General features: G+C 45.9%; 1 protein-coding gene across 1 annotated transcript; it reads left to right on the top strand.

The window, feature by feature from the left end:
• Nucleotides 1–26,418: 26,418 nt before the first annotated feature.
• TRUB1 (TruB pseudouridine synthase family member 1) lies at nucleotides 26,419–62,938 on the top strand (the record flags this gene model as incomplete). Its single annotated transcript, XM_080912594.1, has 8 exons — nucleotides 26,419–26,668; nucleotides 31,462–31,560; nucleotides 38,519–38,574; nucleotides 47,133–47,214; nucleotides 57,255–57,327; nucleotides 58,435–58,574; nucleotides 60,550–60,606; nucleotides 61,251–62,938. The coding sequence occupies 8 exons, from the start codon at nucleotides 26,419–26,421 to the stop codon at nucleotides 61,502–61,504; spliced, it is 1,011 nt and encodes a 336-aa protein (XP_080768720.1). The 3' UTR covers nucleotides 61,505–62,938.
• Between the last annotated feature and the right edge of the window lie 9,151 nt (nucleotides 62,939–72,089).

The raw sequence follows: 72,089 nt of genomic DNA, 5'->3' as shown, positions 1-72,089 counted from the left end.
AAGTGCCCAAATGGCTCTCTGGGCAGCAAGAATGGATGTGTCAGACGGAAGATACAAACACATATCCAGGGCTAGAGAGATGGCTCAGCAGTTAAGCCCACTGACTCCTCTTCCAGAGGTCCTGAGTTCAATTCCCAGCAACCACATGGTGGCTCACAACCATCTGTAATGGGCTCTAACACCCTCTTCTGGTGTGTACTTATAATAAATACGTACACACATACATAACTAAATAAATAAATAACATATCTACAGAATGGGGCTGGAGAATTTCCTGTCAGACATAAACCAGCAGAGCCATATATTGCTGAGCAAGGGCAGCAGCCTTCTCAGGAACCTTCTTAGGAGCTACCACTGACTGGCCAACTTATCAGATGCCACCATTCCCGTAGCTCCAGCTTCCTCCCTTCTTTCTATTGACTGTCCAATAGATGCCCATGTTGCTTGTCTGTGTGGGAAATATGCACAGCTCATGTGAACACATGCCTCCTGGAGGTCTTGTGATTGTTTTAATATGAAAATGTGTGAGCAAGCACTGTGGTTATCCAATGGTATACGGCAAACTGCACAAACCCATCACCTCTGGGAACCCAAGAGTCGTTTGAGGTTGGTTTAGAACAGATATCCCAACGGGACAGGTCCATGGTGATTCATCGTGGATAATAGGTAAAGATACTCTGATGATAGCTGTCCCATGGTCAGTAATCACAGGAAGCAAAAACTTCTCACTACTACAGGTTGAACTGTATCCTTCCTAAAAGATATATTGAAGCCTTATATACCCCTTTAACAGAACCCCAAGTTGTATTCTCTCTCCTTTATGAAAATACAGTCATCAAGGAAGGAGTTAGTCAAGCTAAAATTAAGTCACATTTGTGTAATGTGGACTCACAATCCAATGTGTGTGTGTCCCTATAACAAGTGAGAAATTTGATCATAGAGACACTGAGAGGAGATGCCATGGGAACACAGAGACAAGATTGGATTGATGTTGTCACAATGCAGGAAACAGCTAGGGCCACCAGAAACTAGAACAGGCAATGAAGAATCCTCCCCTAAAGACTCCAGAGGGACACAGCTTCCGGCATCTTAATTTGAACTTCTGTTATCCAGAATAAATCCCTGGTTTGTGGCAGTTTGTTATAGCCACTCTAGAAAGCTCACACATATCCTTAAGAAGACATGGTTTTACACCACCATGCATTATGCCTGGAGTTAGATCCTAAAGGGATGGAAGAGGAGAAGGATGCTGTCAGTGGACGTCAAGCCCTATCCCCAGTATATCTGGAATGATGTAACAGAATACCTTAGCCTAGGCAATGTATAAGAAAAAATAATAAAATTGGGCTTGCAGTTCTTGGGCCTGTAGAGTGTAAGACCAAGGCATCAGCCCACTCAGAACTTACTGAAGGCTTACTCCTCATAGACCAGTTTCTGTGCCCTCACATGGGCAAAGGACCAGCAGGCTCCCTCAGACCTCCTTTATGAAAACACTGATCCCAAGCATGAGGGTTCTGCTCCCATAGGATTCACCTCTGGCTACCAACTAGAGGATGAGGCTTCACTAATGCAACAGTAGAGAACACTTTCAGAATACCTAATTAAAATCTCAGAGCATAGAACCCATCCTTATTTCTAGTTACCATGGTTGAATGAGAAAAGGAAACAAGAAATCAATATTCTCAGTTCCATACATTTGTATTTTCCCTTTGTGACTAATAGTAAAATCTTTGATAGTAGCATAGGTGACAAGAGAGCCAAGCTGAGAGGGAGAGTGGCCATGAGGGTTGAGCTGGGGAAACTATTGCACCCTATAGATTGTCTTGGAGAACATTGTCCAGAGCAGAGAGAGAGTGAAGGAGAGGGAGAAGAAAAGGAGAGAGGGGGAGAGAGAGAGAGGGAAGGGAGAGGGAGAGTGGGAGAGAGAGGGGGAAGGAGGAAAGGGAAGGGGAGAAGGAGAAGAGACAGAGACAGAGAGAGACAGAGATCGTATTGACAGGAAAAGGAGACTGGCTATCAGTCCTACTGCCTACTTCCTAGTGAGCCTCCTGTTGTGTAACTCTGTCCTCCAGGCCCGTCATGAAGACAAATAGTTGTGGGTACCGCACGTAAACCTCACAAGATTTGCTCACACATCCCCCTGGGGAAGTAGGGAGGGCTTATGAGACAGGAGCATGCAGCCCCTTCCTTGCTTGTGTGGACTAGCTGAGATTTGTTGGAGGTGGGGCTGCACTAAGCTACATGTGATCCAATACGTTAAGCCGTCCCTTGGACCTACCATTGGTGCTCTGTCTGAGGTGAGCAGATGCTTGTTAAGGTTGCCCCAGGAAAAGCAATGCTGCACTTGGCAGTCAGACAGGAGCACAGCAAAACCACAGATGAATTTGGCAGACGTTGCATCCCCTCAGCCATGGATGATGAGCCAAGTGGTGTGGAGGGGCACACCTCCCCCATGATATCTACATGTGACACAGGGATGTCCCCAGCCTAGCTGACAGGACGCAGAACGTAACGAAACCTTGGAACGCAGCAAGAATTAGACAGGAGAGTGCGCAGGCTGTGACCGTAGTTGGGTGTCTGTGCTGCCCGCTTTATGACTCACAGCCCAGCCCAGCTATCTGCCCCCAGAGAACCTGCCTCCTTAAGGCAGGACTTGGAAGAGCAGGACACGTGGATGCTGTTCACTGTGCGGGCTTCTGGGTTGGCAGAAAGTCTGGGAGGAAGAGAGGGTGACGTGTATGAAATACTTTTGTCCAGGACCCCAAACCTTAGAACCCATGGGAAGAATAAGCGAGACAACAGGAGAGAGTGAGGCAGATGTGATTTATGACACCCCTCAGGGCTGACCTTTAATACAGAGGAAAGAAAATCCTCCGCACAGCTAATCCACAGGAAACTAATCAAATGAAAGGCTCTTTTTGTTTTGTGTTTTTATTTTTTGAGATGGTCTTACTATGTAGTCCCGTCTCTTTTGAAACTCAGAGATCTGCCTGCCTCTGCCTCCAAGTGTTAGGACTAAAGGCAAGTACCACCACCTTACCCAGTAGGCACTATGTGTGGAGATCAAAGGACAGCTTGTGAAAGTTGGTCCTCTCCTTACACATCATGGTCCCAGGGATTGAACTCAGGTCATTAACCTTGGCAGCAGGCACCATTACCTGCTGAGCCATCTCACGGGTCCAGGAAAGTGCTTTAAACAAGACAAAAATAGAAAGCCTCTAATGGCCTTGTCAGTGAGTGAGTCTGTGGGTTATAGAGTCGGGGGTGGGGGAGTCACTCTGAGCACTGTCAAAGTGGAGAAAGTGAGCGTTGTATCTCTCTCTCCCGGAGAAAGAGCTGCTTCATTTGAGGCACTCGAGAGAAGTCTGTTTTGTGACACTCTGACTTGGAAGCTGTTGGGGAAGCTTGGTCATCACGGACTCAAGTCCTCACTGGTATCAGGGATGGGAGGGTGATGGAGGAAACTATACACATGGAGGGTGATGTTTGATGGCAGACCCCGCTGAGTCTGAGGACCAGAGAATTATGAAGTTGGTTTGGAAGACCCCTTGGGGGTGGTATAAGAACACAGCTTTGTTGAGCTCCATGGACCTGAACTTTGTGAAGCAGAAAAGGTTCTGGCAGATCTGAATGGCAGACTAGGATGTAAACTGAGGTTTAAAATGCTAATACAATAAGAGAGGATGTGCGCACTGTGTGCATGTTCTTATGTGTGTGTGCAGGCACATGCATGACATGGCTTGCAGGAAGAGGGAGGTTAGGGGACGATTTTGGGTGAGAGTCCTTGCTCTCTACCTTATTTGAATCAGGACCTCTTGGTTGTTTGCCTTTGTGTGGACCAAGTTATCTGCCTACCAGACTTCCAGGGACTCTCTTGTGTCTACTTCCGATCTTCCCACACAATACAGGCATGTTAATGTGCTCAGGTTAATGTAGGTTTGGAAGATCCAAATGAAGATCACACTTGAACAAAACTACCCACTGAGCCATGTTCCCAGTCCATAAACTATTTTTCATTTACCAAATCTCACCCACATACATAAACTATGCAACTGTTCTATTACTCAAACCACCTATCATCATCCTTGGTTTTTTTCTTTCCTTCAGTCCTTCCTCTCACATACTAGACAACTCCATAGAAAGACTAAAGAGAAAGCTCCATCAGTAAAGTGGTGCAAGTCCTGGTTAGCACTTTTGGTCAACTTGAGTCTTCTGGAAAGGAGAACCTCAGTCAAAAAAAATGTCCTGATCAGATGCCTCTCGATAAATCTATAAGTCATTATTTTAATGGGTGGTTGATGTGGGAGGGCCCAGCCCATTGTTGTTGGGGCCTGCTTTGGGCTGGTGGTGCTAAGATTACCTAAGAAAACAGACTTGCAAGCTATGGAGAGTGAGCCAGTAAGAAGTATTCCTTCTGGCTTCAGTTCCTGCCTCCAGGTTCCTGCCCTGACTTCCCTTCATCGTGAACTCTGATTAAAACATGTAAGCCAACTAAACCATCTCCCCACTCCCCAGTTTACTTTTGATCGGGTGTTTTATCACATCAACAGAAATAAAACTCGGATAGCATGTAATCGTGAAGACCTGAATTTAAGCCCCAGAACCCACACGAAGAACTGGGCACAGAGGTGTGCACCTGTGATTGTAGCTCTGGAGAGGGGGGCGTGGATCCCAGGGTCCACCCACGCCACTCAACAGACACTCAGGAATGCCGGGCTGGAGAGATGCCTCAGCAGTCAAGAGCACTGGCTGTTCTTCCAAAGGACCTGGGTTTGATTCCCAGCACCCACGTGGCAGTTCATAGCTGTCTATAACTCCAGTTTCAGGGGATCTGACACCCTCACACACAAGCAGACAGCACACTAGTATGCATTAAATAAAAGATTAAAAAATTTTAAAAAGAGAGAGAGAATGCCCTACAGTCTGATATCATGGAGGCATTTTTTCTCAGTTGAGGCTTTCTCCTCTCATTTGACACTAGCTTGTGTAAAATTGACACTACTGAATAGAGATGATGACAGTCAGGGACTTCCAAGACCACAGGATCATTAATTAGACAGTCTACTGTCTGTTGGCTCTATCGTGAGGTGGAAATTCTAGAAGACCACTGACTATTGGTCTCTATTTTCTTGCTAGCCTGTTCTTAGCATGCACATGTTCTTTATGCATTGCTGCAATGAAACACCATAGCCAAAATGCAAGTTGGGGAGGAAGGGTTTATTTGGCTCAGACTTCTACATTGTAGTCCATCCCTGAAGAAATCTACAACAGAAACGCAAATAGGGCAGAAGCCTGGAGGCAGGAGCTCATGCAGCGGCAATGGGAGGGTGCTGCTTACTGACTTGCTCTTCATAGCTTGCTCAGCCTGATTTCTTATAGAACCCAGGACCACCAGATTAGGGGTAGCACCAAGCACAGTGGGCTGGGCCCTCCCTCATCAACTGCTAATTAAGAAAATAGCAGATGTTAGAGAGGTATTTTCTCAGTTGAGGCTTCCTCCTCTCTGATGGCTAGCTTTGTCAAGTTACACATAACTAGCCAGTGGGTGGAAGCCCTACCCGGGAGGTTACTTTAGGTGTGCTCTTGCCTAGGACAACTCTGGAAGAGGAGTGGGGGCCCTGGCTTAGTATTGGGCACAATCTGCTCTACTCTGACTTCACTCACAGCAGATCTATTGTTTCTACTTGAGTTCTGGGCCTCTTCCTCCAGAGATTTAGGGAAAGTTTGTAACCAGTGTGCTTCCTTAAACCTTCACTGCCAGACAAGCCTATTTGTTATGTGTTTACAAAAAGCCAAGTTAAAAAGTAGCACCATAAGGAACTCACTGCAACTTTCTCCTGATCATTTTCAAACTGCTTACTTTGGGCTAAGAGCAGTCGTGGCTGGCTGAGTAGGGCCTGACAGGTGTCAGTCAGCAGCTTCAACTCCAGATGAGCTCATCAATTCAGTAGACGGCCTCCTTTGCCTCATGTTAGAAAGATGAGGGGCTAAACTCATAAATACAAGCTGAATTCGTTGAGAGCCCCAAGAAATTGACACACTTGCTAAATGGTTCTCTACATGATAAGGGCTGGTTTGTTTTGATAGAGTTAAGACAGATGTAGGAGCCCTGATAATAATACCTCTGCTGCTGATTTCTCTGTTGTCTTTCACTGGTGGATGGAGTTGCTGGGAGAAAAAGGTTCAGATGCTGAAGTTCTTTGCTGAATATAATGAGAGATTTAACCTTCCTTTGTGCCGAGGTATGTCCAACTGTGTAAGGAACATTCTAGATGAGTAATTCTATAATCACTGCTGCCACAGGGCTTAGATTACTCAATAGCTGTAAAACTAGTGAAATATTTATGAAAATCTGTGCTCAAAATTCATCAGATGAGAGTTTAAAAATAATATATTTATATGACTTAGATGTGCACACATACTGAGTGAAAGATATTACCTTGATTCTAGTAGTTATAAATTAATATTTCATGCATCAATTCGCCTTTACATTTCAGAAACGGATGTGAATATAATGTGTCTTGTCAGGAGCCTCAAGCTGGAATTTTACAGTGAGGTTCAATTGCTGAAGCCTTAAATTGTAAGGGCCAGTACTCTGAAGGAAAGTGGATGTTTCAGCCACAAAAATTGATTAAAGAGAAATTTCTGAGAAGGGAATCTATTGATAGAGATGATGTAGTCAAAGATTTAAATATGTGGGCAAGAGGCTCTTTAATGTTCTCAGCCTACATGATTAATACTTGAGAGCCATATTTTGGGTCATTCCACCCAGAAAGAATTATGTTATTCAATTTCTGCTCGCCTAAGGAGCAAGCTCATTAAAAATGAATGAAGTAATCAGGCAATCTCTACGCGTGAGCCTGAGCATCTCGTTAAATGTTTCACTAGAAGGCAGTAGGAAAAACTGATGCTACGGTGCCTAGGAAACACCAAAGCTGCTGTAATTCCACAAGAAGTGAACAGACTTCAAAAACAAAGCCACTTGCTAATCTTTCAGTAAACACGGGCTGGAAACAGAAAGGGTACAGGTGTCTTAGGACATTAGCCCAAAAGTTCAGAATACCCAAAATACAATCCACAGATCACATGAAGCTCAAGAAGATGGGAGATCAAAGTGTAGATGCTTCAGTCCTTCTTAGAAGGGGGAGCAAAATATTTATAGGAGGAAATACAGAGACAAAGTGTTGAGCAGAGACAGATGCCCCACCTGGGATCCCTCCCATATACAGTCACCAAACCCAGACACTACTGTAGATGCCAAGAAGTGCATGCTGACAGGAACATTCTGCCAGAGCCAATGCCTGGTCTTGGCAACCAACAACGTCTCTCTATACATTAGCCAGTGCCTCCTGGCCTCTCTACCTGGAGGGTACAAATGGCCCATTTCCAGTCAGACCCAGGACCTTCCCACAACATAAAACACAAGGATTAACTTGCAATTATTTGGTCAATTTAGACTTCACAGACAATTAAACTAGTTAATTCGGATCAGAATTTCTTCTTTGGGATTTGACTTATCGGGACTGGGATCTAAATTAACTCAATTAGTGAACCAGCCTCGACTTCTTAATTCTAATGTGAAGTTTCTAGTTTAGGAGGAACTCAAGTGTAGTAGTAAGGTCTGACAAAGCAGAAGGGGCAGCATCTCTCTCTCTCTCTCTCTCTCTCTCTCTCTCTCTCTCACACACACACCTCTCTCTCTCTCTCTCTCTTTCTCTCTCTCTCTCTCTCTCTCTCTCTCTCTCTCTCACACACACACACACACACACACACACTTGAAGGCTCCTTCCTACCGACTCTGATTTGCACATGCCTTCTTTCCCTTAATGTGAGTGTCCTCATGAAGGTTCACTTGATGTTGAAAAGCACCACGTTTTAGCATCACACAAAAGTGTTCAGACTCACACTTACCATCTCCTCCTGGGGAGAGGGCGTGGCAGAAGACTTGCCTTGAAGTTATGGATGAGGAGGGATGCTCTGTTTTTCAGTGCAGGACGAGCCTCCACAAGTCATTTAAAATCCAAGCCAGGACAGTGCCATAGCTCAGCAGAGAGCGTTCCCACGCACGAGTTCTTTCATTCAGTGCCTAGCATCATACAAACCAGGCAAAGTGCTACATGCACACCTTAACCCCAAGCACTCGGGAGGGGAAGGATTTGGGACCAGGAGTTCAAGACCATCCTCACCCGTGTAAAGAGTTCAGAATCAGTCTAGGCTATATGAGAGCCTGTCTCAAGCAAACAAACTGATACGAACTATAAAATACCCAATTCTCAATAGCATCCTTGAGTCTCTGTGTGGGAGCCATTTACTATTGTGTATTCTGTTAGTTGCTGCCAAATTAATCTTAATTTTTTAAAAAGAATTATTTATTTTATGTGAGTACACAGTAGCTGTCTTCAGACACACCAGAAGAGGGCATCAGATCCCATTACAGATGATTTTGAGCCACCATGTGGTTGCTAGGGATTGAATTCATGACCTCTGGGAGAGAAGTCAGTGTGCTCAACCCCAGAGTCAACTCTCCAGCCCCTCAACTTTATTTTTTTATATTTTTTTATTGAATGTATTTATTTATTCAGATTACAACCCAATAGCAGCCCTTCCTATCCCCCCAGGCCCCCCCCAACACACACACATTCTATTTTCCTCTTCTTTCCTGAGAAGGGGAAGCCCCCTCTGGGTGTCACCTCTACTAGCCCCACCCTTTCCAGTCCTCATATCAAGTCGCTGAGGACTTGGTGCATCCTCTCCCACTGAGGACAGACTAGGCTACTTCTTTCGTCTACTATGTGCCCACATCCCTCTCCACGTGTTTCGTGTGGCTTTCCTTACCCCACCTAGGTTCCAGGAACCAGTTTTCACCCAGCTTCCCTTGAACCACACAGTTGCCCAATTTCAACTTGCCTTGTGCCCACAATTGCTGGGCGATACTTATTTCCTGCTTGGAAAAATGAGCCCTTATCAATACTCTTATCTCCACACTTCTCCACCTGCCCTAAACTTTAGTTGCTTAGTTATATCTAGTCCCCGCTAAACACCCCTGACCACCCCCCCTGTAGGAGCGGCCTGTGTGGCTACTCCATTTTGAGATCTAACATGGCTGGTCACCTCTTCTCCATCAGAAACAAAGCAAACTCTCCTTGCCTCTCCATCTCTTCACCCCGGGACCTGGAAGTCCTGCCTATTCCTTCCACTCTGTAAGTGACCCATGGCTTCTTTACTGTCAGACCAAGAACCAACTGGGGGACAGGACCTTAGCACTAGATCCACCTCTACATCCACCCGGCAACCTTAGCTCCCCTCAGTGCCCACATCTACATTGGGCTACAGGTACCATCCCTCAATGTAGTATGAATAGCCCCTCCCTAAAACAATCAAATTTAGTTTCTATCTCAGTGGATTAAAGCAGGAAGACCAGGAAGTCAGAACTCTGTGTGTGCAGAAGGAGGTCAAAGTGTGTCCTCTCACCGCTGGGTACCTAATCAATCATCTTATGCAAAACTGGGTGTGCGTGTGCTTAAAATCGGAAGGGATATGTACCGCTGGAAAATGATTATGTAGCCTAAACTACTTTTACTAAAGTAAAGACCACCCAAAGCAAGCTTCTTCGTAACCAGTTCTCCCATGTCTTGGACCCTACGAAAGGCAACCCCGGACAGTATTCGGTGCTTTCAATCGCCCTCACACGTTACTTGCTGTCTGTCTCCACAGCACCCCTCTTTAATCAGCAAATCACCTTGCTTCTTTTGAGAACCGGTGTGAACCGTTATTCGAAATTCTTTGGATGAGAGGTCAAGGACCTGAGACATTCAGCCAGCATGGGACACAGGGTGCTGAGGCTGTTCACTAGGGCATCGAGCCAGCCACGAGGGGGAGGAAAAGGATGAGCAGCTTGGTTAGGTGACAGACTGTTGGGTTATGTGACAGACTATTTGAAATCATGCTTCTGTTTTGAAATCTTTTATCAGAACCAGAGGTCAGGAGAGGGTCGGTCACTAGAGACCCACTCAGAGTGACTTGGGTATCCCCGGCTATTACAAAATGAACAGTGACCTCGGGACACAGCTCCAGCAATTTAAGGAGCACATCTGGGACTCGTCACAGTTTGAATGCAGAGCCAAATTCCGTCCAAGGCTTTTATAATGGGCTCAGGATGAGTTGTGTGAGTGTGTGTCCGTGTCGGCCCCAGTCTCTGTCACTGACAAAGGAGGATGACTGTTGGGGACATTTTCTCTCTCTCAAGTCTTGCCAGAACTCGGGAAGATTCATTGCCCGCCCAGAATAACCAGTTGTTTACACTGATAATTCTCTGAAAGCTCTTCAAGTGCCACATTTCATTGTGTTTCAGGACTTTCTTCCTCCCTTCTTAATTAGGGAGATCACTACTTGAAAAACGAGCATATTTTTATTGCCAGGGGAATTATAATAAATCTTATAAATTTAAAGTAGGAATCAAAGCCCCACGGAGTTGGGAGGAAATAAAAGGACTATAAAATCTCTCTCATTCATTCTCCCCTGGGCAGTGCGACCTTCCGATGTCAGCCCCAGTCTGAACTCTCGTCATAATGGGCTGAACTCTGCAGACATGTGAAACGGAACATCACATGTGCACTGCTAATGGCACATACAATGCCAACGCTTTCGGATAGTTAATGTGTCAGAGAGAAGATTGTTACTGAACACCTTGCAGTTTATCAGCTTCCAGGACTGAACATCTTAGAAGGTTGTATCCAATTGAGGAATTAATTTTTCAAAACTCCCAATTAAAGGGCAATAAGAAACTTCCAGAATTCCATATGATGGAAATTAGAATTTCATAGAAAAACGAGGACTGATTCCTCCGCGAAAACCTAAGTCTTTTTACTCATCCCTAGAAATAGAAGATTATTTCAGAGAGCGGTGGTCATTATCTATCCAGACAAGTAATTGCCGCACTGAACATTCTCGTAGCAAGGAGCGCAGTACCGTGATGGGGTGAATGTTTTACTTCAACCTCAGCAAAAAGATGAAACTGTTCTCTTACTGGAAGTACTGAATCAAGTAGTTCCTTAAAAGCCACAGAGAAGCTTTCTGTGTAAATGCAAGAAAAGGGTGGGGCGGTTTGTGAATTTTAGGGAATATTGAGAATGGCCAAGCCTGTGTCTTTCTTTAGACTCTAAAACGTAGCTTGTCTGGTGGCCGGTCCTTCCTTCTAAAGGAGAGCAGAGAGAAGGCCATTGTCTTCACAGGAGTCACTGGGCACAGCTGCCAATCACGTCTGTGAGCAGTTAACAGCGTCCGAGAAAAGACCAAGTGTTCCAAGGATGCACGTGCTCTGCACATGCTCAGTGCCATCTGAGGAAGGAACTGCTCCGCTCTCTCCACCAGCGGCCCGTAGCCATAATAAACAGCCCTGCTCGGCCAGCAGCGCCGCTCTGCCTTCAGTGTGAGCTTGGCTCTGGGGTCTGGTCTGGTGTGAGGTCACCGACACTCCTTTTCTAAAAGGATGTATTTGTGTGAGTTATGGATATACATGTGCGTCAGCGTCAGGGTGTATGCACCTGAGTGCAGTTGCCTGTGGAGGCCAGAAGAGGCTTGGATCCGCCACAGCCAGAATTACAGTTATAACCGCCCAAGGTAGACGCTGGGAACTCAATCCGGGTCCTCTTAAGAGATCTGTATGCCTCTTAGCTGAGCCATGTCTTCAGTCCCAAGATACGTATTTGTTCATTAAAACCTGCTAAGGTCTCTCTTGGAAGCCATGGATAGCTTCGACCTTTTACGATTATATCGAGCTGTGGACTTGTTTTCTGGGGGGGGTCCCTGATTATGCTGCCTCATGCTTTCACTCCCTGCTGTCCTGCTGTCTACGTCACTAAGTCCCTGACCCCTGACAGACGGCTAGTCCGACGGCTGCTGCTGTCTACGTCACTAAGTACCTGACCCCTGACAGACGGCTAGTCCGACGGCTGCAGTGTGCTGCCCGAGGTCAGATGGGAGAGAGTGACCCCACTCTAATCTCTCACTGGACACTGGCCAAGGAAAGAGCGTCTCATCTTCTCCAACTTGTGTGAATGACGTAATGAAGCACTTCCGAAGGCTCTTCACAGAGAGAATTCTGTTCACGCTGCAGCACACGCAAAGACAAACACACACGTGGGCTTTTCTCACTACCGATTCAGCAAGTTGTCATTTGCATATTTATATATTTTCAAAATTTAAGTAATTTGTTTATGCATAGTTTTAATGTTTTGTGTATGTATTGGGTGAGTGTGTGTGTGAGTGTGTGTGTGTGGGGATGTATGTGTGTTTGGTGTATGTACACATGACTGTATAATGTGTGTAGAGGCTGGAGGAAGGCATCCTGTGTACTCTTACATTATTCTCTACCTTATTTCTTTGAGGCAGACTCTCTCCCTGAACCTGGAGTTCAAGTTTCATCAGCTAGGCTAGAAGCCTGCGAGTTCCAGATCAAAACCTGCCAGGGATACAGGCAGATGTGAGACCATGCCTAGCTCCTTACTTAGGAGCTGGGAGCTGAATTCTAGTCCTTGGGCTTGCACAACAAGTGCTTTAAACCACGGACCATACCTCCATCCCCTTTATCTGAGGCCTAGACTGGCCTCAGTCTTGCTATACAGCTGTGACTGACCTTGAACTCCTGATCCTCCTGACTGTCCCAATCGCTGAAATTACAGATGTGTGCCACCATACCCGGATAAGCTGCCATGTATAACAATGACACATCCACTCGGTCATATTTACTCTATCCCATCTGTATCCTATACACAGTTACACTTGATTGTCATGGTAACCTTAAGAGGGAGTCACCCTGACCATTCTGCTTTCTAGGGTAGCTAACCACCTTGCCAAAGGTGGTGCAGCTAGTAAACAACAGGGTGGGATTCAACTCAGGTCTGAACCAAAAATCTAAGTCTCTTAACCAATGAAAACGTTCCAAGTCTATAAAGAAAAAGGTGAGTTTGGGTGGGGTGGGGCTCACTACCTCGCTGACAGGTGTGGCCATTCTTCCGCTGAGGAGAGATTTCTGTGGGAAGGCTCTGTTAGATTACAGTATGCTAAAGTTGGTACTTGAAATGCATGTACATAAAGCAAGAAAACAATGGTTGGGATTGGCCAGTGCTGCTCAGCGCTGACCTATAGGATGGTATCAATCTCAGGTATTTGTGCTATCAGTCTATGGTGCAAGGAAGGCAGAACCTGTTGGAGAACTGTTGAAGCGATACTTTAGAGAATGACGATAGTAAATGCAGCATTGCATTCGGACTTTAAGTTTTACATTTCTGGTTGTTCGCATATAGTATATTTATGAAGATGTCATTCTGGGGAGGGTGTCCAGAGGGCACAACAGTTAAGAGCAGGCACTTGCAGAGGACTGAAGTTCAGTTCGAGCACCCACAGCAGGGCTCACAAATGCCCGTGACTCCAGCTCCAAGAGATCTTACACTCCCTGATAGCCTCTGAAGGCACCTGTGCCAATGTGCACATAACCACATACAGATACACACACACACATAATTGGAAGGATCAGTCGGTATCTTATCCTGTTAGGCATTCTGGAAAGTACTCATGGGTACATACTTTGTCCAGGGTGCCTCTTCCAAGTACCAGATTTTACCTCTTAATCCTGCCCCGGGAAGAGCCCTAAAAGAAATGCTACCTCACTCTGTTTCCTGGCATATTCAGCCTTGCCCTTCACCAGATAGTTTAAGAAGTATTGCTTTTGCTTATTTGGGGGTATATACACACATACACCACCACCACACACCACACACACACCACCACCACCACACACACACCACCACCACCACACACCACACACACACCACCACCACACACCACACACCACACACACACCACCACCACACACCACACACCACACACACACCATCACCACACACACACAAACACACGCAAACACACACACACACCACCACCACCACACACCACACACACACCACCACCACACACCACACACCACACACACACCATCACCACACACCACACACACACACACAAACGCACACACATACACAACACCACCACCACACACCACACACATACCACCACCACCACACACACACTACACACACACACACACACACCCCACCACCACACACCACACACATACCACCACACACACACACCACCACCACTACACACCACACACACACTACCACCACCACACCACACACACACACACATACAATATGCCACACGCGTGTGCACACGCATTCATTTTAACAGGTTGTCACAGTGATTCTGCAGTCATAATATTCTGCATCCCAGAATACATCTTTCTCCAGTCCTCTGACCACACCCATGAGCATGGGGACACACCAGGAGAACACTTCCCTAGAACTATAACATGCTCAATGAAGTCTGCCCTCAGAAATGTTTGGCAAATGTTGGGCGGACTAATTAGTCAGCAGTGACCCATGAAGTTAGAAAAAAAAATGTTTCCTGAGTTTTAATTTCAGTTTTTCCTTCATGGAACAAAAGAAATAAAGTGTGGACATCCTGGCCAACCCGGCAGCAGCTCTGACCTCGAGACTCACGTTGGAGGTGCTTGTAAGTGCTGTGATTTTTTCATAGCCCATTGGGTGAGTGTCGTTTCCTTTAGCTTACATGGTAGAGTATTTCAGAGAATCAAGCAGGATGATGTTTTCTCCAGGGCTCCTCTTAGGGTAGAATACGGACATATAATGGGGTACTTGGAAGAGACATCCCGGACAATTTATGCACCCGGGAATCAGGATTGGGTTATTCGTGATTTCTCAGGGAAGCCATGCATTTAAAGAGTCAATTACTGCTGCTGGTGATAAAATACCACTGTCGACAGAGAATGCTTTTACGAAAGCTTTTAAAAGAAGTCTTTCCCCGAGCTCACATGCAGTTTCCTTATTTTCTGAGGTGTGTCCTGGCTGCAGAAACATCCGGGGACAGCAACACCTCCTCTGGAGTTGATAGAGTTGATTTTCTATGGGTTGGTGACAAGCATGAATGCTTGGTGACAAGAGTGAAGAGCTTAGCAGTGGGCTCTGTTGTCAGAGAGCGGGTCGAGAACACAGGATGGGTTGTTTATGTGCACTGCAGAGTTAACAGTATGACTCGGAGGCCTAGGGAGAGCGCTCTCGGGATGTCTTCCTTCAGAGTCCGAATGGGAGGAAGACGAATGGCTAGCGAAGCCACACTGCGGATGATAATTCTCCTGGGCAGGTTATAAAAAACTCTGCAAGGTGTGGGAGAGGAGGACCTGGAAGGCAATGTGACCACTTTCAAAGCCACTTATCAGGGGAAAAGGACCACTTGGTGAAACGATGCCCTGCTGTGACGTGTCAGTCTTCATGTGAAGTGCGCTGTCCCGGTATGCATGAGTCGTATGTAAGCACTCCGCCTACGTGTTTAATACAGCAAGCTGGCTATCCACACAAGTGGACCAAGGCGAAAGTTCGTGTCTAAGCTTGTCTTTCTGTTGATGAATCACACCGGTGGCTAATTAGTTCTTGTTTAAAGTAAAAAAGGGGAAATAACACCTATTTTGGACATGAGTTGTGAGTATAGTTCATATCTTATTTTTATTAATCCCACTGTATAGTCCATAAGGTAAATGCATACAACCCAGTGCTAGTTTATAGTATCCATATGTAAGCTTTGATTTGATTTGATCCTTTAATGAAAGTTGCCCATACTTAACAGCTAACTGCAAAAATCTAGAAACTTAGACATGTCGTGGCTCCAAATACAAGGACACGTTCTTCCTTTCACAATGGGCTAAAATGCTCAAATGGAATAGATAACAAATAACCGACCAGGAGAAACATCCAGCTCTCTCTCCATCCTCCCCCTTAAGACAACCTCACATTTAAAAATATGTAGAATATTAAAGAGGCAGATTATGCCTTTTCTAAATTCAATTAAGTAGTAATAGGGGAGGTTGAAGCCTTCAGGATCTGAGATGATGAATGTTCCAGGGTAGAGCCTCTCAGCCGCAGGCAGCCCATCTAAATAAGAGGCTTTCATTCAACCTGGTAATGGGAAGCATCCATCTCCCGAGTCTCTGAGCCCTGCCTAAACTCTTCCTCAAGTGGAGAACATTATTAAACGCTTAAAGAAGACTGAAGTCACAGAAAGACATTTCCCTGGCTCATGATAAAATAGATTAATCAATGGAGACAATTTGTACATTATCTTCAGAATGGGAACAGAGTGGCTTTAAACATTCGGGGTCCTCAGAGTCTACTAACGAACAAACTCATAGCACTGCCTCCAAGTTCTTCATTAAAACGGCCCTGTGGGCATGCAGGAGTGGTCCATATGTAAGCTATTTTATGTGCCTGCCAACCAGGCAGGTATATAATAAGCATATTCAAATAAGAAGACAAATATATGCAAATGAGAAGACGAAAGAATATTCACATAAAAGCCATCAAAGATAAGAGATGCTGCTACATTTTAGTGGCCCCTTCAGTCTAGCCCCTGGTATTTGTAATCTCATACAGACATGTGGATTATATTTAAGAGTGTGTAGGAACTGGAGAGAGAGCTCAGTGGTTAAGAGAGAGCACTAGCTGCTCTCCCCAGGGAGCCACAGCGTTCCCAGCTCTCACAGGTAGCTCACAACCACCTGTAACTTCTTTATCTGACTTTATCAAGCACGCCCACACATGAAGCACACACAGACACTCGATACACACAAGTAAAACCGAAATCTCAAAACACAAGTGCTTACACTATGAATGCAAGTTAATGAGAACTCAGTATTTATAGCTGTTGTTGGACCTGTCAGGCCATCCAAATATCCAGAAATTTGCTAAACTTGGGCTGGGCGGGGTTTCTAGAGGTTAGAGAAAAGCCAGCATCCCTCAGGAACTTGTGAAACTGGTTCCTACCTGCCAAAAGGAGTCCTTTTCTTTACCTCTGAAGGGAGGAACACACATGGTGCCTAGCAAAGCCCACACCAGCTTCAGGCCTCAAAGCCTCAGCCCTGGCTTCTCATCTCCCAGATACCATTTATTTACTCTCTTTATAAAGGCGAAGTTCTTTCTCTGCCCAAGAGACTGTCATTACCACCCTCTTTCTTCCTGCCTCCCCTTCTTCCTCCTCCACTCTCTCCTTCCCTCCCTCTCTCCTTCCCTCTCCCTTCATCTCTCCTTCCGTCCCCCTCTTCTCCCTCTCTCTTACTCCTTCCCTACCTCCTTGTCTCCCTTCCTCTCTCTCTCATTTCCCCCCTCCCCCTATTTCCCTCTCTCCCTCTCTCCTTCCCTCCCTCCCTCCTTCTCCCCTTCCTTCCCCTCTTCCTCTCTCCCTCCTTTTCTCCCTCCATCCCTTCTTCACTCTCTTCCACTCCTTTCCTTCCTCTCAATTTCCCTCCTTCCCCCTCTTTCCTCTCTCCTTCTCTCCCTCACTCTCTCCACCCCTCACTACCTCTCTCACAGTCTACTCTGTGCTCTACTCTCTGGTTCCTGACAAGTCTCTACCTCTATTTCCCTCTCTTCCAGCCTTAGTCTGTTGACTTGTTCAGTCTACTTTCTCTCTCTGCTCTGAACTTTTCAAGATGTCTCTGTCTGTCTCTCTGTCTCTGTCTGTCTGTCTGTCTGTCTGTCTGTCTGTCTCTCTCTCTCTCTCTCTCTCTCTCTCTCTTTCTCTCTCTCTCTCTCTCTCTGCCTCCATGCATCTCCCCACAGAACAATGACAACTTTCATTGCATCACCAAGTGGTTGGGTGTGCGGTTCCTTTACTACACCCCCTTGGATACAGTAGTTGTATATTCTTGTTTAATTCGAGACTTCTCTGTTACTGCTAACATCCTATGATAACGAAGTGTGCTTTGCTGGAACTTACTGAGCTCTTTGCGTGAATGGTTTGGGAGCCTGGGAGTAATTAGAGGGTTTCAGCAAGGGTCCAGAGCTAAAACCTTAGTGTTGTTTTAGACATTATATGAAGCTTTATGGCCCTGGATGTGTCTGTGCTCTATCTGCTCTGCTCTTTAGCGTCCTCGTCTCTAACTTAAGTGACCAGAGGGAAATAGTTATGGTGTAGATAGGAAGCCCCCTCCCCAAGGCTCGGGGCTTGGTCCCTAGCTGAGAACACTATTTTGAGATGTTCTGGAAGCTTTAGAGGTTGGACCTAACTAGAGAAAGTAGGTCACTGGAATTGGGTCATTGATTCCCGGCCCTTTCTCCTGGTCTGCCGTGAAGTGAAGGCCTCTTCTGATATTCTCCCAACTCTCAGCACCACATTCTGCCCAACCCACTGAGTCAGGAGACTCAGCTATCTGAAACGGTGAACCGGAATCCACGTTTCCTTCCTAGAGCTGTCTGTGTCTTGAATTTTCTCCACAGCAGTAAGATCCTAACCAGCCCAGGGAAAGGGACATGGCTCAGATGGTGAAGCACTTGCTGCAGAGGAGGACCTGAGTTCAGAGCCCCGGAACTCATGTGTAGCTGGACACAGCAGCACACAATGTGCAATCACAGTCAGTGCTCCGAGACAGACACAAGGGAGGCAGAAAAAGGACAGTCCCAGGGGCTAGCACTCCACTCCTCTGCAGCAAGGGACTGTCTCAAACGAGGTGCAAGAAGACCAACAGCTGAAGTCCTCTGGCTTCCACATATCTCTGTGGCACACAGGTGCATGCGTGTGTACACATACACAGAGAGAATCTTTTCAAAGGCTAACAAACTAGAGGGCATATTGTTGCTTTGTGTGTTTGTGAGTGTGTGTGTGCACAAATATGAAAATGAGTTGTGTGAGATTTCTGACAGGTGGGTTGTGTGAACCAGCTGGTGCACTGCTAAATGAGCTGGCTTTTAATGCCAATGAGTTGGCCGAGGCAGTAACATGAATTCATTTAATGGATGTGGACCAGAAAAGCTGTAATGCGGTATTGTTATAACTTAATGGAACAAATTGTCAAGAAAATGTAGGTCAGACCTGGTGAGGCTTGGCAAACAGCAGAGTGTCTCTGAGCTTATAAGCATCTACCCTTGCTAATCTGGGCCCTCACTGAGTTCTTGGCTTCCTTAGCTAAAATGCCTCAGCAGAGGGGCCTACTAAATTCGTCACAGGTCTAAGTTCACTGATGTTCAAATATTTTGACTTACTTCACTTGACTCACAAAACGCTTTCCTGGGGAATCACATTGCCTTCTCAGGCTGAGGAGACAGGACAGGAAACCTTTGCAACAGGGAAAGAATACAAAAGATGACCTAGAGTCAGCCACACACTCAGGGTCTACTAACACCTTCCAGACGGGCATAATTCTGTTATTGCTTCCAAGCCTAGAGCCAGACATGGTGGTTCACAAGTATAACCACGGCACCCAGTGGTCGAGGCAGGAAGAATGCTCTGAGTTCAAGGCCAGCTTGGGATAGGTAGCACAATTCTGTTTCAAAGCTGAGGAAAAAAAGAGGAGGGAGGAAGGGAGGAAGGGAAGAATGGGAGAATGGGGGTGGAGCAGGGTGGGGGTGGGGAGGGAAAGAAGGAGTGGAAGGAAGAAAGGAAGAGAGGAAGAAAAAGCAAACTGTTGTTAGCTAGTCTGATGACCCTTTTATAGTCAGATAAATCACTCATGAGTTGTTCATGACTGAAATTCCATGGTTTTATTTCATAGTTGATTCTAATCTATGCTTTCTATGGCCTGCCCCTGAAACTTAATTTTTAACTGTTATGTTCCAGGTCTCTGTGGCCAGATCTGTACCCTATCTAAGCAGGGCCCGGCTGTCCTGTCTGTATGGATATTGGAACCTCCACGGACTTTGGACCCAGAACAGCGGGTTCTACCAACTGTCACTTCTAGTCACTGTGTTACCAGCAGTCACTTAGCACCTTTAGACGTAACTTTGTCTTTGCTTGGTAATGCTAATCCTCAGGAGGTTAGAAGAGTTGCAAGGGGGTTTGCTGAGCTTTCATGCTGATCACTCTGCATGTAAGACATGATTAGTGCACAAAATTTATCTCTCTGTCTTCAAGTGGATTTCTTCTCTTTCCGTACCTCCCTGCCAGAGACAAACAACATACACATGTCTGCTACATTCCTGTCAAAGTCATCATGACAGGACCCCCGATACTGCCTGTCACACAGCACTAGAAATACCTCATTTGGGTGACATTAATCTATTAAGCATCTTCCCCTCATCAAATTCTTCCATCTACCTCTTCTTACAGCGCCCCCATTCACCATGTTGTTCTTGAGAATATCATGATGAAAGTCCACACAGCTTTTAAAGACAGAGAGCACAGCTGCTGAGTTTGTTCACTCTCCAGTCCCATGAACCTCTCCAGCAGGAAGCGTGTTAGTGTACCGTGACTTATTTAGGAGATCTGCACGTCTGGCAGCAGAAAGTCACTGTATGTTTGCTGAATTCCAAAGCTGAGATATATCCTGTTTGTTTGTGGCGGTGATCCCCACTGCCTTACCAGCAGAGTCTCAATATATACGTTTACTGGATTATTAACGCCACTCTGGATTTTTATGATCACTACTTCATTTTCATATACAATTATCTTCCTAGGAACTTCAAGAATATTGCTAATGTTTATTTACACTTCACTGAATCTATCACCAGTTCCTTTAGGCAGAAAAAATATTATCCAAATTACATTACTTCAGCTTGTTTTATTTTTTGAAACAGGATGTCACATGGTAGTCCAGGCTGGCTTTGACCTTGTGATCCTCCTGCCTCTGCCTCTGAGTGCAGGGATTGTAGGCCTGGTCCTCCCAGATCTTTGGTAATAGTCTGCAGTGAGGCAGGCTCCAGGTCTCCTGTCAGCCTTTCTCCTGTGCAGTAAAGTGTTAACCCAGCAAGCTTAATTCAACTCAAACCCTGAACATTCCAAGAGATGAACAAGCCCTAGGGAGAATCAGCCTCGGAGACTTGGAATGTCCTACCTGACAAGAATGTCATGGCAGGCCTCAGGCCTCAGGCCACTGCAGCATTGTTCTGACCTCTGGTGTCTAGGGACTGAGTAAAGTCTGTCATGCAGAACCCTTGTCTACACGACTGACTGCCAGTAAAGTCACAAGGCACAAAGGCTCAGATGAGTTCCCACAAATGACAACGGCGGTGTCAGGAGGGTCAACCCTGTGCTTGCACTGAAAGAAGAAACTGGAAGCTTGACATAAGTCAGTCGTCTGCTTTGCCTCTTGCACATTTTAATGTGTACTTCTAAATACATCAAACTTTAACCATGAGTATTAGAGGTTTTCTGAACCCCAAGTCTTTCTCATAAGTTTGGCCTGAATTGCTTTTGGTGACTCCCAAGGTACTACTGACTCTATTCTAGTCAAATGGGCTTCATTTAGGTTCATGTTCTTCACTTATAAGATGGGAATATAATTACCACCACAACCACCACCACAATCATCACCACCACCATCATCACCACCACCACCACCATCATCATCACCACCACCACCATCACCACCACCACCATCATCACCACCACCATCATCACCACCACCACCACCACCATCACCACCACCACCACCATCACCACCACCATCAATCTGTATAGTGGCTGTTTTCTTCAAACTGAAGCATTCCCTGCTAGAAGACAGAGGGAAGTTCATCCGATTCAGAAAGTAAATGAAACTTACAAGACCCAGGAAGTTTCTATAACTTTCCACAAGGCTCTTCTCCTCAAGGTCATCTCAGTGGTAGCAGGTGGTGAGGAAAGGAGACTCTCGCTGAATCTGAGACACCTGCAGTTGTGCAGGGAGCTCGAAGATGCAGCCTTTACAATTCTTCACTCTTGCTGGAGTGGGCTGTCTAGTGAAGCAGCTGCCTTGGAGTCACCTGGGCTCCTGCAACACTGAAAAACTCACTGGTGCACTAAGCTCAACTTACGTAGAATTTGTTTTACGGTCTTGTTTCTGAGATGAACTGAAAGTTGTTCAAATGTCCCCAGGAAAAGTCATACAGCATCTACTTTGCAGTGAAGTTGTGCTATCAAGTTATTTTTAGTGAGAATTATTATAGTAACGCCTGGAAAAAATTAGTGTCAGCACATACCATGTGCAGCAGCTTTGCTATTCAACCAAAGCCGGTTTCCTGTAACTTTTTCTCTTGTGTGCTCCATGGCCTCCATTCTCAGGACAGAAATGAAGTTCTGTCTGTCTGTCTGTCTGTCTGAAGTTTATTCTATCTATCACCTATTATCTATCTATCTATCTATCATCTATCTCTATCTACCTATCTATCTATCTAAAGTTCATGCTATCTATCATCTATCACCTATTATCTGTCTGTCTGTCTGTCTGTCTGTCTGTCTGTCTGTCTGAAGTTTATTCTATCTATCACCTATTATCTATCTATCTATCTATCTCTATCTACCTATCTATCCATCTATCTAAAGTTCATGCTATCTATCTATCATCTATCATCTATTATCTGTCTATCTATCTGTCTGTCTGTCTGTCTGAAGTTTATTCTATCTATCACCTATTATCTATCTATCTCTATCTACCTATCTATCTATCTAAAGTTCATGCTATCTATCATCTATCACCTATTATCTGTATATCTATATGTCTGTCTGTCTGTCTGTCTATCTATCTATCTATCTATCATCTATCTATCTATCTAGACCAGGAGAGCCAATCTCATTAGAGCAGAGAGTCCAGTTCCATCTTTTCACCCCTAGGACATTTTCTCTCTCTTACTCTTCCTATTTCTCCCCCAGAGTTTACCTGATGGAGAAGATACGGCCATCTTTATCTTTGGCCACCCATCACATTTTTCATACATGGCACAACTTTGTCTTTCTTGATCTTTTTAAAAGTTTCTTTTGTTTTCATTGAACGTCAGTCCCTGGGATATCTTCCCTTTCCAGGTCACGGGGTGTCAGTTTTTTTTTTTCTTTGCCTTACTCTGAGGTGCCTGTTTTAATATTAGCCTCTTGTCATGGGTCCTTGCTCTTTAAGAGAAAAACATTCTTTGCTTCATTTTAAGTTTTATTCGTTGTAGTTGGAAAGGTACAGTCAAAGTAAAACTCTTACACACCTTTATACCTTAGAAAGGTGGGATCATGATGCCAGAGCTTGACTCTTGAACCACAAGCAAGAGGCAGAGGAAGGCTGAGGAATATGCCAGGGTTTCGTCTCCGAGCTCGTCCCCAGTGACATGCCTCCTCCAGCAAGGCCACACTTCCAACATACCACATAGCCACCAACTGGGGACCATGTGTTAAAAAAATATGAACCCTTGGGAAACATCTCATCCAGACCCATGCATAAAGGCTCACTGTATATCCCAACTGGCTTGGAACTCGCCCTGTAGACCAGGCTAGCCTGTATCCACAAAGAACTAACTTCCTTTTCCTCTGTACTGGGATTAAAAGTGTGTTACCACATTCGGTAGAAAGAGCCTTCTTAAATGACACGAGGTAGTTTTATTCTTTTTCCCCCTAAACTCCACACATATAAAAAGAGAGAAAGGCATTTAGACCCAGGTATGGCAAGCTACATTTATAACACATATGTAGTACTTTACATGCTAGGACTCCACTCTCATGGAAATTGTCCCTACCCTCCCTTTGTAGAGGTTTCTATGGGAGCTGTCAGATGCATTGTTCATTTAGGCACCGTGCTATTGAGCACTATATCTGAGGTTAGCCCAGGCCTTGGAGACTGAAATCAACAAAGAAGCTTATATTGTAACAAAGGAGGTCAGACATTAACAAAATTAGTAAAATATGCAAATATGTCAGTTGAGGAGGCAGCATGGAAAAAATTAAGCAGGAACATGGGCTGGTGTGGAAAATACTAAAACAAGAGAGCAAGGTAGGAAAGTGTTAGCAAGAGAGATGGAGAGGAGGTGCCATGTTCTACAAGTGGTAGGGGTCGCTTCATCCAGGAGATTTTGGAGACTGGATCCAAACAGAAAGTTTAAGCTGACAGCATGGAATAAGCTTTATCAGAAGCAGCTTTCTTAGTCAGTGCTCTGTTGCTCTGAAGAGACACCATGACCACAGCAACTCTTGTAAAGAACAAATTTAACTGGGGCTGGCTTGCAGATCATTATTGTCATGGTGGGAGTTATAGTAGCATAGTAGCATATAGGCAGACACGGTGCTGGAGAAAAAGCTGAGAGATCAGAACAGCAGGCAGGAGAGAGGGAGAGGGGAGATGGAGAGGGGAGAGGGAGAGGAAGAGGGGAAAGGGAGAGGGGAGAAGGAGAGGGAGAGAGGGAAAAGGAGAGGGAGAGGGGAAAAGGAGAGGGAGAGAGGAGAGGAAGAGGGGAGAGGGAGAAAGAGAGGGGAGAGGGACAGGGAGAGAGGAAAGGGAGAGGGGAGAGAGAGAAGGGAGGAGGAGAGAGGAAAGGGAGAGGGTGAGACTGGGCCTGGCTTGAGCATTTGAAACCCCTGTGATACACCTTCTCTAACAAGGCCACACCCACTCCAACAAGGCTACACCCACTCCAACAAGGCCTTGCCTCCTAATCTTTGTCAAATAGACCCACTCCCTTAATGAGAAAGCATTCAAATATATGAGCCCATGGGCCTGTTCCTATCCACATCACCACACACTTAGAGGATGAAGCATATAGATTATAGAGTGTAGCAGAAAAGAAATATGGTGGGGATGGGGGAGAGAGAAGGAGAAAGGAGAGATTGCAGACTATTTTAGTCTGAAGGATAACATTAAATAAAATGACCTGTGAGTTAAAGGCTTGTCCAATTTGTGGAAGCTGTAGGCTACTTTAAGAAATTAGAACTTGATGCTTCTATCACCCAGACATTTGTAACAATCGCTTTGACAGATGTTTGTTGCATGAGTGGTAGAAATGTAAAAGGTATCCCCTGAGTAGGATCATTAGGAAAGAATGTTAGCTTCAGAGAGAACTAACTATAGGAGAGAATGGCTGTAAGGCAAAGCGGAGAAACAAGGAAGACAAAGTGGCCATCCCATAATAACCGCACTTTCATTTAATGTATCTGGGGAAGACATAAAGTGATTTTTTTTTTCCTTCTCTTTGCTATATTCTAGGATCAAACTTTTGTGTTGGATTGAACTACTCTTAGACAGATGGTCTAATGCCAGGTCTGCAAAGAGTTTGAACCTTAATTTAAACCATTGGAGTTTTTGTTTGTTGTTTGTTTGGTTTTTTTTTTTTTTTTTTTTTTTTTTTTGAGATAGGGTCTCAGTATGTTACCCTGGCTGGCCTGGAACTCACAGAAATCCACCTGTTGGGATTCTGTAAACCCCACCTCTCAGTTACCTAGCAACAGCCAGCTATACCCCACCCCTCAATTACCCAGCAGTGGCCAGGTATGCTCCGCCCTAGTGACCTGACACTATAAAAAGAGCTGCTTGACCCCTCCTCTCTCTCTTGGCCTCTCTTGGCCTTGTGCTCTTGCAGCCTTGCTCTCCCTCTTCCCTTCCCTTCCCCCCTCTGTCCCACGTGCTCATGGCTGGCCTCTACTCCTCTACTTCTCTCTCTCTGTCTCTACCACCCTCTTAACTCTCCCATGACCTGAATAAACTCTATTCCGTACTATATTGTTGTGTGGCTGGTCCCTCAGGGAAGGGATTCCCAACATGGGCCCCTCAGAGGCATCTCCCTTGCCCTCAGGCCTCGCCGTACCTCCATGGGCCATGTGCCCCCCACTCTCTTCATCCTTCCCCTAACACCACCTGCCTTTCACTCCTAAACACGGGGATTAAAGGCATGCACTGTAAGGGGATAGAGGGAGTCCATGCCAGGGTGAGTTGGTAAATCATGATTGGATATATTAGTCATACACTGAATTTTGATTGTTGGTGATTTTTGTCTCAGGAATGAGTTGGTGGATTAATGAGGAAATGGGCCTCGGCGGCTGGCTTTAGGAATGTAATCTACAGCTTAGCTAGGGAGAAGGAAAAAGGGGGAAGGGCAAAACCTGTCAGCAACATGTTTGCCATGCTCTGGTCTGATAGAAAGCCCTTCATGCAGCATCACGAATGGCTTAACTATAGTTTTTGATACCTTACCTAACAAATGTCTATAAAGGAATAGAACCTCTAAAAGAACATTAACTTTTTTTTTTAGAATTGTAAGGATATTCAGTCAAAAAAGTGGAGTTATCAAAATCAGAATTCATATATATGTACACACACACACTCATGCAGGTAGGGTTTTTGTTTGTTTTTGTTTTGTGGGGAAAGCATTCTTTTACGGAAAGGTGACTCCCTTACCTCAAATACACAAATTAGGTGTTTGCGTCGGGCATTTTACAACGGCAAGCCCACTGTACCTCTCCTTCAGGGAACTAAAAGCATTTGGAAACAGAGATATTAGAGATTCCATCAGAACCCTGAGGCGCCATAGGAAGCCATCATCTTATACCGAGCCTATGGACTACAATTCCCAGAAGGCCGTGCGATACAACTTGTGTCATCTCTGTGCGTCTCTTAGTCCAGGCGGTGAAAGCATGGCAGCTGCAGAGGCAGAGGTGCTTTCACCTCTGATTGTGGACACAGCCTCAGACACTTCAGGAACAGCCGCGGCTTCTGTAGCTGCAGCGGTGACGGCGGCGGCCAGCACTGGATCGCAAGCCCAGGTCTCCAAAGCCGATCTGGCTGCTAAGCTCATGTCGCTCAGCGGCGTGTTCGCCGTGCACAAGCCCAAAGGGCCCACTTCAGCCGAGCTGCTGAACCGGTTGAAGGAGAAGCTGCTGGCAGGTACTGCCACCCGGGTAGGGACCAGGCTGAGGAGATCCCGCAGCAGGGCCAGTGCCCTGGGATTTTTGTCTTTAGTTTTTCTTTTTCTTTCTTTCTTTTTTTTTTTTCCTGACTTAATTTGCGCGCCCATGACTCAAGAGAGAAAAAGAGTGACCACCGAATTAACCCTGGACGGAAACCCAGGGCATCTTGGACTTAACCAAATGCAGACTCAACAATGGCCATTTGAGCTTCTCATGGGAAGTATTGTAGAGTTAGGGGCCAGTCTGCACACACAGGATTCCACCCTGATGCTTGTAGCCCAGTTTTCTGTAGTTTGATCTCTCCCAGGGTTTTTGTTTGGCTCTTTCAAATGAATCCCACCAGAGGAAACGCTGGCTCTGCACCCCCAAGCTGCAAACTTTGTAAAACACATAGGCCGAGTTAGCTAGGACTTACAAAGGACACTACTTTCACTTTTTAGAGGGCATGGTAATTCATCTTCTATACAAATACAGGCTCCTAATGTCCACACTTGCAGACGCAGAAATTCTGAAGATCTGGGATTTATTTTGGAAATTTTGCTCCAGATTCTGCTTCTTTTTTTTTTTTTTTTTTTAAATGGGGGCATTTTTTGAGGAACATTAGAATAGAAGATGGCTATTTTTCATACCGTTCTTCCTGTTGATCATTTAAAGCAGTAGCATTAAAAAACAAAAAAACCTTTCATTTTGTTTTGTGTGTGAATGTGTATGTAGTGTGTGTATGTATTCCCACCTCTCTCTCTCTCTCTCTATCTCTCTCTCTGTGTGTGTGTGTGTGTGTGTGTGTGTAGGTGAGAGGTGATGTCCATCTTCAGGCATGACTTTCTATCTTGCAGTTGAGCTAGAGCACCTGACTTGAACCCAGATCTCGTCAGTTAGGCAAGCCTGCCTACTCAGCTTGCTCTAGGGAACAGCAAGCTGACCCCCTAGCCCTGGGAATCAGGTAGGCTTTAATGTCACCCTCCTGTTTATGCGGGTGCTGGGGATCGAAACTCTGGTCCTCATGATTGCTTAGTGAGCACTGTCCCCTGACCAGTCCCCACAGAGCCTTTCTTTTACTGGACTCTCATGCTGAGCCGTACCTGTGCTATCCTATGGGGGCACAGGATGGACAGCGGTTGTTTCTTCCCTTAACTGGGCTTATGGTCTTGTGATCTCTGTAGTTGTTTGTTCTCGGTTCTCCACAGTTTTGGCTTAGCTTGTCTTATTACCGGTACAGAGAGACCTGTTCAGTGCCTCCTGGAAGAGTTAATCTATTTTTGTTTGTTTCAAGATAGGTGTGCCTTGAATTCACTTAGTGATCCTCCTGCCTCAGCTCCTGAAGGTGAGACTTACATATAGGTATGCATCTCCATACTGATAGAAATGTGCCCTCTGTAACCGGTAACATGCAAATGTTAATGTTTATTGGCAAATACATCCATTCCCCCAGACGCTAAGTGTGGTATTATCCCTGCCCATTTGCTGAGTGTGACTGGCACTCAGGATTATCTAGAATTCCCTGGGTAGAGGATTTCAGTGAGGGACAGGGATTGTCTATATTGGGTAGACCTGTGGGCATGTCTGTGAGGGGTTGCTTTAAGTTCATAGGTATGGGGAGAGCCTGCTGTGGGTGGCACCTCTGGACAGGGCGTCTGAACTCTGAGAGCAGAGCAGGCCAGCCTTCGTTCTCTCTGATCCTGATACCCTCGAGCTGCACGGTGGCAGAGTAAGCCGGAGTCACGAGCCAAAGTAAACTCAGGAGTCACCTTTGGGAAGGTACTTTACGACAGAGTCAGTGACACCAGAGCATCGGGTTTTCTCTGTGTGCTGCTGTCTGTCAGGGCCTGTCATTCAGGACCTTCTGAACTGAGGCCCTGCATCAAGAGTCCGTTGGGATGTCTTGGGAGTTTCGGTTTTTCCTTCACACATATGTTGCTTTCGTTTGGCCTGGTGTTTGGACCAAGGTTCCCAGAGAAGCTTTTCACAGGACCAAAAGTGAAGTTTCTTGGTTGCACTTTATTGGGACTGATTATTTCAAGGTTGTCACTAGGCTGCTGTCTGCAGAGCACTCTGCGATGTTAATGTCGTCCTCTCCTATAGGGCCTGTGATTGGGCGATTCCGAATTCCCTATAGTGCCTGTGATTGGGCGATTCCAAGTTCCCTGTTACTAACATGCTTCCCCAGGGCCTGTGATTGGACGATTCCAAATTCCCTGGTACTAACCCATGCTTCCCAGGGCCTGTGATTGGGCGATTCCGAATTCCCTGTTTCTAACATGCTTCCCCAGGGCCTGTGATTGGGCGATTCCGTATTCATATTAGCTAAGTGAGCTTCCCCAGTGCTTTGCTAACCACCCTCAGAATTGCCCTGCAAGATTCTTATTCTGTCTTGTCCAGTCAAACAGTGATTTACTCAGCCCGCAGGCATAGCCTCTTTGCAAACATCTCTTGCCCGTCCTTACGCTGATTCCTCCTATTTTAGAATCCCTTCTATCCCACAACTTTGAACCCTTCAAGGCCTGAGGCCACTAGGTTTTTATAGTTAGAAAGGACTTTAAATGGTCATCTGAATATTCAGTTTGGAAGAATGAACATAGTTTCAACGGTGTGAATGAGCTAGAGATACATTTGGGCTCAGACAAGATGATTGAAATTATGGGATCTTATGCTAAGAAAGGCATATCAAGTTGAAAATATGGAGTTCCCCAATGCACATTGTGATTTCACTGACAGAGCACTTGCATGGTGCATTACAAGTGGAAGGTGGAGTATTTGAAGTATTTGAAGCCCACGGTGCTGGGGTCATGTTCCTCCAAGAATGGTAATGTTAGCGCCCAAGTATACACCTGATCCGGAGGTTCTGAACCATCGGGATGGCAGTCAGGGTGTGAGGTTGAGCAGCCAGCAGTGCTCTTAGCCTCTTAGCCATCTCTCTGGCCCCCGTGTTTGATCTGGCTCCTCGTGTCTCTGCCCTGCACTCTTTTAATTATTTGCTGTTTTCTGTCTCCTGGTGTCAGTAGTTATAAAGGAGGTTTACGGGACGTAGGGTCAGGGTGTCACCGTGACAGCTCTCATGCAGTTCATCTGTAATAATGGAGATGTGAGACAAGCCGTGTTGGGATCCTCTTTTCCGTTTATTAAATGCTTCAGAAGTCAAGTGGCAATTTAACGGCTCTGAGTTGACACTTAACCTCTTGCTGAGATTAGCTTCTTTTACGAATTAAAAGTTTTGAGCACGAAGACAACTAATAAAACCATCTGAGAATTTGTTGTAGGTAGAAGTAGCCCTGCATGAGACGTGCTCCCAGTTAGTAGACACCAGGGAAGGACAGACATTTAGAGACCTTAGCTGAGGTCTTTCAAAACTAGCTGTATATGCCAGAGCTAATTTTTTTGTTACTTTCTAACTATTGAGATATCACTAGAATCCACCTTGTTAGCGTAAATTTTGACTCTGGTTTTTGTTTTCCTTGGGACTGGAAAGATTAACTAATATTCCAGAGGTCCCAGGTTCCATTCCCAGCATCCATTTGGTGTCATTTTTATCTATTACTTTAGTTTTTGGGGCTCTGCTGCCCTCTTCAGGCCTCCTTGGACACTGCATACACAGAATGCACAAGTAAACATGCAATCAGAATGTCCACACAGATAGGCAGATAGATAGATAGATAGATAGATAGATAGATAGATAGATAGATAGATGATAGATAGATAGATGATAGATAGATAGGTAGATAGATAGATAGATAGATAGATGATAGATAGATAGATAGATGATAGATAGATAGGTAGATAGATAAATAGATGATAGATAGATAGATAGATAGGTAGATAGATTAGATAGATAGATAGATAGGTAGATAGATTAGATAGATAGATAGATAGATAGATACATGTATACATACATACATACATAATTGTTTCTCTTAAAATGAGTTCTAGTTTCTATTTCACTAATTTTGAAATACTGTTCTTTTGTATTTAAGAAGTCTCTCTCTCTCTCTCTCTCTCTGTGTGTGTGTGTGTGCGTGTGTATGTGTGTATGCATGTGTATGCATGTGTACACACGTGTGGAGGCCAGAGGTCAACTTCAGGAGTGATTTCTTTGTTCACATTATTTTTGAGCCATGGTGTTTTACTGGCCTGTTCAGTGGCCTGGAACTCACCAAGTAGATGCCAGCAAGCTTCTAGCTCAGCTCAGGAATTATAAATTCATGTCACCACACATAACTTTTTCTTTCTTTAAAAAAAAAAGATTTATTATATATAAGTACTGTAGCTGTCTTCAGACACACAAAAGAGGGCATCATCCTATTACAGATGGTTGCGAGCCACCATGTGGTTACTGAGATTTGAACTCAGGGCCTCCGGAAGAACAGTGCTCTTAACCAGTGAGCCATCTCTCCAGCACCAGCTTTTTCTTTGGGGATTGAACTCAGTTCCTCATGCTTGACTGGCAGCTGAGGTTTACCAGCTGAGCTACCTTCCCAGGCCTGGTTATACAGTTTTGCTGTGTTTTGAGACAGGGTCTCACCATATATGCTTGGCCACCCTGGGACTCACTATGTAGACCACCCTGGCCTCATGGCTTCATTGTTTAAAAGCATGCCCCGACACTGAGCCCACAAGTTCAAAGTCTGTTGTTTTTGTTTTTGTTTTTTTTTTGCTAGCTGTGCAGTCACAGCCTTACATTTGCAGCGAACCTTTTGTCTTGAGTAGGTTTTCTTGTCTCCCATGGGCCTCCTGACTTGTCATTATGTCCTCCCCCCGTCCTGATTTCTCCTGTAGAAGCTGGAATGCCTACTCCAGCCTGGAACAAGAGGCAGAAGCAGACATTGAAAGTTGGACATGGAGGGACGCTGGACAGCGCGGCACAAGGTGTTCTGGGTAAGAGACGACGGAAGTTTAATGGCGCTGTCCTTTAGTACCAGAAATGCCAGCCGGGCCCCGGTGCCGCTGTACATTGGAATGTTCTAGTTGTACTGTGCTTACAGTCCTTCTTTGAAGCCCTTGAATAGTGTAAAGCACACAGCACCATAGCACAGGCACACAGATCACACAGAGCACACAGATCACACAGAGCACACAGATCACACAGAGCACACAGATCATACAAAGCACACAGAGCACACAGAACACATAGAGCACACAGATCACACAGATCACACAGAGCACACAGATCACACAGAGCACACAGAGCACACAGATCACACAGAGCACACAGAGCACACAGATCATACAAAGCACACAGCACACAGATCACACAGATCACACAGAGCACACAGATCACACAGAGCACACAGATCACACAGAGCACACAGATCACACAGAGCACACAGATCACACAGAGCACACAGATCACACAGAGCACACAGATCACACAGAGCACACAGAGCACACAGAGCACACAGATCACACAGAGCACACAGAGCACACAGATCACACAGAGCACACAGATCATACAAAGCACACAGCACACAGATCACACAGAGCACACAGATCACACAGATCACACAGATCCCACAGATCACACAGATCACACAGATCACACAGAGCACACAGATCACACAGATCACACAGAGCACACAGATCACACAGATCACACAGCACACACAGAGCACACAGATCACACAGAGCACACAGAGCACACAGATCACACAGATCACACAGAGCACACAGATCACACAGATCACACAGCACACACAGCACACACAGAGCACACAGATCACATAGAGCACACAGATCACACAGAGTACACAGATCATACAAAGCACACAGAGCACACAGATCACATAGAGCACACAGATCACACAGAGCACACAGATCACACAGAGCACACAGATCACACAGAGCACACAGATCATACAAAGCACACAGAGCACACAGAACACATAGAGCACACAGATCACACAGATCACACAGAGCACACAGATCACACAGAGCACACAGATCATACAAAGCACACAGAGCACACAGATCACATAGAGCACACAGATCACACAGATCACACAGATCACACAGATCACACAGAGCACACAGATCACACAGATCACACAGAGCACACAGATCACACAGATCACACAGCACACACAGCACACACTGAGCACACAGAACCATTGCCTCTTTGTGTGCACAGAACATCAAGCAGAGGTTTGAGTCTGAGCAAGGAATGAAACTTGTGTTTAGAAAGGCTTTGCTTAGCATCTGTGAGCTTGGATCATAGAAACTGTTCCACTCTTTCCCCGGTCCTAGTCTTGGTTTGCTGTGCTTTGACTATGTGGACTGCTGTCTCCTTGTTGGAATCTGGAATTCTGGGCTGCCATATAGGCAGAGGGTACCTGGGGGACATTTTCCAACCCCAAATAAAATTTGGGTACTACTTTATGATCTATTTCCCCAAGAGAAACATTGTATCCATTGTTGTATTTCCTCAGAGTTGCTGAAAGAACAAGCAAATGTCTCCCTAACCAGCAGGTAGAGGGGCTAAGGAAGTGGCTGTCCCGTGCCTTGTCCCTGGTGATCCAGTGGTACATCTAAGGCACAAATGTGAATGACAAATCCTAGCTGTTCGTGAGTTTGCAGCCACTGCCAAGGTATAGCAAACAGCTGTGGAGGTGCTGCCATATTGAGTCTAATCTAATCTCAGATTGATTTTCTGTAGAGCACAGTCTGATAGGTCTGCAGGAGAAGCCGTTTGTTCTTCACAGAGATTTACTGCTTTCGCTGCTTGTAGGAGAAAACTTGGTAGTATTATGAGGAGAAATTTAAAACAATTTTTTTTTGTTTTAAAACTATGGTAGAGATTCTAAAGGTTGTGTTGTCCTGGACTGACTGTGGGTTGTGTTGTCCTGGGACTGACTGTGGGTTGTGTTGTCCTGGGACTGACTGTGGGTTGTGTTGTCCTGGACTGACTGTGGGTTGTGTTGTCCTGGACTGACTGTGGGTTGTGTTGTCCTGGACTGACTGTGGGTTGTGTTGTCCTGGACTGACTGTGGGTTGTGTTGTCCTGGACTGACTGTGGGTTGTGTTGTCCTGGACTGACTGTGGGTTGTGTTGTCCTGGACTGACTGTGGGTTGTGTTGTCCTGGACTGACTGTGGGTTGTGTTGTCCTGGACTGACTGTAGGTTGTGTTGTCCTGGACTGACTGTGGGTTGTGTTGTCCTGAACTGACTGTGGGTTGTGTTGTCCTGGGACTGAGTGTGGGTTGTGTTGTCCTGGACTGACTGTGGGTTGTGTTGTCCTGGACTGACTGTGGGTTGTGTTGTCCTGGGACTGAGTGTGGGTTGTGTTGTCCTGGACTGACTGTGGGTTGTGTTGTCCTGGACTGACTGTGGGTTGTGTTGTCCTGGGACTGACTGTGGGTTGTGTTGTCCTGGGACTGACTGTGGGTTGTGTTGTCCTGGACTGACTGTGGGTTATGTTGTCCTGGGACTGAGTGTGGGTTGTGTTGTCCTGGGACTGACTGTGGGTTGTGTTGTCCTGGACTGACTCTGGGTTGTGTTGTCCTGGACTGAGTGTGGGTTGTGTTGTCCTGGACTGACTGTGGGTTGTGTTGTCCTGGACTGACTGTGGGTTGTGTTGTCCTGGACTGACTCTGGGTTGTGTTGTCCTGGGACTGAGTGTGGGTTGTGTTGTCCTGGGACTGACTGTGGGTTGTGTTGTCCTGGGACTGACTGTGGGTTGTGTTGTCCTGTGGTTCATGCTATTGTTTCTCTTGTGCCCTCTGCTTCCCCTCGCCTGCCAGGGAGCATCAGATGGAGGCCGGGATGGTGGTTGGCATTTTTTTTTCACCGCATCATCATGCTGTGGCTCTGCTTTTCCGCTGCCCCTGTCATTCCTTTGATCGGTAGTGACTTCCTGTGTTCTTTCTCCCTCCTCCACTCCTGCCTACCCCGACTCTGCCCTTGCTGCGGGTCACATGGGTTTTATCCGTCAGCTTACTGCCCGTGCTCAGTCCATTTTACAAACCATGTTCTGTGATAATGGTTCAGGTTCAAGGTCTGAGGCAGGGTTCTCAGCCTTCCTAACGCTCAACCCTTTACTACACTTCCTCATGGTGTGGTGACCGCCAACCAGAAGATTATTCCATTGCTATGTCTTGTAATTTGCTACTGTTGTGAATTGTAATGTAAATGTCTGAGGGTATTTGATATGTGACCCCTGTGAGAGGGTCATGTGACCCCTAAGGGGCTGCGACCTGCAGGTTGAGAACCACTGATCTAAGGTAACAATTTAAGAGTAAAATAAGAAATTTCATTCTATTTTATATAAAAATATATATTACAGGAGAGCATGTAAAATGAACTAAGATGTCGGGAGGCAAGAGCGGTTCCCTGGAGTTACATCATCGCCATCTCTAAACCCCTGAGCATGCTAGGCTATGTCACAAGGGGGTCGCTAGGGTTGCTGAGCCGATGACTTAATAACCTGGAGTTTCTGGGTTAGCCCAGTGAGCATCCTTAGAAGTAGCAGAGACACAAGAAAGCCAGGACACAAGTCTGCAGGGATGTGGTCGCTGGCTTTGAAGGTGAAAGGGACCACAAGCTAAGAATGTGTGCAGCCCCTGGGAGCTGGAAAAGGCAAGTCATGAGCTTGGGGATATGCTTAGCTGAGCCTTTCCCCCAGGACTGCAGAAGGAGCACAGCCAGTCCCTGCAGTTCTTTTAAAATTGATCTGGAGTCACCGCCATAGTCCATCGTAGCCTGCTTTAGCCTTCTGACCTGAGACCTGTATGCAGGGATGGAGGGGTCTTTAAACCACGAGGGCAGTTTGTTACAGCAGCCATAGGAAGCTAACCCGCTCTCTTACCATCAGTCCCTTAAGATGGAAACTAAGTTTCTACTTATCACTTTAACTAGATCTGTTTAACTTTACAGGTTATAAAAGCACAGTGAAAAGTTACAGAAGTATCGAAAACAAAGCTGATAATTATTTATGATTGCTATCAAGCGATCATTCTTAATTATGTTTGCTGTGTTTCTTCTTATTTCTGTTCACTCTTATTTTCTGCCTTTATTTTGTGTCTCTGGGTGATGCCAGAGGAGGGAGTTGGATCCCCTGGAGATCAGAGTTATGATTGGTTATACTCTGTCTTGTGTGCTGGGACCTGAACCCTAGTGCTCTGAAAGAGCAGACAGAGCTGTGCCCGGGCACAGAGCCTCCTCCTCCCTCCGGGCCTGTTCTAAAGCGGGGCTCTGTTTTGTAGTTTCCTGCTCTGGTTTACACTTAATAGAAATATTTCTCATGTTAGTTGTTAAAAACCCTGAAAACATGTTGTAAACATTATTTTTTTTTCTTATCTATGTAACAGTAAAAATACAATTGTGTGATTGGTTCTTCAGCTGAGGCCACAGAGGTCAGTAGCAGAGCTCTGTTCAAACGGCTGACTAGTTAGGAGCACCCTTCTGTGGACCTTTCAGTTACTCCTTTTGTGTTACTAAGGAAATTCCTCCAAGTGTGATGGTACCGCTAGCTCCGGGTGTTAGAGTCTTAAATAAACACCAGCCAGAGCTTCCAAGTGTAGGAAGCTGTGGGCAGCAGCACAAGCCTGTCCTGTGGGCACCATGTAGAGACCCTATACCTAGAGACTAGTGTCCTGGTGGAGCCTGACCTAGGCTTTTCTTTTAAGGTTTTTTTTTTTTTTTTTTTTTTTTTTAAGTCATACACAATTTGGAAAATAAAACAGTAATTTTGAGGAGACCCCTTATTTTATCTACCGTGTGTGCCACATTTCCCAGGCCAGGCACCTCCTTTCCTGTGACTGCAGTTTCTCTTGTCTCCTATGCTGATTTTTGTGGCTTTCACTGATGCTCTCTTCTGCTTCTGTGTGTGAAAGCTGCCCTCTTAACTTTGGTAACATTTGTCTCCCTGTTTGGCTTCGACTCGGATGGCCAGGCCAAGTCTTACTTGGTTCTGGGCCCATACAGTAAGTACAGAACAGGATTTTGTGTGTTCAAAGAGTTCAGAGCTTGGGAAGGGGCAGGGAGAGCCACCGCTAAGTAAAACTGCAAAATCTAGTCCTTGACTGTGTCCAGCCCTTCATGAAAAACCTGCTGTTTGGCAGGATCCCAGCCGTTTCTAGTCCCACTGTCGGACCAGCGTTCTCCAGCTCCTACTTCCACTAACCACCCCACCTCTTTGGCCTTGTTTCTTCTCAAACACACAATGGCTGACTCTCAAGGGTCTCCTTGACAGTTCATCATTCTGGATCACCTAGTTAGGCTCCAGCCACCGTCCCAAGTGCAGCATGCAGCTGAGTTAAAAATCACGTGTCAGCTGGCTTGTAAGGTTGGTGAACGCACTGTCCCTACTCTGGCCCCGAGAACTCATGCAGTTTGATCCTTTGGAGCACACTTTCTCCTTCCTGTGTGTCCTCCCCAACTCTCCATTTGCAGGGCCACTGGATGAAGCCTCCTTTGGCCTCAGACTTGTGGGTGTTCCTCTCGTGGCCTCTCCCGATGGCTCCTCCCTCTGTTCACGTTGAAAATTCTATCATGATCACACGAGATTTAGCAGTATTCACCCACTAATTGGGGCAGCAGTTTTGAGCACTTTGGTTTCTCCCTGTCTGTCATTTGCTTCCCCTGAGAATACTTAAGCTTCAAAGTCAGGAAATAGTGCTCCAGCTCTGTGTTGCCCTCTCAGGGCTACATACAGTAGCCGCTCAAAAACTATTGATTCATCTCCATGCGATCAAATGACATCAAATCGTTGTTGCTGTTATACAAAGTCTTTGCCTCGTCAGCAGCATTAGCAAGTGCTGCCATTTGAAGGATATCGAGCTCTTCAGAGCTACTGATGGCAAACGACCTTTGATCTTAGTTCTCAACGAGATTGAGGATCCGTCCCAGTGGGTGTCCTGGGAACTCGGGATAGACTTTATGAGTGAGCTGAGGCTTGAGCTAGATTCTGAAGGTTAAGCTTTGAGTATTAAGGAGCTGGGGCTTAGGAATCAGGTTTGCTGTGAACTTTGTATTGTGCACAGTGAGGATGTCAGAAAGTTTCTAAGTGGTCTGAGCTGGCAAAGGAAGACAGGGGTGTAGATGCCTAGTGGCCAGGCTTTTATATAAAAAAAAAAGATTAAATCCACTCTACTGTCTGTCTCTGGTGAGCTATGGTAAGGATGATTAAGTAATGTATGAAACAGGAAGATGGCAGTGGCGGTGCCGTGGTTGGCTGGTTGGGGTTAGCGGTGCTGTGGTTGGCTGGTCGGGGTTAGCTGTGCTGTGGTTGGTTGGTCGGGGTTAGCTGTGCTGTGGTTGGCTGGCCTGGGTTAGAGCGGTGCTGTGGTTGGCTGGTCGGGGTTAGCTGTGCTGTGGTTGGCTGGCCTGGGTTAGAGCGGTGCTGTGGTTGGCTGGTCGGGGTTAGCTGTGCTGTGGGCTTCTCTTTGTGGTTCTCTCTTGATTGTGTACTTCGTGCTCCTAATCATCTTTAATGCTTCGTTAGCTACAATGATGGCTTTTGCTTTGTTTAGTGATGAAGCCTGTCAGGGTTTCATCAGCCCGTTTGAACATGGCTAATTGTACCATGTATGTTTTTATGGTACCCACATAAAATCCCAGTGCGTCCTTTGAGACTGCTCGGAATCTTCGGAATTGGCTGGGTCGAGGCATTTGCTGTGTTTAATATTTGGGAATGGGAAGATAGTCTTTTTTTTCTGTATTCAGAATTTCTTAGCTGTCTGACATCATCTAACTGGATTAATAGCGGCCCCGAATTCTGCTAAGTGTATGTTCTTTACAACCTTTTGATACATAGACCAGTAAATTATGAATAAGATACGCAGATGTTTGAGAAACTTCATTTTCAGAATACATTGTCAAAATAATTTTTTTTCTTTCATAGTGGTTGGGATTGGAAGAGGAACAAAAATGTTAACCAGTATGTTGTCGGGGTCCAAGGTAAGACTGTGAGAACGCATTTCTTCTTCTTCGATGTTTTTCTCAGTGACTTTCTTGCTTTCTTGTTACTGTGACAAACCACCATAACCAAGGCAACTTACAGAGCAGTGTAATTGGACGAACGTCCCAGGTTAGATTCTATGGTGGAGCAAAGGTCTGGCCACAAGTGGTTGGGGCCCAGCTGAGAGCTCACATCTCAAACCAGAAGCAGGAGGCATGGTGCATCCTGGGAATGGCAGGAGCCCACCTCCAGTGGCACACCTTTTCCAACAAGGCCACACCGCCTAATGGCTCCCAGTTCTACCAACTGAGGGCCAAGTACTCAAACATAAAATGGAGGCACTGAGGGTTGCTGGGAAGATGATTCTGATCTCAGCACTCAACATAAGATGACAGGCACAGACCTTGACCCATGTTGAGGGGTGTAGACAGGAGGATCCGGGAGCTTGCTGGTCACCAGTGTAGGCAGAAAGCTGAGCTCCAGGCTCAGTGACAGACCCAACCTAAAACAGCTAATGAAGTCATTCATGGGAGATAGTCCAGTGTCAGTCTCTGTCTCCACACCTGCATATACCTCCACACACATCCCCACATACACCTCCACACCACACACACATCCCCACATACACCTCCACACATGCACACACCACACCACTCACACACCACACACACATCCCCACATACACCCACCCACACACACACACATGCACCACAGAAGAAGACAGTAGGATGCCTTTAAGATGATAAATGATGCTGTTTGTCTATGAAAGTAACCCTGATAAATCCAAGTATATATTTTAGGCAGTTGGGAAGGGAGGAGGAGGAGGAGGAAGAGGAGGAGGTTGGAAACCTCTGGGGCCACTTGGGGCGTTCAGCATGGTAGAAGCAATACTGATGAGAAAGATGTAAAAGTTGTTTACCTCTGTAGGCTAGCACCCCCACCCCACCATATACATAAACCTGCACATATGTGCAAAAAAATGTGTTTAAAATGTAAATCATTGCTTTCAGGTAGATTAATACATTGTTCTTAAACATTATCATGCAGAGTTTACAATCTTTTTGACACAAGTTTTTGTCAGTTGATTTGTTTCTTAATCACAAAATGTAAATTATAGCTGTTCAGTAGGGGAATTAGGATTATATTTATTTTATTTTTTACAATATTCACTATTTTCTAAAAGTTTTACAATAAACAGATCACTTTTGTAACAAAAAGACATACTAACATTAATAATTTGTTCAAACAGTCCCCCTAAGCTAAGATTGGTCAAGGTTGCTGAAATATTTGCTATTCATCCCTCTCCACAAAATCATAAGCGTGCTCAGTGCTCCATGACACTGAACAAGTTCACTTGTAAATTCCAGGCATATTTTCAGAAAAAATGATGACTGAAGATATAAACACATCTGGTTCAGGTTTTATTTGGTACAAACCATTTTTGGTGTTCAGCTAGAAATGTTGGATGTCCCACACAGAGGAATTAGGGATCCTCACATGACTGTAATAGAGATAGAACACTCCAGGTGGGTCTCGTCACAGGAGCCTGGCTTCATGTTTCACGGCCTGTGGGTCAGGCACTGAGGTGTGGCTGTTCTCTTGCTTTCTATTATTTTATGTTGAACATTTGTTAAAAGGATGAAGTCATTTATTTTGACTTGTGTTGAAGATTACATTTTGTTAGAAAGTAACTATTAGTAGACACTGTTCTGATACTTTGTTGCTGTGATAAAGCATAAGGAAAGTAAGGAAAGGGTTTCTTTGGGCTCACAGCTCCTGGGTTCAGTCCACCATGGTGGGGAAGGCATGGCGGTCGGAGCAGAGGCCCTGGCCACACTATAAGTGAGGAAGCAGAGGTGGATGCCTATGCTCAGCTGGTCCAGGACAGCCTGTGGAACCTTGGTTGTCCTGCCAGTACTCCTTGACTGCTGGGATCAGGGACATTAACCACCATGTGACTATGACACATAGTTCCTGGTGTACGTTTGACATTTTGTTTCAAGTTTACTGGAAAAGATTTCAGTGAGGGTAGCCTCCTGACTTGACCCAGACTTAATGATTGAGCTGCTGTTCACCGTTTCTCTACTTGTTAAACGCACAGATGGATTTTCATCTGTGTCACACACTGCTTGAAACACTTGTGTAGGGTATAGTTACATTATTTCCTTCTAATGTATGTTACTGTGTATCATTGCGTTTGCTGTCCCTGGAGTTAGGCTGGGCTGCATGTCTTTTTACAGCCTGGGACATCATTAGATGTCTACTCTTCTCTGCTTGGTGCTCTGCCATACAGTCACTCTGATCAGCAGGCAGAGTGCTGGATTTTATTTTATTACTTGGTTTGCTTGTTAGAGGCAGAGTCTCACTGCATAGCCCCAGCTGATCTTGAACTCACTGTATAGCCCCAGCTGGCCTAGAACTCACTGTATAGACCAGGCTGGTCTGGAACTCACTGCTTCCTGAATGCTGCGATTAAAGGTTGTGCCACCATGGAACTCTTAAAATCTTAAGACCGTCTATTGCTGATGTCTGTGAAGAGACTGCTGGGACACCCAGCTCTCTCCCTGCAATCTCTTCTGGCAGCCCTGCGCGCTGGGGTCCTGGCTGGGCTTTCCTGTAGGCCTCTTCCTCCAGTCTTGCATTTCTCACCATTCCGTTGAGGTTGTGTGAATAACGAATGTAGATTCTCCTGACAGTTCTTCAGAGCACGTACGTTACTGTTCCCAAGTGTTTCATGGGTCATCAAATCCTTTCTCTTCTGAATTCCAGGCCTGATTGATTGCTCTAACTGCACGTTCTGTATACACCTGAAGTCAATTTTATCCAAACAAGTTCTGGTGGGAATCTTGAATACAGTTAATTTTTCTTCTTTTAAAAAATTCCTGTAATTTCTAACATTGTAGAGAAAACAGCAGTCATCAGAAAGAAAAGGCTCTTCTTAAGACAAAAGGAACAAGAATGGGAGGAGGGGGAGGAGAAGGAGGAGGGAGAAGGAGGAAGGGGAAGAGAAGGAGGAGGGGGATGGAGGGAGAGGAGGATGAGGCTATTTCTTTAGACAGACATTTTATACAGTAAAGGATTTGGGACATGGATAGGTGGGGGTCTTAAAAACAGTTCACAAGCCAGGCATGATTTATTCCCAGCGTTCTATTCAGGACGAAGAGGCAGTAGATAGCAAGACCAGCCTGCTCTACATAGAAGTATCAGCTAGAGCTACACTTTGAGACCCTGTTTCAGAAAGAAAAAAAGTTTGAGATCCATGTAGAAATGGGTCTGCATAAAATATAATTTAGAGACATTTATTCTGGGAGAGTGAGTTGATGTCTGGTGTGTAACTCGTGGTGTGAAAGGAAGCGTGGTGTGCTACGTGTGGTGTGGAAGGAAGTCAGTGTCTCCCCGCTCTCCCTAAGTTAACTCTTTGAACCAGTTAAGTCAGCAAAAGCTGGGTAGCACATGGGCTTTGAAGTCTGAGTCTTTGATGAGGTTCTGGAAAACTGCCTTTACAAGCTTTCTAAATGATGGTTAAAGTTGGCTATTTTATAACGTCTTAGAGGCCAGATGAGCGAATGTAAGAGTTGGCGTGTGACGCGAACGAGAATCTAATTTGCACTGCGCAGAGAGGAGGCTAGCCCATATCTACAAGGAGGCAGAGCACGGCGGTTTCTCAGGCAAAAGCCGGCCTGTCTCACAACAAATATCGCTGGCCGGCTACAGCTTCCCACCCTGGATGTGGTCAGAGGGCAGAGGTTTCCCAGAGTGCCTGTGTTTGAGCTCAGCAGTCATGGTACTCGGGTGACAGTTGGCCAGTCCCTGGAGATTTTAGCAATCCATCGGTCTTCTTCAGAGGCTGGTGCAGTTTGTCCCTTTTCCATATCCCCTTAATTTTCAAATGTGTGATTGCCAGTGTCCCTTCCCCCTGGTGGCGAGAGAGAGAGAGAGAGAGAGAGAGAGAGAGAGAGAGAGAGAGAGAGAGAGCGCAAAGTTATTATCTTAGCCAGAAATCCCAAGTCCTAAAGAGTACAAACTTGAATGGATTTTTTCAGGGTTTCATTGTGTAAAAGTGTGTTGTCATAAATCCATGAACACAGCCGAGGTCCCAGGTCCCATCCTGGAGAATAAATAACCCAGGCCCAGTTCTGTGAGCAGCGTAGGCCAGTGAGAAGCTCTTCACACCCCACGGAGGACTGTGGGGTGCTCTGTGGAGGCTGTGTGTGCTCTGTGTCCTGTTTCTTTCCCGTATCTTTTTTGGGGGTTGGCTGGAGGTTTGCTTTGTCTGCATGGCTTTTCCAAATGGCTTCTCGAAAATTGAGTCAAACATAAGATTTATTCTCATTAGACGCAAGTGTAAGATAAAGATACACAGTCGGTTTGCAAGGTGTGCTCACAGCACTCCTCAGAGGCTCCCTGGAGATCATAACCATGTTAATAATTTGACCTTTTTTTCCTTTGCAATCTCAGGACACAAAACCACACAAAAAAAAATTCCTGCCTGGTGCGCACTGTGGTGGCTATGGTGGTGAATGATAATAATAATAATAATAATAATAATAATAATAATAATAATAATAATAATAATAATAATAATTGCAGGAGGTAGTGAAACTTACACTTTTTGAAATTTTATCAAAAGGACTGGAGCAATGGCTCAGTGATTAAGAACATTTGTTCATCCTGTGGAGAACCTGGGTTCTGTTCCCAGCACCCCTATCGTGGCTCCCACCATCTGTAACTCCAGGTCAGGGATCTAACGCCTTCTCTGACTTCTGCTGGCACCAGCATTCAAATGGTGCACATACATATATGCACACAAAACACTCATGCACATAACATACAAATAATTCCTAATTTAAAGAGTTAGGTGTCTCAGTTAATGGCAGCATCCAGGCAGGCATGGTGTGGGAGGAGCTGAGAGTTCTGCATCTTCTGAAGGTTGTTAGCAGAATGCCGGCTTCCAGGCAGCTAGGATGTGGATCTTGTAGCCCACACCCACAGTGGCACACCTTCTCCAACAGGGCCACACTTCCTCCAAGGGACACTTACTCCAACAAGGCCACAGGTACTCCAACAGGGTATACTTCCAAATAGTGCCAGTCCCTGGGCTAGGCACACTCAAACCACCACACAGCTTTTAGGTAAGTCTTAAGTACATGTAGGGTTCTGAAACCAAAACGTTTGGGAACCGTTGGTGTAGAACTGTTGGTGTAGATGTCATGTCCCCTAAAAAGAACTCACATGTTGCAGGATGGAAGTAAGGCCCAGGAGTTCTCTGAGAGTTGCCATCGGTAGCCTGAACATCTAATGTTATGACAGAGTGGAGATTTGCACATGCAGAGACTCCTCAAGTCTGTGCAGAAGTTTCTCAACTTTGCCAAGCTGATGCCATTTCCATTTGGTAGGGAAACATCAGCACAACCTGTAAAATCCTGCTAACCGTTTATGATTTGGAAAAGTGCAGGTCAGGTTGTGAAACACGGGAAACAGTGGATGCGCAGGTGGTCATGTGCTGAGCAGCACAGTGGGAGAGCCCAGGAAGGTGGGCCGTTGAGAGCACTCCGTTCCCTCAGCACAGTTGTCTCCCTTCACAGTAACTTCCTAGAGGTGTAGAGTCCCTGTGACCTGTTCAATTTGTGTCTGGGAATTTCACACACTGAGGACAGTATCTTGTCCTTTCATGGTCCTTAGGCACTGTGGCTGCATCTGGGTTTGAGATGGCCCTTCGCTTGTTTAAATGTCTCACAGTTTATATTGACCGTCTGCTATTGTCCATCTTTTGGAGGGGAGGGTTTGAAACCTCTGGGGCAGGGGAGATTAACAGTGTAGCTTTGAGAAATAAAAGTCTTTGATGTTTAGTGAGGAGAAGAAAATGGAGATCGTTCACTTGGCTTGTTCCAAGGACACCCAGAATCTGGAGACCAAAATGGATGCTGGACACTTGGGCAAGCATAAGGCACCCAGTTCAACCATGTTATGTAGCAGTCTACTGTAGATTCATTCAGAGACATGGTATAGAACACATGATCAAGATTTTCCTGTAAGTATAGACAGTGGATTACCCCTCACCCACGTCTCTACCTAGAGTGTGCGCTGGTCTGCATGCATATGGAAAGCAGAGGTCAACCTTGGTGCCTTTCCTCAAGAGCCACTCACCATGGTTTTTGAGACAAGGTCTCTTATTAGGACCAGGGCTTGCTGACTAGGTTAGCCTGGGTGCCAGGGAGCCCTAGGGACCCATTTATTTCTGTCTACCAAGCACTGGCTTTGTAAACACGCAGCACTATGCCTGCCTTTTTATGTGTGTTCTGGGTTCTGGTGTAGCAAGCACTGAGCCATCTCCCTAGCCTGCCTCTGTGTCACCTGAGAATTCACTGTAGCTATGTGGATCACTCTGACCACTGCTGACTCTGAACCATCCTGTTTTTGTGTTATAGTGACTATTATTCATTGCTTACTGGGAACAAAATTGTTGTTTTAAATTCTTCACTGCTTCTCACGAGGCACATACCATTTCCCTACTTTAAGATTAACTGGTTCTGGAGCAGTTAAAATGTGCTTAAGCACTTCACCATCTGTGACGGAGCTGTAATTGCCTCCCTCAGAGTCTGAGTCTCTGCTCCTGTTACGTATCCTTCTGTGCCTTCCCCGAGGGACGCTGACTCAAGGTTGCCTGCCCTTAGCTGAAGGGAAAAGCTGAGTGTCCTGGGTGATGAGACTGAGTGTAGAGCTAAGAGTTAAGAGGAACTGATCAAACATTATCCCCTTTCCCAGTTTCCCCTCTGGCTCCTCTCTATCCCCCTCTCCCCCACCTACCTACTCCCCCCTCCCTGCCCTGGCATTCCCCTACACTGGGGCATTGAGCATTCCCAGGACCATGGGTCTCTTCTCCCATTGATGCGCAACAAGGCCAACCTCTGCTACATATGCAGCAGGAGCCATGGGTCCCTCCATGTGTGCTCTTTGGTTGATGGTTTAGTCCCTGGGAGCTCTGGAGAGTCTGGTTGGTTGATAATGTTCTTCTTCCTATGGGGTTGCAAACCCTTTCAGCTCCTTCAGTCCTTTCTCTAACTTCGTTGGGGTCCCCGTGCTCAGTTCAGTGGTTGGCTGTGAGCACCCTCCTCTTTTTGCAGTCCTAATGAAATTTCCAAAACAATGACTCAAACATTGGGAAATTTTCTCCTGCGTTGCATTTGAGCTAAGAAATCTGACGGGATATGAAGGTGACTCCATCAAAGGCTAACTGCTGTCATGTCTCTGCGTATTTGTGGACGTCACAATTTTAATTTTCTTTCTTTCTTTTTGAGTTCTTTTACTACCACAAGTTTACCATTAATAAATGTGCATTTCTATAAAATACTTTGAGGTTTTGTCCCCAGACAGGGTCTCATTAATTGTAGCCTGCCTGGAACTCTCTGTGTAGCCCTGGATGGCAAAACTCAGAGCCATCTGACCCCCACTGTCCTGGGTGCAGTGCAGCATCACACCTTCGAGGGGCATCACTGTAAGAGTCACACAAGTGCAGATTGTTTTCTCCAAGAAACGATAGCATGCCATGTCAAACTCAACAACAAAACCAGGATTGGTCCAGCAGAGCGAAGGGAAGACTGCATCCTACATGTGTGGCTTAAGAGAAGACATAGCCGGCCCTCAGCCAAGGTGGCTCAATCCCAGGAGGACCAACAAACATCCTCAACGGATCATGATCAGTTCTAAGGCCAGTTTCCTTCAGAGAGCTTTAGTATTAGTCCTCTCGTTGAGAAGACACTGCTGGGTAAGGGTGCTTCTGTGTACCTGGTGATCCAGCCTAGTGTTACCCGAGGGACGAGTCACTGAGAAAGGTATTAGTGTGTCACGGAGAAGTGGCAGGTCATTCTACTTGGAATCACTCTAATTGCATGACACTAAAATGACTCACTCTTGGGATGCCGTGTTGTGGTCTGTCCTGCCACTCTTTCCACGTGGGTGTGTCATGTTCCTGCTCTCTGCAGAGTCCTCACCCCCTGCTAAAACACGATGTGATGTGTACAACTCAGCTGTTCCCCTTACACGTTAACTGTCCCGGGACTTGCAGCTCGTGCCACCGCCAACAAAGGAAACGCTGCGCAAGCAGTTTTTAAACTGGGCTATTTAGGGGATAACAAGTCTGCACATAATTAGCATAGATCTTTATATTTTTAGGATCTTTCAGATCTATGGTTGATTGAAAGTGCGTATGTGGAACTCATGATGCAGAGAGCTGACTGCGTTTGCAATTTCCTTAAAAACCAGGGTGCCCAGTATAAAATGGTTTTGGAAATTTGCAATAAAAGTATACATATACACCATAAAGCCATCTTAAGGGGTTTTATTTTTCTTTCTCTGGTCGGCTGCTGTGCGGTGTTTGGAGTATTTCTGGGCTCACAGATGCTTCCCACATAACAGAAACAAATAGTGAAGTGGTCCCAGTGCGGTGTCCTGCCTTCACGTTGTCTCAGGTTAGCCGTGTTCATAAAATTCTCTCCGTTAGGAGGGACGCCTAACAGTCCTGTGTTACTCAGGACCCTTTTGTCATTTCCTTTCCTAGAGGTATATCGCCATCGGAGAACTGGGGAAAGCTACGGACACGCTGGATTCTACCGGGAAGGTAACAGACGAGAAACCATATGGTAAGGAGCTTCCAGAACCCCCCACAGTTAGAAAGCTCCTGTGACAGCCAAACGCAGAACTTAAGTAGTGTGTGCTGGCATCCATTGGTAATCCCAGCATATGGGGGCCTGAGGCAGGAGGACTGCAAGTTCTAGCCCAGGCTGGCCACACAAGTGAGACCCCGTCCCCAGAAGAAAAGTCCCGGTGGGATTAAAGCAAGCCCGGGGCTTTGCCCTCAGGTCTCAGTGCGTCCAGCTTGAGCAAACTGGACACTGCGTATCACACTGTAGTGTGCGGTAAGGTTAATAAAGACCTTTAGGTACTTTTCCCCACAAGGCGTGTTCATAATATTCAGAACTACTTGTGTCTATAGCTGGGTTTTAGGCTGTTTTCCCCATGAACAGGTAAAAAGACACAGTTATTATCATGTCGGATTTGACCTCTTCATGCCTGTATTTTTTTTAAGTGACTTCCCAGCTGTTGAAGTAAATATGTCAGAGCGAGTGAAAGTCATCACGTGCCTGTGTTTTGGACTGAAAAGATCTAACGGGGGCGGGGGGGACTAATTCTCTGAAGTGGAGGGGACTCCCCAGGGCCCACCTTAATTTGTCTGCTATTCTTTGCACTACTCTAAGAAAGGGTAGATAAATGAACTGGTCTCCTAGCAACCCACACAGCTCCAGAGCTATTTATAATGCAGCATTTGCAGTGTTGCCAGCCAGTTCACCTGCGTGGCTGTGTCACCCATTGTGAATCATTCGGAGGCATTCTGCTTCCCCCATGTCTGACATTAACTCTTCTCAGTGTGTCTGCAGACAGTGTAGCGTCTGCTTCCCTGTGCCAGTGTGTTGACCGCCCTTATGACATATTCTGTATCATGCCAGTAGCGAGACCAGGCTTTTCTCGTGGGCGCAGTCTCCTTTGCCCTGCTGATACTCCTGTGCCACTTAATATCCTGCTCAGTTAATCAAGCAATAATGACAATTAAAACCACACGTTTATCTCCACACTTGAGATGTTGAGTTATCCCTGACATTAGTATTAGAATTAATAAATGCTAGCAGACCCTTATTCAGCTGAAGTCCAGCTATAACTTCCAGCCAGTGGAGTTTAAGGGGAGAGACAAGGCCCTGCTGCTGACCAGTCAGTGGCACATAGACAAGTAAGCCTCCCATATCCTCATCCCCATTGGCCAAGCGCAGCGGGAAAGGGAGCTTCAGCGCTGTGGTGGAGGAGGGTGTGAGGAGGAAGCACAGCTGGAGCAAGATGTAACCCCTGTCCACCGTGTCCTGGCCTGGGCTGTGAGCACTTCCTACCTCTTCATCCGCCATCCCCAGAGTAGTGATGCTTTAGCTTCCTGTGGTTCTAAAAGGAGACTGGGTGCCACACGGACACGTCGTGACCGCAAGGCTGGCGTCGAGACAGAACTGATAGTGATTGGAGCAGGAGCTGGTGGTCCAACCAGAGACTTTCGTAGTTAGAATGAAGCCTAGTTAGTGCAAGTGATACTCCCTGATTGATTATTGATGACTTGTGGGGACAGTAAGGAGGTGGTCAATGAGACCCAGGCTTGAGGTTATAAAACTGACAGGCAAGGACTCAAGGTTGTCTTCTGACCTCACATGTGTGCCCCTGCCACATGCTCGTGGGTGGGCACCCACACACAGGCATGTGCATGCATTCTTAAACACAGACTTACACATGCACATAGACACACTCTCTCTCTTTCTCTCTCTCTCTCTTACTCTCTCTCTCTCTCTCTCTCTCTCTCTCTCTCTTTTAAAAAGTGAAAGCCCACTGTGCCAGTGTGGTAACTCCTAAAGAGTAGCCATTGTCAGACACCCAGAAGCGTGCCCATACCACCATCTGCAGAGCAGTGTTTGCGACTTGGGGGTTGACAGCTCCAGACGTTCTTAGCAGATTGGCAGGATTTTTTCATTTCCCTCAGTAAATCATCAAATATTTGCTGTCTGAAGCCACAGTGGTAAAGCTACTAGGACAAGAAAAGGGGGGGGGGGTTAAAGTCTAGCCTCTGCCTTAAGAGGGGATTGTTTCCAGTCCTCTGAGGCAAGTGTTTCATATGCCTGGACCTGTCTGCAGACACATGTATGTAAAGTGAACATGGCAGTCTGTAGGCTGTAAAGAGGGAGTGATACATCGAGTGACTGATGTGCAGATGCAGACAATGGGACACCTCAGCTCCAGGAAGTAGCAGCTAGGAACCACCAACTGCACAGTGACAGAGGGTTGTGTCAGCGACTCAGTGAGTACAAAGATGATCTGAGATGTGCGGTGAGGTTCTAGCGGTCTCCTGTGCCGGAGCCCTTACCGTCACTTGTATCTCTGCGTTGTGATTGGCTCTCTTAGAGTGAGCAGCAGACAGACCCACAGTTCAGTTCCTTATCACGAATCAAATGTCCAGAAACAGAGTTCTGGGACCCCTCCTTCCTGCCCAACGGGAGCCACAGCCTTTCCTCCTTTTCCCAAGGTTGACTCGAACTTCTGAATTATAGTGAGAAGCCTTACACAGTGTGTATCCTTCTGTGTTCGGATTCTCCCATGTGTACGTGTACCATCCATGGTATTACATATCACCATATCTTGAAGTTTTTTTTTATTGCTATGCTTACATGTACATATCACTTCACACACGCATGTAACATACACAGCACACATTCTTTTTTTTTTAAAGGTTTACATATTTATTTTATGTGTCTATGTGAGTTTCTTCATGGGCATGTATGCACATGCTCAGGTCTACACTCCATGTATGGGCATTTGATCCCCTGGGACTGGAGTTATAGGCAGTTTTGAGCCACCATGTGGGCTCTGGGAAACCCAGGTCCTGTGCAACAGCAGCCAGTGCTCTTAACCACCGAGCATCTCTCCTGCCTGCACGTTTGTCTGGTTTTGCTGGGTGTTGGATCCAGGACCTCATGCACCGTGGCAGGCGCTGTATATCACTGAGCATTGGACCTAGGCCTCATCTGTTATTAGACATGTGGGATTTCACAGGACAAACTGCACTTTGTGCTCATTTCTCTGTGACTCCCAGAGCTGCTGGGTTCCAGGTGGGAATGGTACAGTGGTTTTCCAAAGTGGTGTTTCCGCAACACTGTGCAAGTTCCATGTGGCCCACACTCTTACCAGCATGTCACGTCAACAGTGTGACTCACTTCATGCACTCCAGCGAGTGGGCAGCCGTCTGCTGACCTGGGTGGCTTTTGGCAGGGGTGGCACAGGACAGCTCCATAGCAGTTCGTGCCTACAGCCTGGGTGTGTTGCCCGAGTCCTTCTCTGCTGAGTTGTCTCACTGAGTGTTTGAGTAAAGAGTTCACATCTACCTGCATGTACACTCTCTCGCTCGTGCGTGCATGCACACACACACACACACACACACACACACACACAAAGATACGTACATACACACACAAACATGCACATAAACACATATAATTTTTTAAACAAGAAAATATTTTTCTGTGTTGTAGAAATGTTTATTGCTTTGCCTCTAATATCTATCGCTTTCCCTTTGAGGGTATCCAGTTGGCCTTGCTCCTTCCCCATGATTCTGCATGTCACAAATCAAGAGCCCTAGTAGGTGTGGCTTTGTCTGGAATCTCCATCGTTAGCTAAGCAAGCTGGTCCTTTCTTGTCTCAACACCAAAAAATCTGCTATCTTAGAGAAAAATTAGATCTGCCCACCTTGTGTATCCCACCCCCTCCAAAAATAGCTATTTTATTGAAAGAAGTCACCCTTTTTCTTTTGCTGAATTTCGATATGCTTTTAAATCATGAACAGAAAGTAAATTTGTGGAGGAGTGGAGGGCAGATCTTGTGCGGCTAACTGTAGCTGCCCTGGGTTCATGAGTGGGATAGCCAAGCCGTGTCCAGAAGACAGCGTTAACCAACTTTTTCTTGAATTGTTTTATTTTGTTTTCTCCATATTCAAATGTTAAACTAACTGCACATTTTTGGAGTTGATTCAGCTATGTATTATATATTGGATGTCACAGGTGAAGATTCAGGGGGGTTTGCATCTGTGTTTATGTTCTCTTCCCTGGGTCCCCAACTTTACTCTCTCAGAGTTTTGACTGGGCCCAAGAATTAGGTTGATGTGAAAGATGGTTTTATTTTCTTCCTTTTTTTTTCAAGAATGTTTTATGTATGTGAGTACACTGTATCTGTCTTCAGACACACCAGAAGAGGGCATTGGATCCCATTACAGATGGTTGTGATGTGGGTGCTGGGAACTGAACTCAGGCCCTCTGGAAGAGCAGCCAGTGTTCTTAACTGCTGGGCCATCTCTCCAGCCTGATGTTACTGTTTTTAAAATCTGGTGATGGCTTTGTGGTGCTCGAGTATAAACCCAGGGCTTCACGGTGGCCTTACTTCTGCGATGTGCCCTTGCCCTGCTTTTCTTGGCTTTTAACATCTTTTCTGTTTTCTGGAAGAACTTGTATCCAGTTGAAATCACTCCTTTTTCTACTTTAACACCAGATGTGCTTTTATAAGGAAAGTTTCAGATTACGAACCTTGAACTCTGTTTTGAACTCACTGTCTGCCGTTCTACTCCATACTTCATTGTATGAGCGTTTCTCCCCACAGTCCTGTCTAGAGGATCTCAAATTCCAAACTTAATCGGTGTGAAGTTGTTCATAATATCCCTTATAATTCTTTTATTTTGACATAATATGGAACTCTATAAAGCTATAAGAAAATACAAAGTGACTTGCCCATCAGCCAAGAGCAAGGTCAGCCAGTCTGCCCCCTCCCCCGTGAGCCTTTGTTAGCTTGCTCCACTGGGGGTTAATTTCCGTGTATAATCTCAGGTGTGGCTCTCAGGGGCATGTGAGTGTATGAGTGTGTGGGTGCAAAACTGCTCCCTTACATACCTTTGGGCATCTGTCAGAAGCCAGGTACCTCATATGCTTGCTTTTGTCCTAGATCCTTTGCTGTCCTTTTTTCTGTTTGTGGTTCTTACACCCATTCATTGCTCTGTCTGGTCACTTGCACATTAAGCCGTAGGTTGTTCGTACTCTGACTTATTTTTCATTGGTTTTTTTCTTTGTGTTTCTGTACAAGTTCTGAGTAGGCCTCTCTCTGACTCTCCACCCACTGACCTGTTGAGGGCCATCCTGATCTTTACCTGGGTGTCTCCCTCTGCCATTCCAGGCAGAAGCACATTCTAAGGCCTTTGCCTTCTCCTCTCAGAAATTACTGTTCGTGCTAGGCTGACTGGCCAGAATCGGTGGTTGACTGTGCTTTGCTGGTTTAGCAGCTGCAGTGCTGGCAGGACTGTCCAGTAATGGTGTAGTGTGGTAGAACATTGTGCTTACCTCTGTCGTACTGGATTTAGCCTTGTTCAGGTACCAACCACTGTGCTGTGTGCACAGAAGGATGGATGCATTGTAAGCAAACAGGGATTTTGTAGCTTGTTTATATATATGTTAATTTCATGGGTGTGAAGTGCGTGTCTGTATGTGGTATGTATGTGTGTGAGTGTGTGTCTTTGTGGTGTGTGAACGTGTGTTGTGTGCGTGTATGTGAGTATATATGTATGTATGTGAGTGTGTGTCTATGGGGTATGTGTAGTGTGTGTGTGTGGTGTATGTGTATGTCTATGTGGGTTGTATGTGTGTGGTGTGTGATATGTGTGTGCATGTATATGTGTGAGTGGATGTCTATGGAGTGTGTAGTGTGTGTGTATGATGTGTATGTTTGTGTGTCTATGTGGGGTGTATGTAAGTGTGGGGTGTGTGTGTGTGTGTGTGTGTGTGGTGTGTGCATATGTTTAGTGCTGGGGATTGAACTCAGGACATTTTTTTTCTCGTTAGGCAGCCGCTTTACTATGGAGTTACAACTGAAGCCTAGAGAAATACTTGTTAAAATGCAGATCAAATGAATGCTCTCACAGTGTGGCTCATTATTTCCTGAGCAGAGGGTGAGACCCAGGCCCGCACCCGAGCTGCTCTCTTCTCTGGTCCGTCACTGGGTGCCCTTGATGTGGAGAATTTTCTATTGTAGCATCCTTCAGAGAGGCGTTGTTGGCGATGAGACAGCACCCGGTTGGACTAATACTGGGCTTAGATGCGGCCAGCAGGCTTCACTACGTTTGCATGTGCCAGAAGCTTGCGTTTTATCATAAAGTAACCTGTTCTGTGTGCTTTCTGTCTGGTCGTCCTAATATTGGATGAATTATTAGCCTTGGTGACTTCTAAATGTCCTTCAACCTGGAGATTCTATTACCTTGAGCAAATTAAATTTCAGCAAGAATGTCTTGAGTGCCATCTTTATAGTGTGTGTTATCACTGAGGAAAAACTGTCTTTGTCTTCAAAGCCCAAGATTTCGTCGGTGAGCTAATAGCTTAGCTGTGAAAACTGCAGAACAATCAGCGTGTGTCACAGATGCCTGAGCTAGAAAGTATGATGAGAAGGAGCATGTCTCAGTGTTTGTCTGTCTATCTGTCTGTCTGTCTGTATATGTGCCTGTGTGTGTGTGTCTATGTGTGTGTGTGTGCGGTGTCTGAGTGTAGGGTTTATGTCTGTATGTGTGTTTCCGTATGTCTCTCTGTATGTATATGGTGTCTGTGTGTGCATATGTGAGTGTGGTATCTATGTGTGTGTGCATTGGCTGTGTATGTCTGTGTGTAGTGTCTGCATGTAGTATATATGTCTGCGAGTGTGTGTGCACACACATGCATCAATGAGAAAGCCACTGAAGCAGCAGTGGGCAAGCACATCCACAGAACAGGGGTGTCAGGGAGGCGCAGAGCCTGGTGGGAATCCAAAGCCGTTTGGTCTTGTTTTGAACCGCCTGGCTGAGTGCGCACACTGTAGTTTTACCAACCATGACATTTCATTAGCAAGTTCAGCCTGGTGGTAGCATAGGCACCTAGATTTGGCAAGCTCGGGTTGGCCTAAGGTGCCACCTGCAGTCACTTCTTAATGTCACAGTAGAGTGAGACTTTTTAATGGGAAAATCTTCACCCAGACTCTGAGCGAACAAGGCGGAGCTGCTGTCTGGGCTGTTGTGGAGGCTGCAGCTGCTCACTGTCTGAGTCTTGCTCTTGTTTAGCTCACAGGGTCCCAGTGAGGCTAAGACTGTCTTGCTGGGTGTTCACACTATTCCCGATGCCCTTTAAGTTTTATCATGGGTTTAGAACAATTCAGGCCACAATAATTTTTGATTAGTATTTTTCAAACAAATCATGTATACATTTACCTAAAAGTTTAAATTTTCTGAAAAACAATAAAAACATTGGCTGTGATCTAGATGAGTTATAGGATGTTTCCGAGGCATGTAAAGACTCATGTACAAGTGTGAGAGCCGAGATGCTGACCTCCTTGCTGTGGTCATCTGCAGGCAGAGCGCGATTTCTGCAACTAACAGACCTGAAAATGTGCCTGGCATGTGGAGAGCTTTGTACATCTTTAAATCTTGTAAAAATCCACCTTTAAAGATGCTTACCGAGCACGCCAAAGTCCTGGCTTTGTGCGTTCCCTTTCTGGCTGGTTTTTAAGCTGACTAAGAGTGATCATTTAAAAGCAGAGGGAAGTCCCGAGAGCAGAGAAGGGTCGGAGACAGATCAATACCCTGCCTGGAGACAGTGTCGAGTGTGTGTGTGAGATTTATTCCATAGCATAGCTGAGTTTTAAATTCTATCAAGTGACCTGACAGTGCAGCTGCGCCCACTGTCCTCTCCGAGGGAACAGGCACTGGACTCGCAGTCTGCCCAGTGATCACCCCGTATTGATTTCCATAGGACCACGTCTGTAGCTAATTTCATATCTTTCTTGGACTTTTCTAAAGACACATCAGACTCACCTGATACATATATGTTGCATTCTTTTAAAGTGAGGAATAATTGGGGTAGGGTGGGAATTGAACCACGGGAAATTAAGTGTCTATAAAAAAATAAGTTTCTTTTCATCTTATTAATGCATATTCTTTTCAACAAAGGCAGCATCTGGCCTGTGGGCCGTGCACTGTAGTTTATGCTGTTTTCATTCATTCATTCTTTTAAAATTAATTTTAATTTTTTATATGTCTAATTACACCACACATGAACTAGATGGTGGCATCAAAGCTCAAGTAAAGAGGACTAGAGAATCTGGGGGTTCACGATAGGACAGAAGGCAGGTCCAAATATCATTTCATTTGTTCATTTGTGTGGCTGTGCAGAGAACTTGGCACATGGCAAACTCAAGGTTTGCTTTTTGGAACGTTTAGATTTTTATTTTATTTTTATTTTTTGGTATTATTGTTGTTTTAACTTTTATTGATTCTTTGTGAGCTTCATGTCATGCACCCCATCCCCTTATATCCACCCTCTGCCCTTGCAACATTCCCTAAAATAACACACACACACACACACACACACACACACACACACACACACACACACACACCCCACTGTCCACACATCTTCACTTACACACGTTCACTGCACTGAGTCATCGGTTTGGTTCGAGGTCTCTGGTTTCTGTGACAATGTCGGTACCGGATCCTCACTGGAACTTCTGGTTCTTGTTGCCCTGTGTCATGGAGATCTTGCAGTTTCGATCACCAGGACTGGCCACCCCTTCCGTGTCCTCCATCAGTTCACAGACGATGTAGATGTTGGGGTGGGCCAACTCAAAGCCCTGGATCGGGGTCTGGTGGCAGCTGAGCTGACTGGCTTACAGGGCAGCGCCAGGGCAAGCTCCCCCACACTGCTCTGGCCAGGCCAATGCCTGAGTGGCAGGAGGCAGGGGCAGCTCTCCTGCTTTCCTGCCCTTGCCTCACTCACTCCCACGTTTCCAGAGCCAGTCAGGGCACAGGGCCCCCTCTCCTGAGTGGCACAGGCAGTGAGGAGCAAGCCCCCTGCTCAGATGCTGCGGCCAGTTCTCCTGACTGCTGCAGGTGGTGAGGGGTAAGTTGTCCTCTCTACCTCACAGCGCATGAGTGTTGAGACCAGCTCTCTGGTGCTAGCGCCCAAGGGGCCAGCTCACCCGCACCTCTCCCCAGGGCCACCTCCTGAGTGCTGCAGCTGGCAAGGGGCAGAGCGAGCTCACCCACTCTCATGTCCTGGGCCAGCTGTCCTGACTGCTGCAGGTGGTGAAGGACCAGGGAGGGAGGGCATCTCCCCCACACGTATGCCACCTCACAGCAGAGTGTGGTGGGGTCAGCTCTCCCACAGCCATGCCCGGAGGGCCAGCTTACCCACGCCCCTGCCACCAGGCCAGCTCCACGGTGCTGCCCAGCGAGGCTCAGGGCCTGCTCTCCCAAGCGCTGCTGCCAGTTAAAGATGGGGCTATTTCTCCAGAGTCCCTCGGCCTGTGGGGCAGGGCCAGCTCTGCACAGCCCTCGCATATCTGCATGGTCCCAGGCAGGGATGTCCCCATGGTCTCTAGGGTGATAGGAGCCATGGACGTTGACTTTGACTCCCGCCACTGCATAGCCATGGATCTAGACGTGGCTCTGAGAGGTAGGTCAGGCAACATGGCCTCGGGTGTCCACAGTTCCATCTCTCCACGGTGCCATGCTGTGTGTTTCTTCTCTCCTGTCTACACTGCATGTCGTGGCAACAGTGAGCCTCTAGGTGACATGGTAGGAGGCAGGCGTATGGACATCTTCCTCCTGCACTGCACGGTGTGACCCTTCGTGGGGCCAGGCCAGGCCGGTCTCTGTGTGTCCTCTGCCCTGCCACTCTGGAGCGGAGGGAGGGTCTCCTCACCAGCACTTGAGGCATAGCATGGCAGTTGGCAGGTCTCTAGATGTCTTCTATTTATTTGTGTGGATGTTTTGCCTACACATGTCCACACTACCATGTACCTGATGCCTCCTCCAGCCAGAACAGAGCCTCAGGTCCATTAGGACAACAATCATAGATGTGAACCACCAGGTGGCTGCTGGGAATTTAACTCAGGGCCTCAGGAAGAACAGCCAGCGCTCTTAACCACCGAGCCATCTCTCCAGCCCCCTGTAATTTCTGTTTTACTAGGAAAGAAAAAGACTCACAGTTGGGTCTGTTGCTTCTGTGGCCATTGTCATCTTCCCTTGGTTCGTTTTTGGCAGATAAAATAACACAAGAAGATATCGAAGGCGTTCTGCAGAAGTTTACTGGGAATATAATGCAAGTCCCCCCCCTGTAAGTTCAGTTATTGAATTTATGTCTTATCTGTTGGTTGACCATTCGTTAGAATAAAGTGGGCTTTCTTTTGCTGTGTCTTAAGAAAAAAAGAGAAGAGCCCACCCAGCCTGGACGCAAAGCTTGTTCCAAGGCAAAGGTGTATTTTCGCTCTGCGCTGGATGGTACTGGCCTCTGCATCCAGTTTCACTGGCTTTTCAGGTCCACCTGCAGTCAGGGTGTGACAGAGTCCAGAGAGGCCACGCCCCCCACGGTGAGAGGACCGTGCAGGAGCAACCGACTGGAGACTCGCATCCCAAGTGCTGAGTGTTTGACCCCAGAATATTTTAACTTAAAAAAATAAGTCTCTTTCAAGATTTATTTATTTTACATGAGTGCTCTATCTGCATGTACACCTGTGTACCAGAAGAGGGTATCAGATCACAGGATAGATGGTCTTGAGCCACCATGTGGTTGCTGGGAATTGAACTCGGGACCTCTGGGAGAACTGATGCTTGTCATCTGGGTACTTAGGATTTGGCAGGTGACTGGGAGGTGGAGGCACCACAGGCGTGTTTGTGTGCACATTGCTGCTTGACACAAAACACCTGCGTATCTACAGGATGCGTCAGGATGTGTTACTGATAGTTCTTTTAGAATTTAAGATTTTTCTCAAATACAAAACATTTCAGCAAAATCTGCACTGAATGTTTGAATCATTTGTTGAGCTAAGTTAAATATCTGTTTACTGTATATGAAACGCTTTAGCATTCTCTGTGGTCATCACAAGCTTGTGGTGTTTACTGTGTGAGACATTTTTCAGGGAGAAGCTGTTTCTGAGCTGGGGACTAGGAGCTTATGAGGTTGCCTCCAGGAATGTTCAAGAAGAAAATGGATGCTGTCTACTGCTTATTACACCCGTCTCAGATCGGGGGCAGAACCTGAGGAAGGACAAGTTGAATTTCAGGAGAGCTCTTAGTGGGAGGAGCTTCTCAGTGGGAGGAGCTTCTCAGTGGGAGGAGCTTCTCAGTGGGAGGAGTTGTTCATCATCCTTTGCTCCCTGCTGCCTGGGATTCCTCCCTCAGCCTCTCACCTTCTCATTCCCACTCTCTCTCCTTTTTTCACAAGCTATTCTGCGCTGAAGAAGGACGGACAGAGACTTTCTACATTAATGAAGAGAGGGGAGGCAGTTGAGGCCAGGCCAGCCAGGCCCGTGACTGTCCACAGCATCTCCCTCCTGAAGTTCCAGCCACCTTTTTTCACGCTAGGTAAGATATGAGACCATCTGCTTTGCCTGTATCTTTGTTTTGTGTGTGTCTAGTTTTCCACGGTTGGAATGGACCTGTCTCTGTGGTCTTGGAATTCTTTTAAATGTCAGAGAAGTTACAGTTTGATTTCATGAGGTAAATGTAACTAACTTCTTAGAGGTTTCTAGATAACATTAGACGGATTTTCCTGTTTTCTAATCATCTTACTGTGAACTTGGAAGTAAACACTTAGGATCTCTTTAGTAAAGTACATAGAGGATGTACATTTCAAGATTTTAGAGCTGGGGCTGGAGAGATGGCTCAGTGGTTAGGAGCACGGGCTGCTCTTCCAGAGGACCTGGGTTTGGTTTCTAGCACTCACGTGGTGGCTCACAACCATCCATGACTTCAGTCTTCCGGAATCTCTGACCTCTGACCTCTGACCTCTGACCTCTTTGGGAATGAGGTGAGGCACATGGTACTTAGACATATGTGCAAATAAATACCACACATGTAACAATTAAAATAAATAAACATTAAAAAAAATTAGTTTTTATCTTACAGATACTTTTTTCTTTCATTTTTTCATACTTAATACATTTTATTTTAGAGTAAATATTGATCTTTAAAACAGCAGTTTTAGTTAATTGGGATGAAGGGCTATAAAAGCAGACTGATTTCTATCGGCCTCTTCTTTGTGAACTGCAAGTTATTGATGTGAAAATAGCTAAGTTGGCAGTATTGTTGGACACCTGGTTACAGTTTTAGTTCAGGTTGTCAATTTCAATATGTGATGCATACTTGAAGTAAATTAAAAAGCCAAAATCCTTGTTTTTACAGTTTTAAGATTATACAAGGCTCTATAGTTGTTTGTCCTCAGGCTTCTGACCCAATGAATAGTTCCACAGGAACTGTGACTAGAGCCCTTTCCATGGGCTTTCCTTCCATCACCACCACGGTGTCTCCTTGGGATACACAGTAAATCCCTGCAGACGGTGGTGTGATTACAACCGGACTCTGCCTTGTGGCTCTAAACGACTTGACAAATGAACAAAAACAAAAGACAACCAACCAAACAAAAACCCCAGTTCTCCCAGGCTGTCCATTCCGTTCACTCTCTGAAAGTGCAGACTCTACCTTGGGATGGGGTTTCCTGGCCGCCTGTGAGTCAGAGAGGTGTCTCAGTGTTTTACTGCAGAGTTCTTCTGCAAAGTTGGGTGTCACGTAGATGTCACCCTGGTTCACCCGGTGCTGCACCACCTGCCTGTCTCAGCTGCCGTGGATGTGAGCTGTAGAAAAGTTTAGATGCAACTAGAGACAAACATGGGGCGTGGAGTGTGCGGCTGCCCCACACAGGGTGTCGATGAGTACCTGCTGCCCGCCCTGCTTTCCGCCATGTGTGCCCTGAGACAGGCGCTGTCAGCTCAACGGCACTGTGTGGCATAGACTTATTCTATGTGTTGGTTATGATTTGCTCAGAAATACTTCCAAGGAAACACTTAAGTACATGGGACTCTCTGTGTATTCCACTCCAACATAGGACTTCTCCTTGGCAAAGGGAGTTTTGGTTGGTGTTTGGTTCTGCATTTTTTCAAATGTTATAAAATCTGATTTCTGACCATCTCAAGCATAGTAAATGAACAAAGTATACCAATCTGAAAATATTTTTTAGCATCTCTAGCTGGCAGAGCTCTAGCATAGCAGAGCAGGGATTTCTACTTCAAATTTATTAAATGAACAAGGCTTAGACATTAACGTGGTGCGGCTTGCCAGTCAATTTAAAATGTGTTCATGACTTTCTGCCTACTCCACACTCAGACTTTTGAATCTCACAAACACATATGCTGCTGGATGAATAATTTATGGTTTTGCACATAAATATTCTATGGCTCAGTTGTTTGCACAGTTGCTTTTATGTGTGTTGAAGAGCATCGTTTTTATGGAAAGTGGGGCTCTGCGGAGGTCAGCCTCTCATACAGCACTGCTAACTTTCCAGATGTTGAATGCGGAGGAGGCTTTTACATCCGGAGCTTGGTCAGTGACATTGGCAAAGGTAAGCGGAGAAGGAATTAGGAGCCATCATTTAGAGAGTAAACGCTCCTTTCTGACAGGAGAGGGAAATTTCTGTTTCTCATTTTCCCGAGGACTGGCTGAGGAGCCGAACTGCTGCTTTTAGCTCAGATGCATTGTGGGTTTATGGTGTGCACTTCTGAGCCCCAGCGGCTGCCGGAGGCGCTGGTTATGGAGAAGGAGCGTGGAGATGGGCAGGCCGTGAACAGGCCAGAGCGGGTGGAAGCCTGCATTTTCCCCAGTACAAAGCTTCTTATCTGAAAGTAGAGGTCAGGAAAAAAACGTTATCCTTATAAAACGTATTTACATTGATGCAAATCAATTAAAACGTACCCAGAAAGCTCCGGCTCTGCCTCCACTGTTCCCTGGTCACACGACAGTGGACATGTCACATTATCCTGTTGGCAGAGTAATGGGAATATTTATGTCCTGGGCTTGCTTCAGATGCCAAGTAGGAAAAGCAAGTGTGAGTTTAAATTCCTAGCACATCTTTCCAGCGTAGGTGTTGACTTACCTCAGGCTCTGGGCTGGCACCCCGAGAGGTCAGAGGTGAGTTCTGTTGACTGGAAGACTGCGACTTGTGAGCACTGTGTGCTCACGTTGCGTTTTTACTTTTGGGTGCTGTAGAACTGTCCTCCTGTGCCAGCGTGCTGGAGCTGACTCGCACCAAACAGGGGCCCTTCACACTGGCGCAGCACGCCCTCCCGGAAGACAGGTGGACCATCGGCGACATCTCGAGGTCCCTCGAGTGCTGCACATCCCTTCTGCCAGAGGAGCTGACGTTTAAAAAACTCAAATCCGAGAAGCCCAGTGTTTTAAGCTGTGGATATATAACTCTAAGGGAGACAGAGAGAGAAGACGACACAGTCAAGACACTTTGAGCCCGGCCTGGGAGGGTCGGTTCCTGGTTGGTGTATATCCTGACCCACACTTGTTCTGTTCTTTGTAAGATGTCTCAATGTCTCTGAATGATGTTTTCTGAATTTGCTCTTCCTTTAGTCTTTTTCCTGTGAAGAAGCTAATATTCTAATTACAGAAGACTGGGGTCTGAGCTGCAGGCCCCACTGGTCTCACAGAAGTATTGCATTTGCTTTGTTTAGACCGGGGTCCGGCAGCGCTCATTGTTCTGAAATTCTCTGAATAGATTTAGTGCTCAGCGGTGAGCTGTCCTGTGTTTGCAGAGCCCACAGCTGCTGGGGAGTGCCGGTGGGCTGCAGTCATGGGCCGCTGTGCTTCTGAAAAGGAAAACGGTTTCCTAATAACTATCTGTAAATGCACAAACTTCTGCTTCAAGCACTAACAAAATGTAAACAGCCTAAGGCGTGATTTATTTCATACCGTGTCAACGGAGCTCAGCTCCTATAGCTGTGCACTGGGGCAGACACCGGTAGCACATCACTAAAAATTCAATTTTTTTAAAAGAGTGTATCTTGAACTGAAATTCTCTCCTGCCTGTTCTTCAGTGCCTCTGTGACCACGGAACCCTGATCCAGTGACGTGCGTCTGCCGTTATTAAGAATATGATCATATTTTGAAGCAGAACATTTTATGAGTGCTTCACTGTTCTGTTATGGGAATGTCTATACATCTATTGTGTGTTTTGACACAAAACTGAGGACACTGGAGCTGGAGAGGTGAGGACTCACTGCCTGTCCCTCAGGCGTCAGACTGTAGCACTGCACCCACCCACAGCAGGTGGCCCTTGCTTCTTCAGCTCCAAGGGACCCAACACCCACTTCTGGCCTTGTGGGCCCCTGTGAACACTCATGCCTCTATACAATAAATAAAATAATTACTGTAGAAGACAGATTTAACGCAGGATGGCCTCACTAATTACGTAGCCAAGGCTCCTGGTGTTTGTACCTCCCAAGTGTAAGACGACAGACGCACACCGCCTCCCTCGTGCAGGACTGAGACGGGACAGTAAAGGACACTCTGAAAAAGATCTACATGTTCATAAAATACAAGTTTTTATATTTTTATACCTTTCTTTTTAGAGGTTGTTGCTCTGAAATGCTGTAAATAGGCAGACTGATGGTTTTATGTGGTTAATGTCAGGTAAACCTAATATAAAGAGTTAGGTGCTTCAACAGGGCATCCTCAGAAAGCTGGCAACGCTGTTAATAAAAATGTTAAAGTTAACTCTGGGCAGGCAAGATGGCTCAGCAGGTGGCCCCAGGACCAATGACTTGAGTTTTGATCCCAGGCCGACCTATGTAAACCTACTCCAGCGAGTTGTCCACACACACTCTGTAGTGTGCACACACTCTTGCTTACCCCTACACACTAACAAAAAGAATGAGGTGTTTTTACATTTAAAAACTAATTCATAGTATGAGACGAAAAAAGAAAAACGAGTGTGATGTTAGATTTGTAAATTAAAAGTTTGGTAGTTTTGAACTTGGTGTCATGGTGAGACTTTAATCCCAGCACTCGAGGCGTGGGCACGTGGGTCTGTGAATTCAAGGTCAGCCAGGACTACAGAATGAGACCTGTGCGTTTATATTTTTTCTTACTCCTATCTAGTGTCCTGTAATTTGTGTAACCAAAGGTGACGTTAGATCCTGTCCAGGCTGCACATAGTGTGTCTTCATGAACAGCTCAAATCTAATTGGTCACATGGCCTAGAGGTTTCTTTATTTCTTTTTTAAATTTAAAATTTACATATATACTCCTTTCTTAGGAGAGAGTAGAATTTATGAAAAAGCAAGCAAGTTCTAGAAATGATATCTAGTCTTTTCCTTTTGTCTGAAAAAGCTGGAGAAATTATGTAGATTTTAAAAATGCCCAGGATTTTCACCATCTTAATGCACTCCTTTGGGATTTTATTTTTATATATTATTTTCTTTTTTATTGAGGTAATTCAGGTACCTATGCTCTTACTGACTTTCTGCCTGATTTTATGTGGGTGTGTTTAGTCTTCATGAGTATTCCAGTCAGATCTCTGTCTTGATTCATCCAAACTACTTTCCTGGGGCCACACACAGAAGCAGCCATTTTCTTAGGATACATTCTTGCATTTTCTTAGGATACATTTTAGGGGAAGCAGTAAGAACAGTTCTGTGTTCAGGGCAGGCTGTAACATTTAGCACCACCATTGTTAGGGGTTTTCATTTCATACATTGTTACTAAGTCTCTCTGCATTTGCCTGACCCGCCTTGGCACACTGTTCATTTGTATAAATAGACGTCTAGATGGTTTCTTTGTGTGTTTGCACTAGTTATTTGTGGTAAGAGCTTAGCAGAAGTAGTTTTCCTGGCCTGTCTCAGTTTCTTTTCCAAGTCCTGTGATTAAATGCCCCGACAAAAGGGACCTAGAGGGGAGTGCTTACTCTGGCTGCAGCTGAGGGATCCCAGAGCAGGGAGGTCCAGACAGCTGGTCACACATCTGTAGTCAGGGATAGTGAGCAGCAAATGGCCCTGCTCTTCCTCCATCTTCCATAGTCCAGGACCCCGCCTAGGGAATGGCCCTGCACACTGCTAACACAAGCTTCCCTCTTCAATTAACCTGTCAGGATCATCCTCCCAGGGATGCCCAGGGCATCTCCTAGGGCACCCGAGAGCCTGGGGCTGGCAGCACCAGTGACCTTTGTCTGGCTTTGTAAATGTCTTAGGTTTTGCTGATGTGGTTTGCTCATTCACCCCCCTTTACTACGGTCAGAAGTGTGAATATGAACGATTAAAATTTACTAAAATTTTAAATATTCTTACTTTCATGGGTAGCTGAAACCAAGACCCAAGGTCTGAAGTAGTTCAAGATTCAGCCTTTTAAAATTTAATCAAAACATCAAAGAAATATATGTGACTTATATATTTTAGGCCTTAATATACTTGGCATGATAAAGTCATTTTACTTACAGGCAAAAAGGAAGTTAGAATTTTCCGCAGATAGCCCAGCCTGGAACAAAGTAAGTCACCCCAGTGTGATTATTTAACCCTTAGGCTTCTGAGAAACGTTGAGCTCATGTGAATGTTGTCTAAAACAGTTGTAAAATTATCTTCTGACCTTAAAATCTATAAGGATTAAAATAATAGGAATTTGTTCTTCACAAATTCAAAGCTGTGATTGGTGAACAGGGACGCACATTAATGGTCCCCAGCTTGCCGGGTCCTTCTCTTCGTACATGAGTTAACCCCTGAGGAGTGCTGGTACCGTTTGCACTGCCACCAGTCTGAAATCCATAGCAAACTTACAGTGAACATTTGAGGTTCCATTAGAGGGTGAGCTGTTCTGTTTCAGAGGAAGAAGGTAATTTAAATTGTATCATGATCTGGATAATGTAATTCAAGAGCACTGTAAGGCAGCAATGCATTTATTAAACAAAGATAACAGCATGCAGCTTGGCCACTGTAATAGCCTTGCAATTTAAATAGAAGGACTGTCTTAAACTGTTTTGTTCTCTAGGTGTTGTGCGAGCAGCTGTAGCTTGCCCTGGTCAGCTGTTAAATATTAAACACGGACTCTGGACCTCAAATCAGAAATGCCTTCATAAGATGTCTTCAGAGTGACCTGAGAAATGCTGAGGTCAGTCGTAAAGTTGTTAGGAATTGTTTTCTATTTCATTTCTTAGAAAACAACAGATAGTTCCTGTGTCACCACTAATCAGCTCTTCAGTCGGAGGCCAATCACTTTGTCTTTGAGGGACTCGGTTTACTCACCTTTGAGACAAAGGACGCAGTCTGGCTGGTTTCTAGAACCTTCCACTGTTGAGCATTAGGCTTCTAGCTGTGGGTCAGTCACTGTGTTCCCAGGAACTTGGGATTTACTACATTCATTGGCTCTGATGATTTTCACCCTTCATTGCTTTGCCTATTACACATCGAGTTCTCAGTTCTTCTGCGTGCTCATGGTCCATTTTGGGCATGTAACTCCTTCACAGTTCCCATCTCTCTGTGCTGACTTCCCTCAATTCTTTTTCCCAAGTGCTTCCTTCTGCTGCTTTTATTTACCAATGATCATTTGTTTCAGTGACTATTGTATTCTGTCTTTATTTCTGAAGCATCACAGTATACTGTTAATATATGTTATTTAAAATCTACCTCCTCTTGTCTGTGTTGCCTGCCCCTCCACCTGACACAAGCGATCAAACCCAGGACCTCATTCCTTTAGTCAAGTGTTCTTCCACTGAGCTATGATGTAGCCAGTCTTTGCTACTTTGTGAATTTTTCTTTTTCCCACTCCCACACCCTCCTTAACCCCATCACTACACAGGAGAGAAAAACAGATGGAGGCGGGAGATCCCTGAATCTCACTCCTTCCTGCTTTGAGCATGACCTACTAACAAACCACAACCAATGCCCCTGAAGGACCAGCAACCTCCAGCCCCACCTCCTGGGACTCTAGCATTTATGTACCCTTTGAAAATCTCCCAGAATTCCTAACATCGGGTAATCACAGAAAGTTTCTGCAGCTGGCAAAACCATGTCTCTGCTAGAGCACAAGGCAAAGAAAGCATAGTCAACTGCTGGGGACGGTCCGAAGTAGCCCCACATCGCCACACCTTCGATACCTTGGATTAAAATGAAAACCTATTTTTATAATATTTGTGTTTGAAAAGAACCCAGAATTGGAGAATTCTCACTACACTATACCTCAGTGTTGTCCTATTCCTTTTATTAGTGATTTACTGTGTACACAGGAGATTGTTCATACGTCTATAGATAGCTTCATATGTTTTCAGAGACTGAACACATGGTGACAAGTGTATTAATCAGAACACACCTGACCCTGCCTGACCCTGAGCCCTGCAGAAGGGCTTTTGGTCAGGAGCACCTGCCTCCACCCAAGCACGGAGAGTAACCGCTTGTAACCCTGTTCCACGGAGAAGACTAAGAGTAGCCACTTCTAACATTGTGCATTTTCATTTTCTTGTCTGCTTTGTGCTGTATACAAATGTGAGCATACAGTTTCTGTGCTTCCACATCTGCCCAGGGGTGTGTGCGTGTGCATGTGTGTGTTTATTTTATTGCTGTCTTAACCCAGGTTTCCACAGCAAATACTACGGATGGGCTGGCCAGCCAGCATGGTCTTGCTCCTGACTCAATCGCTCTTCTGCCTCTGAGTTATCTTGGGACAAAGAGGACTTTTTTTCTCATCCCTTTACACTATGCGAAAATCTTGGGGCTCTAGCCTCTTGGCCTCATCAAAGCTTGAATTGGCTCCTAGAGGCTCCACTTTCTAAAGGATCTTGTTGGGGTTGGGCTGTTGCTGCCTTTGACTGAGAATGTCACCTGCAGGCTCAGGTAAGTGAAGGAATACTGGGCCCCATGTGGAGCCACAGCCCTGCTGCTTTGTGTTCATAATTGATGAGGAGAGCTCAGCTTCCTGCCTCAGTCTCCAAGCCTGGCTGCAGTGGTAGATCTCTTGATCCCTCTGAGACCACAAACACAAATTAACCTCCCTTCTAAAAGCCGCTTGTGGTCCTGATGTTTATCACTAATACAAAATCAGCATATAAATGTGGTGTGTGTGTGTGTGTGTGTGTGAGAGAGAGAGAGAGAGAGAGAGAGAGAAACAGGTCCTGACTGCAGCCTGGCCTTCAGCATTGTGTCTCCTTCCAGGTTAGTGTCCTCTGTGCTTAGCATTACCCCTCAGCACAGTTGACAGAATGATATTGACATGCTCTGCTCTGTGGCTCTACGAACGATTCAGTCTTGACTCTTTCTAACAGTGGAGTCTGGGGGGTGAGGTATGTGCTGTGAATCTTTGTTAGCTTCCGGGAACAGCAGTACCCGGGGACTCGGGCACCTAGGAACTGGCAGCCTTGGTATTAAAGATCCTGTTTCTTCCTGACAATTAGATGTCTGTGTCATCCTAGCCTAGCTTGAATAGGCTCTCCGCTCCACCCCCATCTGCCCCATCCCCATCTGCTCTGCCCCCAGCCTCTCCATTTATGTTTGGGCTGATTTCCTAGTCTCTCTCCCACTTAGTCCCGTTAAGAGGCTTCTAGTTGTTCATTTACTTGAAATTCTGTTGTTTTTTTTTTTTTTAGGTTTATTTTTATTATTTTTAAATCTAAGTATAGGGTATGTGTGTGTGTGTGCACGCGCCAAGTGCCTGTCTGTCTGCATGTGAGTGTGTAAAGTGTTCTCAGAGGCAGAGCCTGGGACTCCCTGGAGCTGGAGTTAGATGCTATAAACCACCTGAACGTGCTGGGAACCCACCTGCGACCCTCTGAAGTAGCAGCAAGGGCTCTTGGCCGCTGAGCCTTCTCTGCAGCCCTCACCTGAAATTCTTACAGCAAGTGCTGAAAAATTGCTGATTCTCAGTCAAGGCAAATGTGTCCTCTGTGTTGCCAAGTGGGGTCCTGGGTTCATTCTATGAGTCTTCATCCGTGTGGACGGTTTCTGGCTATGGACATCTCTTCAGAGGTGTAGTCTTTTGTTCTGCCAAACATGCCAGAGCTACCTCTGCTCCAAATGTGACATGTGCATGTGACTTGTAAAACAACTCCGGATACACAGCAAGAGTGCAGAGCCAGCGAGAGAAACATGGAGCCACTGTTAGAACTGGGGACATCATCTCTCTCTTTGACTTAGAGACAAAGTAGGTAAACCCCAGCAAACAACCAGACATGGCTGTCCTAAGGAACTTGAGACACTAGCAGTCATGTGACCTAAGTGACTTTTACAGAATTCTCCGCCAGCAACAGCGGAAACACAGTTGTAAAGAATGAACCTAGGTCACTATGGGGCCGACCATGTCCGTCTCAGACAACCTGTAATACACGCACAAGATTAAAGCCAGGTACCTTATAGTCACGGACTGTGTGATCTCTAGCTCCAATAAAATTGACACACCAGTCAGGGAACTCCAATTTTGGGTGAGAGACATCAGAATGGAAATAATTCTCAGCGGAATCACCCACGTAGAGCCTAACGCCCAGAACTAACCACACCTCTGAAAATCTTGTTTGCTTTTGTTTTCTGAGACAGGGTTTCTCTGTGTAACAGCCTGGCTGGCCTGGAACTTCCTTTGTGAACCAGGCTGGTCTGGAACTCAGAGATCTGTGGACCTCCACTGCACTGTACATCCCTGAAAATACAGCCAGTATTATATTAGTTAAACAAACAACAACAACAACAACAAAATGCTTTCACTCAAAGACCAGGAACAAGGAAATGGTTGTCTATATTTCCATCTGTCTTCTGTCCTCCTGTCTGGCTATCTTCTCTGTCCATCTGTCCACCCTATCTTAGTTCTACTGCAGAGTCAGGACCACACCCTGCCTGCTCTGTATGCTGCCCATGGTGTCTGTTCCCACCTCTTAGAGGAATTTGTCACCCTTTGAACTTAGTTTATCTTCAACCTTCAGTCCCTGGTGTCTCACAGCACTCTCCAGCATTTTGTTACTATTAGGGTAGATGGACGCTCTCCTGAGGTTGTCTGTACATTTAAATTAGGGTCCCCTGCCTCAGCATTTCTAGAGGAGAAGATTTGGAGATTATTTGGTCTATTTTTGCTATAAAAAAAAAAAAAAGGAATCTGCTGCATCCTGAAAGTGTTTAAGACAGACCAGTTTGCACAACTAATGTTGTAGTTAATCCCAGTTCCTCAGAAAGCAGTCATCAAGCTCTGGAGAGAGCTCCTTCAGGAGAATGCTTGCTGTGCAGGCATCAGGACCTGCATTTGTAGAAAAGCTCATGCTTGTGATCCCAGCACTAGGGAGGCAGTCCCCCGGTGCTCCCTGGCTGTCTGGTCCTCCCTGACAGTCTGCAAAGCTGCTGAGGTTTGTGTGTGGCCTCTACCCACTCACAACTCACACCCGCTATTAAAAACCACAATCTGTCTAGCAGCAGGCTAATGAAAACATTTTCTTCATGTATTGAAGTGCTTTGAAATATCTCACTTTCTCATTCTTCCATCATAAGAGAAGACAGTACAGAAAAATGGCTTCCGACTCCAAATTATTGCATTAGCCAGGGCAGCGCTGAGAGGCTAGGCATCAAGTCACTAATGTACTCTGGGTTCACAGAGCTGGCAATATGACTGAAAGCCGACTGCTGGTTCATTTTATTCTGTGTAATTTAAATACATCAATTGTCAAAATAGTCACAAGCGACTTCCGTCTGAGGCGATAAGGTGCAGCGTACGAGAGGCGGTCCACACAGATAAGTAGCAGTGGAGGGCGATACGGCCTCATCAGTGTGTTTGCCAAGAAGGGTTTGAAGGAGCAACAACTCGCTCCTCAGAACACATGTTCCAGTCCTGTGTGTCAGCGTGAAGAGAGAGCAGCTGAGGGAGGGAGGGAAGGTAGCCCTGCAAAGACAACAGAGGACACGGCATGGCGGACACAGCGTGGTCGGCTGCTCAGTCGAGTCTAGTCCAAAGGGGAAAGAAAAGGGTCTCCATCATTTGGGATGATGCTGTTTGGAACCTTGAAAGCCAGGATCCAGATATGCTCCGAGGGGAGACCTGCTCGTGTGGCAGCTTTATCGTAAGGGGAATTTGTGAGCTCAGCCCAAACAGGTGAGAGCGGGAGGTAGGCGCCCCGTTGGTGGTGTGAGCAGTGCATGTGAGGTCGTAAACCGTCAACGGGACTGTGGTCACGTGATGGACGTTTGAACGAACGGAGAAGGAGAATCTGACGCTCCTCAGTGGTTTCCTCGACAGCCGAGGGTTACAGAATTGGAAGACAAAATGATTAGTATCCGTTCCCTTAAAGGAAATGAAGCCGAACCTTCGTGTGAGTAGCGTTTTCTTAGCACTGTGTGGTTGGTAACTTCTGCCTGTGATGAGATTTCCACCATGCATGCTCCTCTTTCGCCAGATGACGAATCTCTTGGAAAGGCTCTCCAGAGCATGGGGTGTGCAGGGATCCGTTGACGTTAATTTATATTTATTTAATGGCTCCCTAACTGCGATCAGAAACAAGTCCTGCTAGTGGTTGAATGTGTGGGCTCTGGACGACAGTTTTCCCAGCCCACCTGCTGCTGTCAGCTTTGACCTTTGACAAGTTAATTTACTTTTTTGTCTTAGAGTTTTACCGCTGTGAACAGACACCATGACCAAGGCAAGTCTTATAAGGACAGCATTTAATTGGGGCTGGTTTACAGGTTCAGAGGTTCAGTCTGGTATCATCAAGGTGAGAACATGGCAGCATCCAGGCAGGCATGGTGCAGTTGGAGCTGAGAGTTCTACATCTTCATCTGAAGGCTGCTGGCAGAATCCTGACCTCCAGGCAACTAAGATGAGGGTCTTAAAGCCACACCCAGTGATACACCTACTCCAACGTGGCCACCCCTCCAAATAGTGCCACTCCCTGGGCCAAGCATATACAAACCTTCACATTTCCTTGCTTGTAAAGTGGGGGTATTAATACTCTACATCACAAAGTCCTGAACCCCGAATTAGATGATCCAGTTAAGTGTGGATCTGGGGCCTGGGAAGTAGTGATCAGTAAGTAGCTGCATGTACCACCTGCCTGTCTATACAGGGGGTGACACGCTCCTGAGTTATGGTTCTAATCCATGCTTTTCAGAGGTGCTTTCTCTTATTTGGGCAACAAGATGTGACTTGCCACCATTTCCGGGCAGAAGAGACTATTGGATGGGGAGATAAGCTATTGGTGCAATTAGAAATGACTTTAGGGAACAGAGATGTCTGAATTTGCATAGTAGGCGTGTTAAGCGCCCTAAACCATTGTGTGTGTGTGTGTATGTGTATACACATATGTGCACATGTTTAATTCATTTACTCTTTGATTATAAATCCATCCCATCAGCCCCTCTGTCATCTGAGAGCTTGTCTTTGAACCATGCCCAGCTGTTTTCTATAAAATGGTACCCAGCAGTGCAGAGCCAGATTTGTGTGTACGTGCATAGACGCAGCATTAACAGTCCAGTGGCTCCTCTTCTCTGTGGCTTCACAGTGCAGTTTCATTCATCTCTAGTCCAGCACTATCTGAAATTATAAAACAGACAACTGTAGCGACGAACGTTTCGTAAGTTCTGCAAATGTTCACTATTGGTGGTTGGCTGCTGTTTTCTTACTGCCTCGCATATGTCATAAACAAGGGCATAGGAGAAGGCAACAAGCGTGAGTTTTGTAGGATTTGCAGTTTGAGGCATTCACTGGGGACCTTGGAATGTGCCCCTGCAATAAGGGACCAATGACCTTTTTACCCTTTGCTCACATTAATCAGTCCCTTCCTGCTAATCTTGTGACGCCAGGATCTGTCTTTATATGTTATCCAAGTGAATAACTTAAGGTGTCACCGTGGGCATGGTGAATAACCAAGAGTTACTAGGGTAGTGTGGCAGAGTTTCTATCTATCTAGAGACAAGTGCTCAGAGGCACAGATCTTTATAGGGAGGGACGAACACATGATGTAATGCAAAAATAAAGGAAAGAAAGAAGGAAGGAAAAGAAAAAACAAAACTGCATAAAATCTGGCACGAAGAGCAGAGAACCAGACTTTTGCTTCCACTCTAGCGAAGTGGAACCAGCAGCGGTTGAATAGGTGAC

Source organism: Micromys minutus (genome assembly GCF_963924665.1).
Source record: "Micromys minutus genome assembly, chromosome: 2".
In the NCBI taxonomy this organism is placed as follows: Eukaryota; Metazoa; Chordata; class Mammalia; order Rodentia; family Muridae; genus Micromys; species Micromys minutus.
This window is presented reverse-complemented; position numbering and strand designations above follow the sequence as displayed.